This window comes from Oncorhynchus clarkii, chromosome 3 (genome assembly GCF_045791955.1).
Source record: "Oncorhynchus clarkii lewisi isolate Uvic-CL-2024 chromosome 3, UVic_Ocla_1.0, whole genome shotgun sequence".
Taxonomy (NCBI): Eukaryota; Metazoa; Chordata; class Actinopteri; order Salmoniformes; family Salmonidae; genus Oncorhynchus; species Oncorhynchus clarkii.
The window spans coordinates 25806594-25877410 of record NC_092149.1 but is presented as its reverse complement, the minus strand read 5'-3'; the positions used below and the strand labels follow the sequence as shown (position 1 = coordinate 25877410).

Genomic DNA, 70817 nt, shown 5'->3' with positions numbered 1-70817 from the left:
AATACAAAAATCTCTGAAACTGGAAACACTTATCTCCCTCACTAGCTTTAAGCACCAACTGTCAGAGCAGCTCACAGATTACTGCACCTGTACATAGCCCACCTAAAATTTAGCCCAAACAACTACCTCTTTCCCTACTGTATTTAATTAATTTATTTATTTTGCTCCTTTGCACCCCATTTTTTTTATTTCTACTTTGCACATTCTTCCATTGCAAATCTACCATTCCAGTGTTTTACTTGCTATATTGTATTTACTTTGCCACCATGGCCTTTTTTTGCCTTTACCTCCCTTATCTCACCTCATTTGCTCAGATTGTATATAGACTTGTTTATACTGTACTATTGACTGTATGTCTGTTTTACTCCATGTGTAACTCTGTGTCGTTGTATGTGTCGCACTGCTTTGCTAAATCTTGGCCAGGTTGCAATTGTAAATGAGAACTTGTTCTCAACTTGCCTACCTGGTTAAATAAAGGTGAAATAAAAATAAATAAATAAAAAAAACAAAATATAAATTCAGCATGCAACAATTTCAGAGTTTACTGAGTTACAGTTCATATAAGGTAATCTGTCAATTGAAATACATTCCTTAGGCCTTAATCTGTGTAATGATTATGCTGTTTAATCAGATTTTTGATTTGTCACACCTGTCAGGTGGATGGATTATCTGGCAAATGAGAAATGCTCACTAACAGGGATGTAAACAAATTTGTGTGCACCATTTTGGAGAAATAAGCTTTTTGTGCCTTTGGAATCAGTTCATGAAACATGAGACCAACACTTGACATGTTGCATTTATATCTTTATTCAGTATATATTAGTCATTAGATAATATATAAGTCATTCGATAATTAAGAGATTATGAAGCATTACATCAAATGAAAGATTATTAAAAAATTGCATAAAAAACAATTGTAATACATTGCTATTCGAAACTACATGATTCAATTATGAAGATGTTTACATTGTTTTTACATGCACATTGTTTACATCGCTTACAATGATAACTTTCATAACTTTCCATCATGAGTTATCGCTAAGATACAAACCATATGTACTGTATTACCAAGTAGGTACAAGTAATTTATATATATTTTTTTATCTCAATATCAAATAATTTCTGGGTAACAATTAAGTACCTTACTGTGATTGTTTTCAATTAAAATGTCAAAATGTTCTTAGCAAAGAGCCATTTCTGAAGCAAAAATGTTGCTAGGACTGTCTGGTAGTGGTCTGAGTGGGGAAGGGAAAACTAAAAACTATCAGTTATTGGCAGAAGGACTGGAAATGTCTTTCTTATTGGTCTTTTAACTAATTTACCGTCTGGTAATGTCACCAGGCAGGCCAAAACTCAATCCCACCAAAACTGTCTGACTTTTCAGGCAGTCTTTTCAAACAGCTCTTACACTAAAAGGGCATTATCATGAAGACAGGCATCAAGGCATTCAGTTACTGTTTGATTGAACTCTAGAAAGGGCAAAATAAGTGAACTAAGCGATTGAGTGTGGATTGATCGTCGTGCCAAAAACGTCCCGGCCTCCTGGGCTTTTTACATACGACCGTGTCTTTACCGAGAATGGAGGGACAAACAAAAAATATCCAGTCAAACATAGTCCTGTGGGTGAAAACAGCTTGTGTTGATGAGAGAGGGTGAATTTGAATGGCAAGAATCATGCAAGCTAACAGTCAGGCCACAAACAAGCAAATAACAGTTCCGTACAACAGTGGTGTGCTGAGTGACACCTCGGAAAGCACAACTCGGCGGTCTTTGACACTGATGGGTTATTGGAGTAGACCACACCAGGTTCCACTCCTATCAGCTGAAAACAAGAAGAAGCGGCTGCAGTGGGCATGTAATCACGGACACTGGACAACTGAGGAGTGTAAAAACATTGCCTGGTCCGACGAATCCCGGTTCCAGTTGGGTCATGCTGATGGTAGAGTCCGGATTTGGCCTAAGCAGCATGAGTCCATCCTGCCTGGTGTCAACGGTACAGGCTGGTGGTGGTGGTGTAATGGTGTGGGGAATGTTTTCCTGGCACACGTTAGGTCCCTTGATACCAATTGAGCAACGTTTCAACGCCACAGCGTATCTGAACATTGTTGCTGACCAGGTGTATCCCTTCATGGCTACAGGGGGTCCGACCCAGTACTAGATGGGTGTACCTAATAAACTTGCCACTGAGTGTATATAAAACATAGGAAATCATGTTTTTGACTGCACTGTGCCTTTAAAACAGCAGGCTAGTAATGGATGGAACCAATAACTGACATGGTTTGGCAGAGTGACCTGTACATTCCGGTCCTTCATTCATTCTCTACCATTTTATTCCCCCAAGACTATTGTGTCTCGTCTTATCTCCTCTTGTGGTTTCCATGAACAACTGTGTGATCAGTTTCTTATACGGGCAAATGCATGAGATGGAAAAATGTATCTCAAAACGCATGTGTATCAAGGTTCATATGATGTAACATATCCCAACTGTGAGTGCAGCCCAACCCATATCCCAACTGTGAGCACAACCCAACCCATCTCCCAACTACGAGTACAACCCAACACATATCCCAACTGTGAGTCCCTCCCAACCCATATCCCAACTGTGAGTACAACCCAACCCATCTCCCAACTGCGAGTACAACCCAACCCATATCCCAACTGTGAGTCCCTCCTAACCCATCTCCCAACTGTGAGTACAACCCAACCCATATACCAACTGTGAGTACAGCCCAACCCATATCCCAACTGTGAGTACAACCCAACCCATTTCCCAACTGCGAGTACAACCCAACCCATATCCCAACTGTGAGTCCCTCCTAAACCATCTCCCAACTGTGAGTACAACCCAACCCATATCCCAACTGTGAGTACAACCCAACCCATCTCCCAACTGTGAGTCCCTCCTAACCCATATCCCAACTGTGAGTACAACCCAACCCATATCCCAACTGTGAGTACAACCCAACCCAAATCCCAACTGTGAGTACAACCTGACCCATATCCCAACTGTGAGTACAACCCAAACCATATCCCAACTGTGAGTACAACCTAACCCATCTCCCAACTGTGAGTACAACCCAAACCATATCCCAACTGTGAGTACAACCTAACCCATATCCCAACTGTGTACCGTCACACATAGGGTGTGATATAATAAAGGTGTGGCTTAATAAATATGTTGTATAATAAAGGTGTGGCACAATAAAGGTGTGGTATAATAAAGGTGTGGTATAGCAAAACAAATCCGGTATAGGCAACATTCTGAATTGAGTAAGAAGGAAGTAAGAAACTGAAGTATACTGTTTTGTATTGTTGTTTTTTGGCCTATATCTGGTCAGTAACTGGAACATTCATTCACTTCACCAAGTTAATTTTACAGCAACGTCAAATACCATATCCAACAACTGAATGAAAGTGTTTGAACAAGCTTGATGCTTTTGGCTACAGTGGCTTATATCGTCATCAAACAATCTACTCAGAAGTGAAACAGACTACGCACAAATATCCAATTGTTCACAAGTTTATATGGTTGTCATTACGTTGAGAATCAGGACAGTAATGGCCTATATAATACATGTTGCCCACCCTCAACTCTATAGTGGCAGGTTTGTCATCCATGTACTTCATATAAATGTGCACTAGAGGACAGTACTGTTTAGCACACATCAAATTGGGGCCACTACACAATTCATAGCATTCACTTGTATATAAGAACCTTGACAGCTGGGGTGTGAAAGGGATTTTGTTGATTTTTCGCCAGTGTAAAGGTAGTGTCAGGGGGTCATATTCCTTGCAATAAGGGCTTTGGTCTTTTAACACTGACTGTATTATAGTCGTGCAATTTGCAAATCAACTTGATTGGAGGTACACAACCCACTGCCGGCCTCTTGTCAACCCGGTCTCTGGGGTAGACATAACATAGTAAAATGTAAATCCAGGATACTTATGATATGTTACATTTTGTATGGTATGTATGAATTTGTGGATGTCCATCATCCATTTTGTATGATATATTACGAATTGCAATTCGTTCAATATTTTACAAATTGTAATTCGTATAAAATGTTACAAATTTGTTAAACGTATGATATGTTACGAATTCCAATTTGTTGTTGCTAATGTTAGCTGGGTGGCTAATGTTAGCTAGGCTAGAGGTTGCTAGATGTTCCTATGTAACGTTATACGCCCACCCATCCAACTGGACCAACCACCCTACTTCGGTTTTTACCTTGAGTAACCTTCTGTCTTATGTAACCAACCAAAGGTATATCATATTAATTTGAGTGTTCCGGATATACGTTTACTATGTTACGTCTAGTCTATCAAACAGGCTACTATACCGGATTTTTGACAGGTGTTGGCATGATGCCCCATTTACATCGCGAACTGATCTTCATGAATTCTTGCCCCGCTACTGAATGGACAAGTGTAGTGTTTGTAACACAAGATGGAGGAGAGCTTGTCTCTTGATCACATTTATTTTGGGAGATTGTAAAATATTACCTTTTCGTTCAAGACAGGATAAATATATTGGTTCTGGTTATAATAAAATATGTTTATTTAAAAAAAAAAAATATTCAACTTGTTTCTCTAACTTTATAGCGAGTCAAGCTAGATTGCACTGCAGAGCAGCTAGCTAAAAGCTAGGCTAGGTTGAAGATACCATTGTAGCTAGTGACCTCCACCTAATAATTATCATCAAAAACAAACGTCATCACAATAAACTTAAACGGGAGGCAACAGATATAATATAATTGGCTTAACAGTCAATGTGTATTATTTAACATTACTATTAAAATTGTACTCGCTTATAGGAATGGGTTATTGTTTATAAGTTGCTAGCTATCCCATAAAGCCACCACCGAAAACCACATATTTTCATCTTCCTCTGAAGACGATGCAAAGTTTTTTTTTTTTTTTTGTAAGTATGCAGCGTCCATTTAACAACGGAGCGGTCAACAGCAAGGGGGCGTTGTGTTTCCAATCTGTTGTGGACATCCATTGAAATGCAGTACATCTGGCGCAATGTAACATAGTGCTTATGGGTAATGAAAACTTGAGGGGCTTTAGGGTTGTCAGACAATTTTTGGGCCAAACCTAGCTCAAATTCTACACGTTGGAGTAAAACGAGGCTACAGCGTCCATAAGGTAACCATTAAGCCTCGTTCACATTACCCATAAGCACTCCATTACGCTGTGCTGGATGTCATGCATTTCAATGGGGACGTCCACAACGGAGTGGAATTACATCGCCCCACTTGCGGTTGAAGGCACCGTTGCAAGAAGGACACGACATAATTTGACATTTTCCAAACTTTGCCTTGTCTTCTGTCCAGCCAGAGTCCGGAAGTTACCAAACCACAGAACAAGATGAAAATGTGTGGTTTTCATTGATGGATGATGGTAGATCCCGAAATCAGTTAGATAGTTATTTTTAAGTTATTTTGCAAGCTATTTTTAAGCTAGCTAGCTAACTTGATTCTGTATGGAGCCATAGATAGCTAGCATAATCATTTGAATATTAATCATTCACCTGCGAAGACCTAGCAACTGATATTAATCCCATGGTTTATTGATCACCCAGTTAGATTTGGAGTTTTAGTAGAAACACGACTGAAGTTAGAAAATAATTTGTTTAGCTTTGACATTTGCTGCAAACTGTGAATCTGTACTGCTCTTTGATTAATTAAAAACCATATCTAAATCATTTACAATTGTCTGTCCCCACTCCAGGCTGCAATCCACTCCCAGTTAAGCGGGGTCCGGTAAGGCCACCGTCAGCTCCAAAATGCCCTGGGGGATGTGATGGACATCCAGAACTTTCTTTCTGGTAGAAGTCAGCAATGACTGGAGGCAAAACATTAACACCATTGAGAACCTGGAGTACGTAAAATGTGCTGGGACGCAACATCAGCGGTGGCTCCTCAGAGGAGGAAGGTGAGGACCATTCTCCTCAGTGAATATATGTATGCTAAATATATTCACATCACTAAATAATTAATTAAAACACACTGTTTTGCAATGAAGGTCTACAGTAGCCTCAACAGCACACTCTGGGGTAGCACAATTGTGTAGCTGGAGAACAGATAGTTTCCGTCCTCCTCTGGGTACATTAACTTCATCACAAAACCTAAGAGGCTCATGGTTCTCACCCCCTTCCATAGACTTAGAGTAATTATGACTGTATTCGAGGGTGATGCCTCTGGAATTTATGCACTGATTGAGTAGGTGAAGTTATTGAGATTGTGCTCTTATTAGAGAAATGGTGAGAGAGACAGTTCCTCAGTTTAGGGTTATTTAATGTTGATTGGAGATTAACAATGTTTGCAATTCTGTGCCATGTCACTCAGCTGTGATTATCCAATGAACTGTCCTTTTATCCATACAAGATGTGGTCTGGAAATAATAATAAACATGAATACAATGACATCAATATACTAATATTTTTCAACTGTGCTGTTTCACAAAAGTTATATTTTACGGACACAGTATATTTTACATTAGTTCTCTTGTTATTTTTAGTACCACCATTCAGCTCCATGGTTTGACTTTGAACGTTTTTTTTTGCCTGGTCACCGACAGCTGTTTCTTAAACAGAAGCAAATGGAACTCAACAGGGATGGATCTACCTACATTTGTCCAATAGAAACTCTCGTTTTGGACTAATGATTACACCAGATGCAGACAACAGTGTGCAAGGTGGTATTGAATGTGTCACTGTCTGTAACCTTGATTACTCAAATGTTTCTCTCGACCTGTGCACCAACGTTGTAAACTTTAATTTGTAGGTTGTAGCAACCTTATGATGGGTATAGGGAAAGTTGTGTAGCCTAAACCTACCGATGTTACATTGAGCTGGGTGAATGGAATATGAATAACAGTCATCCAATATTCTGTAATAGAAGTAAAGCCATGCTCATAAAAAAAACGGCACCTACCGCCACTGAACACAGTCAGCTAGCCTCAGCTGTGGAGAACCTGAAGAATATATTTTCAGGTATATTCAGCTGTAACATTACATGTGATTGGGAACTATTACTGTTGGTTTGCATTGCATTTGATGTGACACTACAGTATTTGTGTAGTAATATTTATCCTACATTCCTGTGCAGTGCCTGAGTTGGTGGCAGGACACTCCATTAATGATAGAGCAAGCCGAGCTGTTGAAGGGCCACCACAAGCTGATGAACCTGGAGTGCTCATGGAATGACTTCATGTACGATCAGTACAGGATGGGCAGCAAGAACACACACAACATGAACCTCAATCCAACAAGATTGTGTCCCTCCTCACCTGGGTCCTCAATTAAAGGGAAACTTCACTGCTAGCCACTATCTCCCTACATCATTTTAAGTGATGAGAGGGTGTTCCTGACATAATTATGCAGCATAGAGGTATTTTTGAATTTTCGCAACGGTAGAGTTCAACCAATGACGTCATTGTTTGATTGAGCCTGCTGTCTGATCCCAAAATTTACAGAGTCATGCTTTGTAGCAATTATTGTGGCCTTTGTGTTACGCCGATTGTACAATCACACTAGCAGTGAGTAGATATGGTTGTCCTTGTTCAATAGAGCCATTGGACTTGTCTCAACGATGTTCCTATCTGACACAACATTGCAGGATATCTAGGTTGACTCATGTTCTCTGGCTTTTTTTATGTTCTTTTACATACTAGCATAGGGACATACTGCCCTATTAATTTGAGCCGGAATACAGTGAAGAGGAGTTGAGACAGCGAGAACAAGAATTGCGAGGCCAGCAAGCAGCGATGGGGAGCCACGGGCAGACTTTGACTAGTGGTGCCTATGTGGGTGCTGTCCAGCCACGCCGACAGAAGAGAAATGTCTGTGCTGCAACTAATTAGATTGTGGATGGTTCATACTGGAGATGGTCACTGCAGACCCCATGGATTGTGTGTCTGATACAGACCATCAAAGTTTTGACGCACATATGGATAGAAGTGTGCTGGAGACATTTTTCAGAACCTCCAAGATCAAATGGCGGTGGCAGCCTAGACCAGCGGGGTAGTACGTTGTTTTGCTGTTGGTAGCTACTAGCTAGCTAGTAATATAAGCTCTCTTTTCACATGAGGCAGTGTTGTTCAGTACAGTATAATTTTGTGATTGATTCGGCCATAACGGGGCTTGCTAGTACCACTACAAGTTGAACTAGCTAGCTTTGTTTGCTATACCCAAAATGTCCCGTAGCCTAATGTTATCGTTACCTAGCTATTGTAAGCTAGCTAGCATAGCTAGCCTCAGTGCATCTTATTAGTAGCAAAAATTGATAAATGTTTTGATGATGATGACGAAGAGTAAAGAAATGACTTTGGCTTTATGACTCATATTGGTCTACCTGTGTGTCTGTGAGATTTGTAATATTCTGCATCATGCTGCTACAGTAGGAATACAGACAGTACACAATGATTGGCCATTAAAGTCTAATAGCGTTTTGTCATTCTCTTGCAGACAATACTGCTTGGTGACCTACAGATTATATTTGGAGATGGTTATCGGTGCGGAGAAGCTAGGCACAGAACACTGAATTCCCTGAAAACATTTCCGGTGCCTACTTCAGTCCAAGTCAAGCACTGGTCTAACTGAATGTGGATGTTGTGTTGGCTGAATATTCCAGGCACACTCCAGAATGTTCTTCTGCTGGTGAACCTTGTCTTGTGTTGTGCAATGGCAGCTGGTCTGGCAGAAGTTCATGAGCTCCATGACCTTGGACTCATAGACTCATAGATTTCGGCTCTTGCCAGCCCCATGCAGTCAGCCCCATGCAGTCTTTTCCTCTTCCTAGTCAGATTATGTTGAGCTTGAGTTTTTTCCCGGATTAAAGATTTCATCTAATGGGTCTACAGGATCTGTACTTCTAAAGCAGCAGCACCAGGATTAGTCTGTAGGACATACACTAGTCAGTGATTAGGCAACATTTTACTACTTTGTCCCAATGAATACACACTCTGACAAGGTACTACATCCACTCTTCACCCTTGTGTCAATAGATCATGCATACTAACCTTCACACACAATAACCACTCCCAACAGACACCAGTCACCCACACCATCCCCTCTTCACCAAGAACTAAGTCTCCAGATCTCAACCACATAGAAAATCTTTGGAGGGAGTTGAAAGTCTGTGTTGCCCAGCAACAGCCCCAAAACATCACTGCTCTAGAGGAGATCTGCATGGAGGAATGGGCCAAAATACCAGCAACAGTGTGTGAAAACCTTGTGAAGACTTACAGAAAACGTTTGACCTCTGTCATTGCCAACAAAGGGTATATAACAAAGTATTGAGATAAACTTTTGTTATTGACCAAATACTTATTTTCCACCATAATTTGCAAATAAATTCATTAAAAATCCTACAATGTGAATTTCTGGATTTTTTTTTCTCATTTTGTCTGTCATAGTTGAAGTGTATAATGAAAATTACTTGCATCTCTAATCTTTTTAAGTGGGAGAACTTGCACAATTGGTGGCTGACTAAATACTTTTTTGCCCCACTGTATATAGCAGGGTTTGTAGTGTAACAGCTAGCGTCACTGCTCTGGCATTTGAAGGTCCTTGGTTCGCGTATCAGAGGGGATATTTTGACCAGTTTTTAACATCCCCCTCCCTTTCCTGACACACACACCGACACACACGCACAGTGTTTGCTTATTTTTCATTTATTAAGTGTCTCTTAAAAGAGCCATTGGGCATCATTGAGTGGCAAGGTACAGGGAGTGTGACGTCTACTAGTACGCGTGTCTTGATACTACGGAAGAGAACGGTGGAGAGACCAGCTCTCAAACTCTACTCCCTCCTGTTTTAAAATGTATACCGCCATTTATGGACAGATGTGTACAGTTTTACCAAGAACATTTTTAGATATAGACATATTGTAAATGTGTATTATTGTAGCATCATCTTTATTGCAAAAACAAATACAAATAAACTCAACTTTAAACTACATAGTAATTTGACAGAGGTAATGAACTGTACATTATTCAGCACAGAAATGTATAAAACAGGAACATGTCTGAAAAACAAGTGTTTCTGAACTTATGTCAATATTACACAGGCAAGCTAACGGTTATAGAAATCAGGAATGCAGACAAGCTCTATAGACCTCTATGTCTACTAGAGTGGCAAGGAAAATTATGTGAACCCTTTGGAATTACCTGGATTTCAGCATAAATTGATCTAATCTTCATCTAAGTCACAAAAATACACAAACATAGCGTGCTTAAACTACAAACACACAAATTATTGTATTTTTCGTGTCTATATTGAATACATCATTTAAACATTCACAGTGTAGGTTGGAAAAGGTATGTGAACCCCTAGACTCCTATTTGGAATCAGGAGTAAGCTAACCTGGAGTCCAATCAATGAGATGAGATTGGAGATGTTGGTTAGAGCTGCCCTGCCCTATAAAAAACACTCAAAATTTGAGTTTGCTATTCACAAGAAGCATTGCCTGATGTGAACTATGCCTCGAACAAAGGAGATCTCAGAAGACCTAAGATTAAGAATTGTTGACTTGCATAAAGCTGGAAAGGGTTACAAAAATATCTCTAAAAGCCTCAATGTTCATCAGTCCCTGGTAAGACAAATTGTCTATAAATGGAGCAAGTTCAGCACTGTTGCTACTCTCCTTAAGAGTGGCCGTCCTGCAAAGTTGACTGCAATAGCACAGCTCAGAATTCTTAATGAGGTTAAGAAGAATCCTAGTGTCAGCTAAATCTTAGAGAAATCTCTGGAACATGCTAACATCTCTGTTGACGAGTCTATGATACGTAAAACACTAAACCAGAATGGTGTTCATGGGAGGACACTAACGGAAGAAGCCACTGCTGTCCAAAAAAACATTGCTGCACGTCTGAAGTTTGCAAAAGTGCACCTGGATGTTCCACAGCGCTACTGAAAAAATATTCTGTGGACAGATGAAACTACAGTTGAGTTGTTTGGAAGGAACACACAACACTGTATGGAGAAAAAAAGGCACAGCACACCAACATCATAACCTCATCCCAACTGTAAAGTATGGTAGAGGGAGCATCATGGTTTGGGGCTGCTTTGCTGCCTCAGGGCCTGGACAGCTTGCTATCATTGACGGAAAAATGTATTCCCGAGTTTATTGTTGTGTCTGGACTATCATTAAATGTGAAGACTTATTTTATCAAATCAATACTCTGTGTAGTTATTATTACGTTATTAAACAAAACATGCCAACTTTAATTAACTAGGAAGTTGGGGCATCATGCAAAAATGTTTATAGAGTCTCTATTTCCCGAATCAACTCTTATCGATTAGTCTTCTATTAATGTGTCATTATTACCCCATCAGTTCTCATTACTGAACACCGCAAATCCTTGGATATCTGCACAAACCCTAGCCTAAATGATGAATCAACGATATACAAATTGGCTTAATTATTTATTTACTAACTAACAGAAATACATAACAAATAAACAGTAATGTTGGTTACTAACACAATACATTGATAAGTCCCTAGTGGGCTAAACTGGTATGACGGCTTAGTAGACAAAGGAAATGGGGTGAGGACTGCTCAAGAGCGGGAAACTCATAGCTGACAACTACATTCATAGAAATTGCTAATACTTTACATGATCGACCGTTCATTCAAAAATCAATTGCAATATACATATTTAGGAGTGCATGTCTTGTTGTCGCTCTCTGTGATAGCCGGTCCGTCTACTGGAGAGTAAATCAACAGGAAGTCTATGGTTATGTTCCTAATGAATACATCAGGCGTACCCATGGTTGTCGCATAGAATAGATGTTTCAGCGGTTGTCGGTATTATTGTCCTAGGCTTCGTACATTTCTGGCTGCAGACTGGTAGTTCGACGGCCTAGGATTTCTTACTTCTGTAGTGAATCGATAGTCTCAGAGTTTTCCATTTCCAGCTGTGTAGCCAATGCTCCACGCTGTATGGTCTTGTCCTTTGGTAGAGTTGTAGTTCTTAACCATTTCAACATTTTCTGGTCTAATGGCCTATAGAATTGTAGCCATTCCAACGTGGGGACTTCGTCCCGGCATTCTCTGACTTAATGTACATTTTGTAGGAAGTGGGTTTTATACTCTGTGGAAATAGGGGGCGATTCCATGACGCCTGATATAATGTCTGGCCTCACGGGGGCGTGGCCACTGACTAGTTAAAACTTTACATCTTAACAAGTATTTTGTTTAGAATGCCAACATCACATTACATCTTCTCACAAATAGTTTTATATTTAGTCATTAATTTTATCCAAACCTGTCAGCTGGGAAATGTACACTTTGAGAGATACAGTTACAGTGCCTTGCGAAAGTATTCGGCCCCCTTGAACTTTGCGACCTTTTGCCACATTTCAGGCTTCAAACATAAAGATATAAAACTGTATTTTTTTGTGAAGAATCAACAACAAGTGGGACACAATCATGAAGTGGAACGACATTTATTGGATATTTCAAACTTTTTTAACAAATCAAAAACTGAAAAATTGGGCGTGCAAAATTATTCAGCCCCCTTAAGTTAATACTTTGTAGCGCCACCTTTTGCTGCGATTACAGCTGTAAGTCGCTTGGGGTATGTCTCTATCAGTTTTGCACAACGAGAGACTGAATTTTTTTCCCATTCCTCCTTGCAAAACAGCTTGAGCTCAGTGAGGTTGGATGGAGAGCATTTGTGAACAGCAGTTTTCAGTTCTTTCCACAGATTCTCGATTGGATTCAGGTCTGGACTTTGACTTGGCCATTCTAACACCTGGATATGTTTATTTTTGAAGATTTCGCTTTATGTTTTGGATCATTGTCTTGTTGGAAGACAAATCTCCGTCCCAGTCTCAGGTCTTTTGCAGACTGCATCAGGTTTTCTTCCAGAATGGTCCTGTATTTGGCTCCATCCATCTTCCCATCAATTTTAACCATCTTCCCTGTCCCTGCTGAAGAAAAGCAGGCCCAAACCATGATGCTGCCACCACCATGTTTGACAGTGGGGATGGTGTGTTCATCTGTGTTGCTTTTACGCCAAACATAACGTTTTGCATTGTTGCCAAAAAGTTCAATTTTGGTTTCATCTGACCAGAGCACCTTCTTCCACATGTTTGGTGTGTCTCCCAGGTGGCTTGTGGCAAACTTTAAACAACACTTTTTATGGATATCTTTAAGAAATGGTTTTCTTCTTGCCACTCTTCCATAAAGGCCAGATTTGTGCAATATACGACTGATTGTTGTCCTATGGACAGAGTCTCCCACCTCAGCTGTAGATCTCTGCAGTTCATCCAGAGTGATCATGGGCCTCTTGGCTGCATCTCTGATCAGTCTTCTCCTTGTATGAGCTGAAAGTTTAGAGGGACGGCCAGGTCTTGGTAGATTTGCAGTGGTCTGATACTCCTTCCATTTCAATATTATCGCTTGCACAGTGCTCCTTGGGATGTTTAAAGCTTGCGAAATCTTTTTTGTATCCAAATCCGGCTTTAAACTTCTTCACAACAGTATCTCGGACCTGCCTGGTGCGTTCCTTGTTCTTCATGATGCTTTCTGCGCTTTTAACGGACCTCTGAGACTATCACAGTGCAGGTGCATTTATACGGAGACTTGATTACACACAGGTGGATTGTATTTATCATCATTAGTCATTTAGGTCAACATTGGATCATTCAGAGATCCTCACTGAACTTCTGGAGAGAGTTTGCTGCACTGAAAGTAAAGGGGCTGAATAAAGATAGAGTTATGACATTATCAAGACATTTTTGCAGGAGAATGTTAAGCTATCTGTCCGCCAATTGAAGCTCAACAGAAGTTGGGTGATGCAACAGGACAACGACCCAAAACACAGAAGTAAATCAACAACAGAATGGCTTCAACAGAAGAAAATACACCTTCTGGAGTGGCCCAGTCAGAGTCCTGACCTCAACCCGATTGAGATGCTGTGGCATGACCTCAAGAGAGCAGTTCACACCAGATATCCCAATAATATTGCTGAACTGAAACCGTTTTGTAAAGAGGAATGGTCCAAAATTCCTCCTGACCGTTGTGCAGGTCTGATCCGCAACTACAGAAAACGTTGGATTAAGGTTAATGTTGCCGAAGAAGGAACAACCAGTTATTAAATCCAAGGGTTCACATACTTTTCCCACCCTGCACTGTGAATGTTTACACGGTGTGTTCAATAAAGACATGACAACGTATAATTGTTTGTGTGATTAGTTTAAGCAGACTGTGCTTGTCTATTGTTGTGACCAAATTTTATGTCCAATTTATGCAGAAATCCAGGTATTTCTAAAGGGTTCACATACTTTTTCTTGCCACTGTATATGAGTGACTGAGTCGAACACACCACCTCCTGTTATGTTGGTATCTACTCAACAAAAAATATGTTCAGAAATATATAGATTTTTCAATGACGTGTGTAGTTTAAGGAAATACAGGCAGGCGGCACATTACTACAAGACAAAACAGCTCACTCAATCAAGCCTAATTGTGTATAAAAGAAAAGCTTGCTTTCATATAATAAAAGAACATCTTGAAACAGTATTGGAATGCGGTAATGTCTTAGTGTGGGGTGGAAAGAATGCAATACATTACCTTGTATGCGGTACAAATCACATTATTGTGGGAGCACCTCCTCTAAGAGTATGAATTAGGCTGTTTGTGATAGTTTGAATCCAGTGCAGGCTGCTGTGGTTAGGACGGCTCATAATAATGGCTGGAACGAAGCAAATGGAATGGCATTCACACCTGGAAACCATATGTTTGATGTATTTGATACCATTCCACTGATTCGGCTTCAGCCATTACCACGAACTCATCCTCCCCAATGAAGGTGCCACCAACCTCCTGTGTTTGAATCCTAAGCATCCTGCCATAGACATTGTTGTAGGTACAATAAACCAACATAGATATTGTAGTAGATCAAAGCTGTGTGCTGGAAAACCTTGGTAGAGCATGGGTAAAGTATGCACTGTGGTGCTCATGTAAATGTTCTTTATTTTTTGGGGCTTCAGACAAATGCCTACTTCTGACTTAAAACACAGTTTTTTGTTTTTAATATCAATATGGCAAAGGCCTGTTCTGTATGTGCTCTGTGACACACAACAAGAAGTGCACTCAAATAGACTACAAACCGTATTAGGTGAGATCCACAGCTATTGAACAGCCCTATGGGAGCCTCAGCTTGCAGCTTGTATTTTCTGTATACAAAATCAGTAAATGTACTTTGGCTGCAGCACACGGCCCATTTGTATCAGCATTCAGCAGTCAGGTCGCTCCCTGGAGCTCACGCCACAATCAAATAAATGCAGGGGTCACACCGTCTGGTTTCAAATGAAACTGGGATGAGCTGGCCTCGACACTGATAGAATTCCTAATGGGATTTTCCTGAGAGGAATGCAGTCCATGGACACATGCCACATGGTCAGTTGTACAGTGGAAAAACTTAAATTACTACAATTTCTCTGTCTTTGTTGTTTGAATGTCACTAAAAACAACAGAAAGGCGGTTTATGTCACCCTGATTTACATACATAGAGGTTTGTAACAAAAATCATGATTCAAAAAAGCATTGCAGCTTTGCACTGTCAGTGCAAATCTGGAAATAATAACCAACGGGAAAGTCCTATTCCCTCGTCTGTCTCCTTTGGCAGATTATTGCATTCTGTGGTGTCACAGTACAAATTGCTGGCCAATTGATTTTCATCATACCACTTATTCATCAGGGCTGCAGGGAGTTTTCTCAGTCCCAAAGGCAACGCATGGAGTAGGAGTGTAAATGAGTGTTACACTGCAATGCCAGGGAACACTTATACTACCATGATGGGATACATACTTTCACATTGGCTATATAGGCATATAAACAGCAGATCCTTAAACAGGGCGGGAGTAATGTAGGGTCTTACAGGGGCTGCATAATATAACATATCAAATAATGAGTTGCAAGAAAAAGTATGTGAACCCTTTGGAATTACCTGGATGTCTACATAAATTGGTCAACAAATGTGATCTGATCTTCCTCTAAGTCACAACAATAAATCAAATCAAATCAAATCAAATGTTATTTGTCACATACACATGGTTAGCAGATGTTAATGCGAGTGTAGCAAAATGCTTGTGCTTCTAGTTCCGACAATGCAGTAATAATCAACAAGTAATCTAGCTAACAATTCCAAAACTACTACCTTATAGACACAAGTGTAAGGGGATAAAGAATATGTACATAAAGATATATGAATGAGTGATGGTACAGAGCGGCATAGGCAAGATACAGTATTGAGTGCAGTATATACATATGAGATGTATATGTAAACAAAGTGGATGAGTATGTAAACAAAGTGGCATAGTTAAAGTGGCTAGTGATACATGTATTACATAAAGATGCAGTAGATGATATAGAGTACAGTATATACATATACATATGAGATGAATAATGTAGGGTATGTAAATAATGTAGGGTATGTAAACATTATATTAGGTAGCATTGTTTAAAGTGGCTAGTGATATATTTTACATCATTTCCCATCAATTCCCATTATTAAAGTGGCTGGAGTTGAGTCAGTGTGTTGGCAGCAGCCACTCAATGTTAGTGGTGGCTGTTTAACAGTCTGATGGCCTTGAGTTAGAAGCTGTTTTTCAGTCTCTCGGTCCCAGCTTTGATGCACCTGTACTGACCTCGCCTTCTGGATGATAGTGGGGCGAACAGGCAGTGGCTCGGGTGGTTGTTGTCCTTGATGATCTTTATGGCCTTCCTGTGACATCGGGTGGTGTAGGTGTCCTGGAGGGCAGGTAGTTTGCCCCCGGTGATGCGTTGTGCAGACCTCACTACCCTCTGGAGAGCTTTACGGTTGTGGGCGGAGCATTTGCTGTACCAGGCGGTGATACAGCCCGACAGGATGCTCTCGATTGTGCATCTGTAGAAGTTTGTGAGTGCTTTTGGTGACAAGCCTAATTTCTTCAGCCTCCTGAGGTTGAAGAGGCGCTGCTGCGCCTTCTTCACGATGCTGTCTGTGTGGGTGGACCAATTCAGTTTGTCTGTGATGTGTACGCCGAGGAACTTAAAACTTACTACCCTCTCCACTACTGTTCCATCGATGTGGATAGGGGGGTGTTCCCTCTGCTGTTTCCTGAAGTCCACAATCATCTCCTTAGTTTTGTTGACGTTGAGTGTGAGGTTATTTTCCTGACACCACACTCCGAGGGCCCTCACCTCCTCCCTGTAGGTCGTCTCGTCGTTGTTGGTAATCAAGCCTACCACTGTTGTGTCGTCCGCAAACTTGATGATTGAGTTGGAGGCGTGCGTGGCCACGCAGTCGTGGGTGAACAGGGAGTACAGGAGAGGGCTCAGAACGCACCCTTGTGGGGCCCCAGTGTTGAGGATCAGCGGGGTGGAAATGTTGTTGCCTACCCTCACCACCTGGGGGCGGCCCGTCAGGAAGTCCAGTACCCAGTTGCACAGGGCGGGGTCGAGACCCAGGGTCTCGAGCTTGATGACGAGCTTGGAGGGCACTATGGTGTTAAATGCCGAGCTGTAGTCGATGAACAGCATTCTCACATAGGTATTCCTCTTGTCCAGATGGGTTAGGGCAGTGTGCAGTGAGGTTGAGATTGCATCGTCTGTGGACCTATTTGGGCGGTAAGCAAATTGGAGTGGGTCTAGGGTGTCAGGTAGGGTGGAGGTGATATGGTCCTTGACTAGTCTCTCAAAGCACTTCATGATGATGGAAGTGAGTGCTACGGGGCGGTAGTCGTTTAGCTCAGTTACCTTAGCTTTCTTGGGAACAGGAACAATGGTGGCCCTCTTGAAGCATATGGGAACAACAGACTGGGATAGGGATTGATTGAACATGTCCGTAAACACACCAGCCAGCTGGTCTGCGCATGCTCTGAGGGCGCGGCTGGGGATGCCGTCTGGGCCTGCAGCCTTGCGAGGGTTAACACGTTTAAATGTTTTACTCATGTCGGCTGCAGTGAAGGAGAGTCCGCATGTTTTAGTTGCGGGCTGTGTCAGTGGCACTGTATTGTCCTCAAAGCGGGCAAAAAAGTTATTTAGTCTGCCTGGGAGCAAGACATCCTGGTCCGTGACGGGGCCGGTTTTCTTTTTGTAATCCGTGATTGACTGTAGACCCTGCCACATACGTCTTGTGTCTGAGCCGTTGAATTGAGATTCTACTTTGTCTCTATACTGACGCTTAGCTTGTTGGATTGCCTTGCGGAGGGAATAGTTACACTGTTTGTATTCGGTCATATTTCCGGTCACCTTGCCCTGATTAAAAGCAGTGGTTCGGGCTTTCAGTTTCACGCGAATGCTGCCATCAATCCACGGTTTCTGGTTTGGGAATGTTTTAATCGTTGCTATGGGAACGACATCTTCAACGCACATTCTAATGAACTCGCTCACCGAATCAGCGTATTCGTCAATGTTGTTGTCTGACGCAATACGAAACATATCCCAGTCCACGTGATGGAAGCAGTCTTGGAGTGTGGAGTCAGATTGTTCAGACCAGCGTTGAACAGACCTCACCGCGGGAGCTTCTTGTTTTAGTTTCTGTCTGTAGGCAGGGATCAACAAAATGGAGTCGTGGTCAGCTTTTCCGAAAGGAGGGCGGGGCAGGGCCTTATATGCGTCGCGGAAGTTAGAATAGCAGTGATCCAAGGTTTTTCCAGCCCTGGTTGCGCAATCGATATGCTGATAAAATTTAGGGAGTCTTGTTTTCAGATTAGCCTTGTTAAAATCCCCAGCTACAATGAATGCAGCCTCCGGATAAATGGATTCCAGTTTGCACAGAGTCAAATACAGTTCGTTCAGAGCCATCGATGTGTCTGCTTGGGGGGGAATATATACGGCTGTGATTATAATCAAAGAGAATTCCCTTGGTAGATAATGCGGTCGGAATTTGATTGTGAGGAATTCTAAATCAGGTGAACAGAAGGACTTGAGTACCTGTATGTTGTTATGATCACACCATGTCACGTTAACCATGAAGCATACGCCCCCGCCCCTCTTCTTACCAGAAAGATGTTTGTTTCTGTCTGCGCGATGCGTGGAGAAAACAGCTGGCTGCACCGACTCCGATAGCATCTCTCCAGTGAGCCATGTTTCCGTGAAGCAAAGAACGTTACAGTCTCTGATGTCCCTCTGGAATGCTACCCTTGCTCGGATTTCATCAACCTTGTTGTCAAGAGACTGGACATTGGCGAGAAGAATGCTAGGGAGTGGTGCACGATGTGCCCGTCTCCGGAGTCTGACCAGAAGACCGCTCCGTTTCCCCCTTTTACGAAGTCGTTTTTTTGGGTCGCCGGCTGGGATCCATTCCGTTGTCCTGGGTGAAAGGCAGAACACAGGATCCGCTTCGCGAAAGTCATATTCTTGGTCGTACTGATGGTGAGTTGACGCTGCTCTTATGTTCAGTAGTTCTTCTCGACTGTATGTAATGAAACCCAAGATGACCTGGGGTACCAATGTAAGAAATAACACGTAAAAAAACAAAAAACTGCATAGTTTCCTAGGAACGCGAAGCGAGGCGGCCATCTCTGTCGGCGCCGGAAGTATTTCTAGACAAACACAGTGTGCTTAAACTAAGAACACACATATTATTGTATTTTTCTTGTCTGTATTGAATAGATCATTTAAACATTCACAGTGTAGGCTGTAAAAAGTATGTGAACCCCCTAGGCTAATGACTTCTCCAAAAAGATAATTGGAGTCAGGAGTCAGCTAACCTGGAGTCCAATCAATGAGACGAGATTGGATATGTTAGTTAGAGCTGCCCTGCAATATAAAAAACATTCACAAAATATGAGTTTGCTATTCACAAGAAGCATTGCCTGATGTGAACCATGCCTCGAATAAAAGAGCTCAGAAGACCTAAGATTAAGAATTGTTGACTTGCATAAAGCTGGAAAGGGTTACAAAAGTATCTCTAAAATCCTTGATGTTCATCAGTCCACGGTAAGACAAATTGTCTATGAATGGAGAAAGTTCAGCACCGTTGCTACTCTCCCTAGGAGTGGCCGTCCTGCTAAGATGACTGTAAGAGCACAGCGCAGAATTCTCAATGAGGTTAAGAAGAATCCTAGAGTGTCAGCTAAAGCTCTGAAACATGCTAACATCTCTGTTGATGAGTCTACGATACGTAACAAGAATGGTGTTCATGGGAGGACACCACGGAAGAAGCCACTGCTGTCCAAAAAAACATCTAAAGTTCACAAAAGTGCACCTATTCTGTGGACAGATTAACTACAGTTGAGTTGTTTGGAAGGAACACACAACACTATGTGTGGAGAAAAAAAGGCACAGCACACCAACATCAAAACCTCATCCCAACTGTAAATTATGGTGGAGGGAGAATCATGGTTTGGGCTGCTTTTCTGCCTCAGGGCCTGGACAGCTTGCTATCATCGACGGAAAATTTAATTCCGATGTTTATCAAGACATTTTGCAGGAGAATGTAAGGCTATCTGTCCGCCAATTGAAGCTCAAAACACAGTAGTAAATCAACAGCAGAATGGCTTCAACAAAAGAAAATACACCTTCTGGAGTGGCTCAGTCAGAGTCCTGACCTCAACCTGATTGAGATGCTGTGGCATGACCTCGAGAACGGTTCACACCAGACATCCCACGAATATTGCTGAACTGAAACTTTTTTGTAAAGAGGAATGGCCTACAATTCCTCCTGACCGCTGTACAGGTCTGATCCGCAACTACAGAAAATGTTTGGTTGAGGTTGTTGCTGCCGCCAAAGGAGGGTCAACCAGTTATTAAATCCAAGGGTTCACATACTTTTCCCATCCTGCATTGTGAATGTTTACATGGTGTGTTCAATAAAGACATAAAAACGTGTAATTGTTTGTGTATTATTAGATTAAGTAGACTGTTTGTCTACTGTTGTGACTTAGATGAAGATCAGATAAAATTTTATGACCATTTATGCAGAAATCCAGGTAATTCCAAAGGGTTCACATATTTTCTCTTGCAACTGTATCTTAAATATGTATTTCATGTTTTTTTAATTGTTTTACTGCAATCGCAAACCACAGGAGGATTCAGGAGCCCACTCTCAATGAGTGTAGACAGCCTGCTGCCGCTCTGCTAATCATCAGATGGGGGGAGGAGAGGAGGTTAGGGATTGGGTAACTGATTAATAAAATAAACTGCATAATTAATACATGTGGCCGGTCAATTGTGGGCTGGGCCACTGAGTCACACAATTGAATAATAAAATAAAATAAACAATTTATTTTTTGTATTTTATAAAATAAAATAAATCCTACCACAGGAGCCCACTCTCAGTGTTCAAAATACACCAGAGAGCATAAGCGCATACAGGTAACTTCCAAAATTAAGGAAACACCAACATGAAGTGTCTTAAGTCTTAATAGGGCGATGGGCCACCACGAGCTGCCAGAACAATGTGCCTTGGCATAGATTCTACAAGTGGACCTAAACCATGCCAGGAAAATGCACCCCACACCATAACATCAACTTTGTACTCAACTGCAACCAGTTACTGGTTTCCTACAGTCGGGAAGGCTGCAATTTGGGCAGCATGTGCGCCAAATAAACTATGATTTCTTAATCCGGCCATGTCCTTAAAGATGCAACCGGATAAATAGTGATATTGTTTGAATAAGTCCCCCAAATTGTTTTATTTATATCAAACTCACATCCCTGATCTATGTGTATGTGGGCTAGTCTAGCCATATACTGGGGTGTCCAAAATATTTGGATCCCTTGATAAAGATTAGCATATAAGTCTTGGTGAACACATTGGGAGGGATCTTAGACCATTCCTTCCCAGAATCCTTCCCGATACTTGATATCCTTTGTCTGCACATATGGACTAACCTTTTCAATTCAAACCACAGGATTTTTGGCCATCTCTGTCCAGAGACAGAGGTGGCCAAAACAGGGGATCCAAAAATGTTGACCACTATCTTTTTAGATTTTTGTTGTTACTTGTTAAACAAAATCGCTTTCTTTCTCTGAGCAATTGTATTAGGAAATACGTTTTCCTATTATTTGAGCATACAATATAACTCAGTATATGTATTATTATTATTTTATTTTTTTGCCCATCTTTATCAAGGGATCCATTGACTTTGAACCCCACTGTATTAGAAAGTTTGTCACTTTCACAAAACATACTTTATTAATTTATTAATTTAACCATGTCCAAAGTTATGCTTTTATGGAGAGGAAGTCTACCTCACCAAATGACTCCTTCTTTATCCATTGCAGTGTTAGTGTACGTTATCTCATCTATCTAAAGTCCCTCCTCCAGGCCTTTGCCAAAGAAGACAACTTCCACCTGTGCTGGAGTGCATCTTGTTTAACAGATGGATGTGTGGAGGTCACTTCAGGCTAAAATAAATACTTTGTCTTCCCGCCATGTGCAGCAGAGTCATTCATGCTGGCTCAAACCGGTACTGAATACCCAATACCTAAGACTAGTATGGAAAATATTTTGCACCCTGTGATTCTTGCCATAACAGAAAATGAACCACATCATTTTTTTTGAAGAAATATCCAAATTAATGGAGATTGGTTGATTCTTGATACTGAAAGTACAGTATTATCAATTTTATGAATACATTTCTTATATCAAATTGACATGACAAATCTCATATTAAAGAGACATGACAACTAAAGGTTGTTTTAATTAACTTATGAACATTTAACAAATATTTATTCCACAATCAAATTACAATCAAGTTCAAACGTGAAAATAGATTACATATTAGAATTTACTTTTCTATTTCCTAACAGGCATACAAAAATATGTATTTTTTGTTTGTATTTCTCTTAAACTTCAAGTAACCAACATACAGTTCAATCAACAGGAGGTCAATACTAAACCTTGTAGCATATAAACATTATTTCATTAAAGACAAATATGTCCAATGGAAGCGGGACAAGCAGTCACATTGTAAGCTTGGTAAACATTTTCTAACTTTTTTCTCTTAAATCTCACCCTATACAAATGTAATTATTTAAAAGTGACAATCTAAATGTGTAAGTAACTGTAAATGTTAGTTCTGTGAGCCTCACACTCTCCCTTTTGGCAAATCAGTGTACAGTAAATGTTAAGAAGGGCTTCAGATTGCTGTCAATGTAAATTTGTAAAGACAACTTCACGTCCACCATAGATGAAGGAAATCCATTGACATTACAGTACAGCATATTGCACATGGACATATTTCATAACCAAATTAGGTTTGTCTTATCTTTACAGTATTTACAGTTAATATGTGCTAGGAGCTCTTTCCATATGGAAATGCATAGCACCAATGTGCAATTATTTGAGGTTAATTCTTCTAAAAGCCATCTTACAGTATTCACACACTCCAATGTAAACACACATGCATTCATGGGATTTCTTTGGAATTTTGTATGAAATTGCCATTCAATTGACTTAAAAAAAAAAAAATCTATTGATAATAACATTATTACAGTGTGATACTCATAAAGGGTCCCACATGTTGATCCCACTGTAGTCGTCAGGGTAAGTCAGGCGTGTGGTTCGACCATATAGCCAAAATTGCTCTCTAAAACACAAAATATCAGGGGATTAAAAGGTGAAGGCAAATAAATACAGTGAAAGTAGATAACAGCAACAATACAATGACAGTGAAATCTTCAGGCAATATGTCTTGAAAACTATTTCATGGAATGCAGCATCATTCTCCCCGAAACATACCCATCAACATAAGAGTATTTTAGGGTTGAAGTTTGACGTTTTAAAGCAGCTAATGCAAGAATTGAAAATCGGGAAGACAGCACATTCAGAATAACAATTCAAGGTAAGCTGTTGCTAATATCTCTACCGTTGATTTGTTCTTTCGACCTAAAGTGTCATAGATAGATAAAGTGACTGATGTCAGAGGGGACAAAAATGTCTTCAGCACACGGAACAGTAGGCAAGACATTGATACACATTTTGCAGTGTGTAAACATCTAAAAACACAGAAATATGTTTCTATTTCTGTTGACGGCAAATAGGTACATTAATAAATAATTTGAGGAGAAATGAGAAGAACATCTTCTGCAAACCGTATTACTCAATCAACCAGCTTTCTGTGACAGCACAGAAAGGAAACACAACAAAATAAAATAGGTCACCTAAAAATAAAAATAACCATCTGCACTTGACACAGAACAAGGATGGGACTGAGGCCTCACTCTGAATGAGCCAAATTCATGTTAGTAGTCCTGGTTTAAGCACTGGTTGAGGAAAATGGTGGACTAACTAGATAGATCCACCACTGTACCCCCAACTTGCCCTCACATGTCCTTTTAAGTCTCAGTCCCCATTGGACTCAATGACCTTCTCTGTCAGGATCTCCTGGAAGGTGGAGAGCTGCTTCATCTGTTCCGTCTGCATGGAGTGCCTCCTCATCAGTTTCTTCTTCATCTTGAAGTCTGGGCCTCTCTTGGGTGAGGCAGGGGCAACTGGAACCAGGATCTTGGGACCAGAGTGGATGGGGGAAGTGGGCTTGCCATTGGCCCGGATGTCTGGGATGGGCCGGTGGGGGTTGACATTGAGTGGGGGCAAGAACCCGGGGCGGGTGTGGGAGATGTGGTCCAAGAGGAGGGTGCCTGAGCCTCTGCGCTCTAGGAGGCCGGGGGGCCGTCTGCGCATGGTGATGGGGGAGACAGAATTGGGGATGCTCTCAAGGGACTCCCGGGAGGAGGTGGTGAGCAGAGAGAGGGGCGAGGCGTTGTACTTCCTCCGCTCCACCGACACGCGCCCTGAGTCTGGAGATCCAGGGATGGACTCAGGACACAGGTGTGTGTCTGACTCATAGTGCTCCATACGGGTAAGTTTGGGGTGAGCCAGGGCGCGTAAAGCCACCGCCCCTGGTCCACCTGTATTTTCCTGAGACTCAGGCGCGGTGTTCCTGCGGTACAGGATCTGGTGCTGTTGGACCTTGTCGGCCCAGGAGGAGCTACAAAGGGCTGCACAGTCCTCTGAGCAGGATCGGTCAATGAGTTTGGGTGAGCAGGGGTCGTGTGTTTCGATGCTGTGCCGACGAGACAGGAGAGGCCTGCCAGGACCCGAGATTGACAGACCATTCATCTCAGTGATGATCCTACCCCCACCTTCCTCCTCCAGTCCACCATCAACCTCCTCCTGTGGGAGCCTGCTGAGCACTGAGGGTGCTACCAGCCCCCAAGGCTCCGAGTTGAGCCTCTTCAGGAGTTTGCGGGGGGGTGGCCTTTTCTCCCCTAGGGTTCTATTGGAGGGTAGGGGTAAAGCTGATGTCAACGCAAAGCTGAAGATACTGTCCTCCTCCTCAGCCTTCTCTACTGCTGGGGAATTGGAGGTCTGGATTGCCACCTCTGAGGGCGACATGCAGGCCATGGGCGAGAGCTTGTCCACCACCCCTGGTGATGGGGGGGAGTTGAGGTACTGCTTGGTCTTCTTGGTGCCCGAGGGTGACGTGTCGGTGGTGATGATGATCACCTCCTTGCCCTTTGCCTTGCAGGCGTCCAGCAGGACCTGGAGGGTGTCTCGGTCACCTCTGTTGATGGCATGGACCAGGGCGGAGGAGCCTGTGTAGTCCTTGAGGCTGGGGTCAGCTCCATTCTCTAGGAGCAGGGACACCACCTCTTTGCCCGCCTGCTCGACACAGGCATGCATCAGGGCGGTCCGCCCAGACTTGTCTGGGATGTTGGGATCGGCTCCTTTCTCCAGGAGGTAGCGCACCATCCTCTGGCGGCTCTGGGGGTCCTCGTAGCCAGCCAGGCAGGCAGCAGAGATGGGGGTCTCGCCCCGCTCGTTGCCTTCGTTGATGTAGGCTCCCCCTTCCAGGAGGAGCCGGGTCAGTCGCAGCTTGCCCTGGAAGACGGCTTTGAGAAGGGCGTTCCCCTCCGTATGGAGGGCTCCTCCATCTCCCATGGTGCCTCTGGCACCTCTTCCTCCAGTCAAGCCTGCTACACCCGACTACTTAGCTTAGCACTGACTGGCCATCCTGAAGAGGGAGCTGGTGAACCTGTGACAAAAAACAAAGAGTTGTCATAGAAGACTAAAAGTACAATACAGACAGGCTGAAAGGTGGTTAAGATGGTTAGTTTGGTTGGTCTGCGAATCTACCTAATGTCTAGTATGCAGCGGTACAACAGTTATACTGCATTACCAATGCAATCTCAGAGTGACTGCAATTGAAGCTTTTAAGAACAAGACAGGGAGTGTCTGGATCTCATGATAAAATTACAAAAAGATGCAGCACCCATCTGGTGTAACAAAAACATTTTAGACAGTCTTTTTCAAAGGGAAAGCACTTTTTCTCCTTTAAGATTGACAACATTTCTGCCATGATGGGGGTATGCATGATACTGGTCCTTGACTGCACTGTGTTAAGATTGGCTTATTTTACTAACTTTCCTGGTATTCCTAAACTATAACTATGCAGAGTTGAATAAAGTTTGACTTTGCAGAGAATTAACTATGCATGACTTGGACTTTTTGCCTTCCCATCAGCAAACGAGCAACTTCCCCCTGCAGAAATATGGTAATATGTAAAACACATTAACTAATTAATAATTTGGTGCTTGAAAGTGAGATTATCCAAAGATCTGCAAGTGTGAGATACAGAAAGATGAGGCAATGACTCAAACATTTTTTTAAAATTCTGAATTCCAACAGGATGTGATAAGGTGAATTGACTTGTCTAGACATTTACATGACTACTAATACTGATTTAATTTTTTTTTTAAATGTATTTTCTGTGACTGAAAATCAACATAATGATGTTCTTGGAATATTAATTATACCAAACCTTCCTCTAAGTAATCTATTTGAATGATCTCAAACAAACAAAAAATCCAGCCACAGCTTTCACCGTGACACAAGAGGATGAGGGACTGGCTGCCTATGGCTCACCAGTGAGTCCCGACCCACCATTTGGGATCTAGTGATCTATTTGGATGGAGAGAAGGAGATGCATCTTGTGTAGAAAGAAATAGACAGCTGCCTAGCTATGAATGAGCGTCCCCCCGTATGTCAGCTGGTATATGTAGTTCTATTCCAAGGTGATTCAACATGCCCTGGTCATGTTAATAAACAACACTATTTCATAATCCAGGTGAACAGCGAGCACAGGGACAGACAGTGGCTATACAAACCGAAACACAGAGTGTAATCATCTGGGCATAATAGAGAAGTAGTTAGTGGTGGTTGTGGGGAAGGGAGTGGGGGGAGCCAGAATGAAGAGCGAAGATATTATTGGTTGAAACACATATTGAGACGTCTAACTAACCATCCCTAAGCATGCATTATAATACACACTGTAAAAATAGAATGTCTCAAAACACCATGATTGTGTAATGAAACCATGAAAAGTAGTGCACCTAAACTGAGATCTGGTGGTTGGAGGGTGTTAACCAAATGTAAGTGTTTAAATATACAGAATTAGTTTGACACACGTGTTTTAGAGAGAGGAAACGGCACCAAAAGAGAAGGTATCTATTCTGCACTAAACAGGACTCGATACAACAAAATAGTGTTTTCAATATTTTCTGTTAGGGCTCACAGTCCCTGGCAAGGTGTTGCACAACACTTGATTAAGTGGTGTTACAACACACCGGGCTTTGTTTCAAAACATCTCAGGATGATGTCTTTCAATACTCTTGCAAAGTTAAGGTTCTGTCTCCTTCAAGTTGCTCAGCTCAGTTGCCACTAGTTTTGGTGTTACAAAGCACTTAATTTTAACAGTGCAGCATTCACAAACACAGCTTAATTTGAGTGAGTCGGAGTCAGTCCTTACAATGGCTAGGGCTCGGTCTTTCTTTCATTCAGACTGTGCTCAATATATTCAATTACATTTCATCCATCCACCCCTTTTTATTATGGCCTATCTGCCTAAATAATTCTGTTGGGAATCAATGGCAGTTTAATAACAGTTGTTACTTTGTCATTACTGGCTCGCTGCCAGGGGACTCCGTGGGTGGAGTGGGAAGCAGTTGACAGGTGCTGAGTTGAGATGGGCTGAGGGAGAGGCTCTCTATCCTGAGAATGTGGCTACGAGGCTGCCACCTGCAGCTCTTTGTGTGTGTGTGTGTGTGTGTGTGTGTGTGTGTGTGTGTGTGTGTGCGTGCGTGCGTGCGTGCGTGCGTGCGTGGGCATCTGTGGGTCTGACACTAGTCTGCCCATGCTAAAGATCCAATCTGTTGACTGGGGCTGAAGGCAACTTGACAATCCACAATGATCTGCATCAAAGTGGATGACTGGTAGTCAAGTTATCATTACTCATTGTGTATCTATTATTACTTGTATTATTATGTGTTTACCTTTTCTATTATTTCTCTATTTTCTTTCTTTCTGCATAAGTAAGCATTTTACTGTTACTCCATACATTTTGATCACAAAGCATGTGACGAATAAGATTTGATTTGATACTATACATACAGATGTAGGATCTTAATTTGAGCCAGTTTGCTACCGCAATAAAATAATCCTGCGGCAACAGGACATGTTCATTATTATTAAGATTATAATTAATGGATATTTTTATGGGGGCTGATTCATTTTTCGTTTGGGATAAATCACGTTTGAAATTTCAAAGTGGAAATGACAAACTTTAGAAGCCTTTTTAAAACTCAAATACACTACAAGTTTGCATATTTTCTGGGTAATCTAAATATTGAGTGGCCGTCCACACAAGAAAATGCTTCAAACTGTAACCAGTGCCTGCAACCTGGTTCAGGTTATCAGTCAACCTACCAGAGTATTTACAAACAAAATAGGAACTAAATCATCCACTTGTATTGATTACATCTTTCCTAATGCTGCAGAAATCCACTCTTAAGCAGTATCCACACCCATGGGATGGCCATATGTAGGAAAAACATAGTTTCAAAGACGACTTAAAATAGTATATAAGATTTCTGATCATACAAGAGGTTTTGCAATGATTCCTATGTTGAAGAGATGTGAAAAATATTTGTTGGTCTGATGTGTCCTGACGCTGCACTTAAATAATTTATGAAATTGCTTATTTCTGTTACTAATAAGCATGCACCCATTAAGAAAATGACTGTAAAAACTGTTAAATACCTGTGGATCGAAAAAAAAAATGTTGGTTGAGGGGGATGAGGCAAAATGTCTGGCTGTACAGCCGAGTGGCAAACGTACTGTAAATTAGGATTGATGTGACTAAACTTAACAAAAAGAAGATGAAATTGGACTATGAACAAAAATAAATGATATAAAGAATGATAGTAAAAAGCACCTTAAATTAAATTCTGGGTAAAAAGGCAAACTCTGCTCCATCATTCATTGAATCAGATGGCTCATTCGTCACAAAACCCATTGATATTGCCAACTACTTTATCATTGCAAATCTAGGCATGACATAACAACAACACATTATGAACCTACACATCCAAACATAACTGACAAAATTAGGCAAGGCAACCATTGTAATTTTGAATTATGTAAAGTGAGTGTGGAAGAGGTGATTTTTTGTTTGTTTTCTATCAACAATGACAAGCCACCTGGGTCTGACAACTTGGATGGAAAATTACTGAGGATGATAGCGGACTATATTGCCACTCCTATTTGCCATCTCTTCAATCTAAGCCTACAGGAAAGTATGTGCACTCAGACCTGGAGGGAAGCAAAATTCATTCCACTACCTAAGAAGCGCAAAGCACCATTTACTGGCTCAAACAGCCGACCAGAGTAAGTCTGTTACCAACCCACAGTAAAACTTTTGGGGAAAAAATGTGTTTGACCAGATACAATATTATTTCACAGTAAACAAATTAACAACGGACTTTAAGCACACGTAAAAGGAAGGGCATTCAACATATACGGATGGCACTTACACAAATGACTGATGATTGGCTGAGAGAAATTGTTAATAAGAATCTGCTGCTGGAAAAACGAATGTGTTATGGCTTTACATCCCCTGCTATATTGTGGATTGAGAGTTACCTGTCTAACAGAACACAGTGGGTGGCAAGAAATAGTCTGGTCCTAAAAGCATTGTATTTAGGACAAATCATTCACTAAATCCTTAACCTCAACTAAATCTTGTAATGAATAATGTGGAAAATGAGCAAGTTAAGGAGACTAAAATGCTTGGTGTGACCATGGATTGTAAACTGTCATGGTCAAAACGTATTGATGCAAGGGTAGCTAAGATGGGAAGAGGTGTCCATAATAAAGCACTACTACGCTTTCTTGACATCGCTATCAACAAAACATCTACTACAGGCCCTAGTGTTGTCGCACCTGGACTACTGTCCAGTCATATGGTCAAGTGCCACAAAGAGGGACATAGGAAACTTACAATTGGCCCAGAACAGAGCAGCACAGCTGACTCTTAGATGCACATGGAGGGCCATCATGTCAATCTCTCCTAGCTCAGGGTGGAGGATAGATTGAGGGCATCACTGCTTGTCTTTGTGAGAGGTATTGACATGTTGAAATCACCCAGCTGTCTGTTTAAGCAACTAACGCACAGCTCAGACACCTATGCATACCCCACAAGATATGCCACCAGAGGTCACTTCACTGTCCCCAAGTCCAAAACAGACTACAGGAAATGTGCAGTACTACATAGAGCCATTACTACATTAAACTCTATTCCACATCATGTAACTCAGTCAAGCAGTAAAATCAGATTTAAAAAACAGATACAACTACACCTTATGGAACAGTGTGGACTGTGCAGAGACACACACACAGCATTCACAAACACATGCTAACACATGCACTCTACACAAACATGTAGTTGAAGTCGGAGGTTTACATAAACCTTAGCCAAATACATTTAAACTCAGTTTTTCACAATTCCTGAAATTTAATCCTAGTAAACATTCCCTATCTTAGGTCAGTTAGGATCACCACTTTATTTTAACAATGTGAAATGTCAGAATAATAGTAGAGAGAATGATTTATTTCAGATTTTATTTATTTCATCACAATCCCAGTGGGTCAGAAGTTTACATACACTCAATTAGTTTTTGGCAGCAATGCCTTTAAATTTATTAACATGGGTCAAACATTTTGGGTAGCCTTCCACAAGATTCCCACAATAAGTTGGGTGAATTTTGGCCCATTCCTCCTGACAGAGCTGGTGTAACTGAGTCAGGTTTGTAAGCCTCCTTGCTCGCACACGCTTTTTCAGTTCTGCCCACAAATGTTCTATAGGACTGAGGTCTGGGCTTTGTGATGGCCACTCCAATATCTTGACTTTGTTGTCCTTAAGCCATTTTGCCACAACTTTGGAAGTATGCTTGGGGTAAATGTCCATTTGGAAGATCCATTTGCGAACAAGCTTTCACTTCCTGACTGATGTCTTGAGATGTTGCTTCAATATATCCACGTAATTTTCCTCCCTCATGATGCCATCTATTTTGTGATGTGCACAAGTCCCTCGTGCAGCAAAGCACCCCCACAACATGATGCTGCCATCCCCGTGCTTCACGGCGGGGATGGTGTTCTTCGGCATGCAAGCCTCACCCTTTTTTCCCTCCAAACATAACAATGGCCAAACAGTTCTATTTTTGTTTCATCAGACTAGAGGACATTTATCCAAAAAGTACAATCTTTGTCCCCATGTGCAGTTGTAAACCGTAGTCTGACTTTTTTATGGTGGTTTTGGAGCAGTGGCTTCTTCCTTGCTGAGCAGCCTTTCAGGTTATGTCGATATAGGACTAGTTTTACTGTAGATATAGATACTTTTGTACCTGTTTCCTCCAGCATCTTGACAACGTCCTGCTGTTGTTCTGGGATTGATTTGCACTTTTCACACCAAAGTACGTTCATCTCTAGGAGACAGAACACATCTCCTTCCTGAGCGGTATGACGGCTGTGTGGTCCCATGGTGTTTATACTTGCGTACTTGTTTGTACAGATGAACGTGGTACCTTCAGCCGTTTGGAAATTGCTCCCAAGGATGAACCAGACTTGAGGTCTTGGCTGATTTCTTTTTATTTTCCCACGATGTCAAGCAAAGAGGCACTGAGTTTGAAGGTAGGCCTTGAAATACATCCACAGGTACACCTCCAATTGACTCAAATGATGTCAATTAGCCTATCAGATGCTTCTAAAGCCATGACATAATTTTCTGGAATTTTCCAAGCTGTTTAAAGGCACAGTCAACTTAGTGTATGTAAACTTTTGACCCACTGGAATTGTGATACAGTGAATTATAAGTGAAATAATCTGTCTGTAAACAATTGTTGGAAAAATGTCAAACTATAGTTTGTTAACAAGAAATTTGTGGAGGGGTTAAAAAACTAGTTTTAATGACTCCAACCTAAGTGCATGTAAACTTCCGACTTCAACTGTACATTTTAATATTGTTATTTTGCTCTATCATTGATTTCAAATAAAATAAAATGTTATTTGTCACAAGCCGAATACAACAGGTGACACAAATGACACAAGTCATTTTTCCAACATTTAACCTTACAGTGAAATGCTTACTTACAAGCCCTTAACCAAAAATTCAGTTTTAGGAAAATAACTGTTAAGTAAAAAATAGATAAGTAATAAATAAAAATAATAAATAATGAAAGAGCAGCAGTAAAACAACAGTAGCGAGGCTATATACAGGGGGTACCGGTACAGGGTCAATGTGCGGGGGTCACAGGTTGGTTGAGGTAATTGAGGTAATATGTGCATGTAGGTAGAGTTAAAGTGACTATGCATAGATAATACACATAGAATAGCAGTAGTGTAAAAGAGGTGGTGGGGGGTGGACAATGCAAATAGTCTGGGTAGACATTTGATTAGCTGTTCAGGAGTATTATGGCTTGGGTTATTTTATTATTAATTTAACCTTTATTTAAGTAGGCAAGTCAGTTAAGAGCAAATTCTTATTTACAAAGACAGCCTACTCCATTCAAACCTGGACAATGCTGGGCCAATTCTGCATCGCCCTATGGGACTCCCAGTCACAGCTGGATGTGATACAGCTTGGAATCGAACCCACAAAACACCAGTCTCAACGTTAACAGTGAAGAGGCAACTCCAGGAGGCTGGCCATCTAGGCAGAGTTCCTCTGTCCAGTGTCTGTGTTATTTTTCCATCTTAATATTTTATTTTTATTGCCCAGTCTGAGATATGGCTTTTTCTTTACAACTCTGCAGAGAAGGTCAGCATCCCAGAGTCGCCTCTTCACTCTTGACGTTGAGACTGGTATTTTTTGTGGGTACTATTTAATGAAGCTGCCAGTTGAGGACTTGTGAGGCGTCTGTTTCTCAAACTAGACACTCTAATGCACTTGTCCTCTTGCTCAGTTGTGCACCGGGGCCTCCCACTCCTCTTTCTATTCTGGTTAGAGCCAGTTTGCACTGTTCTGTGAAGGGAGTAGTCAATCATTTTCAAATAAATGTCATGTTCAATCAATTGAATCATATTTTGTTACTTGTAGGCTACCATCTGTAATGTATCTCAATATATTTCATGATGTGTAGTCTAACATGTGCGCAATGATGTGCCAAATTGGTGATTTAGTGCATTTTTATTGGGTAGGCATTAGAATAAGCCGCCTCAATATTTGCAGTCATAGGTGGTATCTTTATAATAGCTGATCCGTCGTCGGTATTGTGAAATAATTCTAATGTTATTAAGGTAAGAGCTTAATAGAGAAAGCTGACTCGAGAGTAGAGTTCCCTTTCTTTCGATCCAATCAGTATCGACACATGCTCCAACGACGCACTCTGCTTGGTGTTTTGGGGAACGCGTGTTACATATTCGGCTGCATCATTAAAACACTCGTAAACCTAAATGCCATCGCTGTCGGTAAACCGGCCACAGGTGTATTGTGTGGGTCTGGGCAGGTTTTTTTCCCACAGTAGACTAGGAAGAGAGAGCTGTCTTGTCTAAGATCTATGAACTCCAGCTCAGAGGCACTAGTCATTTCTGCCAAGATGGACCAGGAAAACAGGCACAGCGTGAGCGCTCCAGTCAGATAACGATGCTCAGCGGGTTTCATGGAGCTGCTAATCCAATATAGTTGCAGCATACGAGTCCCCGACACAGATTCCTTCCCTGAGATCTCTCAATGATTCACACCAAATGTTGTCTTGAAAATATAGCTATTTTCTGTTTTCTTTCCCTATAATACTGTGTTTATCTAGGCATGTCAAATGAGAAGTTTGAATTTTTTACAACCAAATCTACAAAAAAATATGTAAATGGTAAGGTCCAGACAATTTTTTTGTGATTTCACGTTTTAGAGAAACTTACCCCAAACAGCAAATCACTTCCTTATCCTTGATGTGTAGTTTTGGGCCCCGAAAAAAGACATGAACGCTCCAAAAACACCCAAATACGTCATTTAGAAACTGCAAAGCGATCAGTCTAGTGACGCAGGTCTTCAGATGTCTTACACATGAAATTGTGTAATTTCGAACTTCATCCACAACGTTAGGCTAGGGGTTACTCCATTTTGTTGCGACTCGAACCATACCTCCAAAGTCAATTTACAGATAGGCCTAACTGCCTAAATAAAGTAAACACTTGAGTAAATTAGGGATACAATGTATATTGAAAGCATGGTGTTGTCGCCCAAAACCCTATTAAGACACTATATGTTGGTACAGTATTTATTGGAACGGCTTGAGAAGGCTTGAGTCGCAAAAAAGGGAATATAACATTGCGGATACATTTCAGAATGACACAACTTCAGGTGTACAACATCTAAATACATACATTACTATGCTGAGAGCTTTGCTGTTTCTAAAATTATGTATTTGGGTGTTTTGATAATTTTTCAGGGCTCCCATAATACACGAGGGTGAGGAAGTGATTTGCAGTTTGGGGTAAATTCCTCTAAAACATGTGAAATCCAAAAAATAAATTGCATGGACCCTTCTATAACATGCCATTAACATAAAAAATAGAGATTTGGTTGTAAAAAAATATTCAGGTAGGATCTGCTGCAGCTGCAAACACACACACGCCAACTCACACAGTGCTGTCATGATTGTCGCCCCCTCCGAGCGTCCCAGTTTGACCCCTAGCTCTGGGCTGTGGAAAGGAGAGGAGCGACAGGGGGGTTGACATCGATCCACCCGCAATTTGCCAACCAGACTCCTCACTTCGCACTCCCACTCTGATAAGGGAGGCAGGCATTAGAAGCTATTTCTGGCTGGGTAGTTTCAGCTATAGAATGACATTTATCATCCTAGCTGCTATCTATCACTGCAGCTTCAACTGACGTATTGCCTTAATCCACTAATCCACTAAAACCTTCTATTGTTTGCGCATTACATCTTGATAATCTATTGGCATAAACAACATCTTTCATGCACAGCACAAGAGCAAAAGGTAATTGATAAGCAGTTGATTTATTTTTTAATTTCATACTGTTGTTCTGTTGAGTACCTACAATAGGTCTGCAGTAACTATTTATTGATATCCCTCTTAAAACATATTTCAGGCTACTCAGTCTGTTGAGTAGATTGCTATCCTTTTTATCCAAGGACTAGTCTTTAGTCCCTAATATATCAGAGTCTGTGCTTTCCATACCCATTTCTTTCCCCATCTCTCAACAGGTCTCTTCATTATTGCTCTTCCTCTCTGACCTTCAGTTTATATCCTCTCTGTTGTTTGGTTTACACACATTTGTCTGTGTGACTCTGGAGCAAATGTAACTTCTCAAGGCTGGTTCTGTCTGGGTTTCTAAAACAGAGTGTGCATCTGACTGCATGCAGTGCCTTTGGAAAGTATTCAGACCATTTGATTTTTTCCACGTTTTGTCATGTTACAGCCTTATTCTAAAATGTATTACATTGTTTTTCCCCCTCATCAATCTACATGCAATACTCCATAATGACAAAGCAAAAACAATTTACATAAGTATTCAGACCCTTTACTCAGTACTTTGTTGAATCACCTTTGGCAGTGATTACAGCCTTGATTCTTCTTCGCCTGTATTTGGGGAGTTTCTCACATTCTTCTCTGCAGATTCTCTCAATTTCTGTTAGATTGGATGGGGAGCGTCGCTGCACAGCTATTTCCAGGTCTCTTCAGAGATGTTTGATTGTGTTCAAGTCCGGGCTCTGGCGGTGCCACTCAAGGACATTCAAAGACTTGCCCCGAAGCCACTCCTGCGTTGTCTTGGATGTGTGCTTAGGGTCGTTGTCCTGTTGGGAAGTGAACCTTCGCCCCAGTCTGAGGTCCTGAGCGCTCTGGAGCAGGTTTCCATCAAGGATCTCTCTCTGCACTTCGCTCCGTTCATCATTCCCTCGATCCTGACTAGTCTCCCAGTCCCTGCCGCTGAAAAACAACCCCATAGCATGATGCTGCCACCACCATGCTTCCCCGTAGGGATGGTGCTAGGTTTCCTCCAGGTGTGACGCTTGGCATTCAGGCCAAAGAGTTCAATCTTGGTTTCAGCAGACAAGAGAATCTTGTTTCTCATGGTCTGGCAGTCTTTAAGTGCCTTTTGGCAAACTCCAAGTGGGCTGTCATGTGCCTTTTACTGAAGAGTGGCTTCCGTCTGGCCACTCTACCATGAAGGCCTGATTGGTGGAGTGCAGCAGAGATGTTTGTCCTTCTTGAAGGTTCTCCCATCTCCACAGGGGAAATCTAGAGCACTGTCAGAGTGACCATCCGGTTCTTGGTCACCTCCCTGACCAAGGCCTTTCTCTTCCGATTGCTCAGTTTGGACGGGCGGCCAACTTCTTCCATTTAAGAATGATGGAGGACACTGTGTTCTTGGGGACCTTCAATGCTGCAGAAATGTTTTCGTACCCTTCCCCAGATTTGTGCCTCGACACAATCCTGTCTCTGAGCTTTTCCGGACAATTCCTTCAACCTCATGCCTTGGTTTCTTATCTGACATGCACTGTCAACTGTGGGACCTTACATAAACAGATGTTTTCCTTTCCAAATCATGTCCAATCAATTGTCTTTACCACAGGTGGACTCCAATCAAGTTGCAGAAACATCTCAAGGATGATCAATGGAAACAGGATGCACCTGAGCTCAACTTCGAGTATCATAGCAAAGGGTCTGAATACTTATGTAAATAAGGTATTTCAGATTTCTAACAACCTGTTTTCGCTTTGTAATTATGGGGTACTGTGTGTAGATTGCTGAAAATTTTGTTTTTCCATCCATTTTAGAATAAGGCTGTAACATAACAAAATGTGGAAAAAGTCAAGGGGTCTGAATACTTTCCAAAGGCACTGTATGCGTGTCTTAGTTTGTGTGTAAAAGCTTATGTGTGAGTATATGTACATCAATCTGTGTGTGTGTGTGTGTGTGTGTGTGTGTGTGTGTGTGTGTGTGTGTGTGTGTGTGTGTGTGTGTGTGTGTGTGTGTGTGTGTGTGTGTGTATTTGTACATGTAGGTGGGCAGCATTATTCAAATCCGGGGGGGATTCCATCCCAGAGCTTGTCGTTCATCCTCAGACCTCTTTCTCACACACTCTCTCTCGTTCTCTCTCTTTCTCTTTCTCTGTTTCTCTCGCTCTCTTTCTCACTCTCTTTCTCTCTCCTTCTTTCTCTCCTTCACTATCAGCTCACTGACTCATTATCAGCTAGTCATGCATTTCCATCTGCTCTCAGAAGACACACAGTCTCATGGCGGAGACTGTCAAGACTGATTACTCTAGAGTAGAATAGAATATTCCTTCTATGACATGTCTGTCCCCTGGTGTGCATCTGCACCGTGTCAAGAACTGACATCACCCCAACACCCATTATTATAATTGGCACCATTGTACCCCCTGATCTGCCATCCTGGTATCCCATCTCGGGTGAGTTGTACATGTCAGAATGTGCCACACTTCCTGTTAGAAACATGGATGTGATGGCATACAGCACTGGCAATGCCCTCAATTGGCCTTCTAGACAGATTATTCATAATTCCAGGTTTGTGGGGGTGGATGTGACCTACACCTAACCTTTCCTCCATAGGACGCCTGTAAGAAGCCATCATCGTGTCATAGTTGTCTTATGCCCTTGTCCCTTAGTGAACCTACTGTTTCTGAGTAGATACTGCAGTGCTCTCTGTAACATTTACAAAACCCATAGTTCAGTAGCTATACATGTAATTGCTACAGTAATATGCTATTAATCAATATCTCTATGTGAAATACATTTAAAGATATATATAATTCAGCAGTATAATGATTATTCTCTGGAACATGAATTACAAGGGAAGTTTCTGCATAGAATGTAAATTCGTAATACAAGCAAACATCGTTTCCAAACGTTTCATATTATTGTTTCCAAGAACCTTAATCAAGTGTATATGTATACAATTCTACAATATCATACAAGCCTAATAGCAAAAGATTCAGCGAAACTCTTCGGTGAAATGTTGGATGAAACTGACTTCAATCCTTTCCAAACTACGGTCGCTGTCCATGGTGCTGATTCAGTCGTTCTGCCGGACGCCAACCTTCCTAGAACTGAGAAAAGTAATGTAAAGGAATTCATGCTTAGTGATGTTGTTGAATTCAAGTTAGTGAGGTTGTTGGTAATATTGAATGAAACCGAGACAGCATCCTATGTTATCATATCGGCTCCAAGAAAATCTAATTCAAAACCTGTTTCGGTGACCAATCACTACGTCAATTGGTTTTCTGACGTATTGCTTCTAATATTAAACCAGCAGGGAAGTTATACTATTCCAGGTTATTGGACAAAAACAGTAACTGCGCCAGTAAAAAGAAACAGCCATTTCAACAGTCGGTTGATATAAAACATGTTTCTCCACACTGAATGTAGCCTAGCCTATGCATTAGCAGAGATAATAAAATACGACCTAAGTTACATCGCTGCATCTATTGCCTTTCTCACACACATAAAATGTAACTGACTGTCTGCTTCTCTTTTTGCCACATTCCATCATACGGCTGCATCTGATCATATAGGACCGCAATAAGCCAAGTGACAGAATTTCATGACAATGCAGATTGGTTCATGATTTAGGTTACAGGGGTTGCCTCTCAGGCAATAAATGTGCTGCTTATAATATGGAAAAAATAGTGACAGCAATTCTGAATCAGCTGAATCTATTTGTTTATTGTAGCAGTTTATTGATTAGTCTTTGCATATGGTGAGGCTCAACACATCTGATTACAACTGCCAAACGAATCGTGTTCGTTGCTTTGCGGGATTTTAGGCTATAGAGCATCTCTTACCTTTTACTCAAATATGGTAAGAAACAATGAACTGGAAAATCTGAATAAGTTCAGTTAAATTGCATTTTTTTTATTGTTGGTCTTTCATCAAATTCAACTTGTTTATTTTTTTCACATGGACTAACTAAACACTGTTCTCAGTTAATGTCGATATTGCTTTGTCAAGCCATTTGGTCATTGCATTAACCACTCATAGGAAATTATTTAATGGAAACAAATATTTATGTAATCTACAATATGCAAATGTAGCCTTCTATCACCATGCGCTGCAAACACGATTTAAGGAGGAAACATAAATCCTTACCATGGATGAAACGCGTTTAATTCAGATCCATTTAGCATATGTTTTTTCTGATATAAAAGCCAGACTTTAGTCTCTGTAATATCCCCCAGATATTGTGTTAACGTCGAGCCTCTCTCCCCCTCCCCCTCTTCCCCCGTATCTCTCCCGCGACCACTAGTTTAGAAGACGCGGAGCGTCGCAGCAGGGGTGGGGAGTGGGTCGCGTGGTGGGAGTGAATAGGAACGCGGTGGATATGTTGCGCCCAAACGATGCGCTATGATGATCCCTGCGCTTGACAGACAGGTAAAGAAACACGAGAGAGGGAGAGCTGCTGTATATAGACATCATGTGCAGGAACGATATGACTGTTGTTCACTCAAACAGTAGCCTATACAATGTCGTTGGTGTCTTGATAGGCCTACAAGTTTCCACACAGCCTGTTATAAGAAATATCAACAAAGGATAGACTATATTTAAACCTGATTGAGCTGTAAGTATGGACTCAATATTGTCTGTTTTGTGCTTCTGACACTATTCCTGTCCTGTAACTTCAACGGAAAATAAAGAATTTATACAATGCTCAGTTGGCATAGATTTCGCTACACCCGCACTAACATCTGCTAAATATATGTATGTGACTAATAAAATGTGATTTAATTTAGATTTATATAGACTAATTCTGTAGAACTCAATGTCTTTTCACACTTCTGTAGTAAGGGATTTTGCACCTCTGCAGTAAGCACATCTATTATTTCCACTTGTGATCACAGCTAAAACTAATCTGCACCAGGGCCCCATCTTGTTGCCATATGAGTTCCTGGTTCTTTAATAAGGTCATACGAGTTCAGTCATTGCACATTTGCAGAGGAAGGAAGTGGCCCAACTATCCTTGGTGGTAGCCCATAATTAGTGACCTGCTATATAGATTAGATATTGTTTCAATGCAAAGTCAATGCAAACACCCACTTGGTGTTATAAATAGTATATTAAACTGAAACACACATTAAGGTTTATCTGAAAAAGATAAGGGTAGGACATCTTTAAAGCTCAAAATAAATAAGAAGCTTGCATTATTAAAGATGGAGAATACGTGTACTGTTGCTATTATGGAACACAGTTGCTATGGCAACTGATTTGCTGGATTCCTACTGAAACGTTCCCACGGTGACACACTCAGGAGGCAGGCACGCACACATCCTTGCAGGCAAATTCACAGACACACGCTGCATGCACGCAGGCACACAGATACAGACAGACAGACAGACAGACAGACAGACAGACAGACAGACAGACAGACAGACAGATGCGCACGCACGCACGCACGCACGCACGCACGCACACACACACACACACACACACACACACACACACACACACACACACACACACACACAAAGCTGTAAGGTTCTATCAGAGTGATGATGCTCCTATCCACTGATCCCCCAAATGGGAGGGGAAACATCACCAAGTGCTTTGAGATTGTAGTTGGCTTCGCGTGACTTGGTCAAAAGCTTATTTGTCCTCCTTAAATAGATAGAAACAAGAACAATGATTAATAATAAACACCACTAGGCAAACCAAGATAAACCACCTTTACAATGTCAGCAAAATTAAGTATTTTGAGCTAATGCATGCCAAACCAGCTCCCACACCAGGGAACAAATGTGGCTACTTTATGTTGTATCACACTCACTCCCCTTGGAGGTTCCTACTTGGCGGCTCAAACCATAATGTTAATTGGATTATAACATTTTAGCCAGGAAATTTAGCCATGACATTCATCTCATCGAAATGAAAGTATAGTACAGCACACACACATACACGCACACACAGATATTGATCTCTCAGATGGCATAATTTTCGGGGAGATACTGCATCTCTTTTTCGAGGTTCTGGAATGTATTCAACTCCAATACAGCAGGGGGCAGTGTAGCACAGGGTAGTCGACCCCAAGTCGACAGAGTTCTTCTGTAAGATGTAAACAACGTAGTGTTTGTTAAACAATAACGTCGCCCGCGGATTTGTAAACAGGCTAGCTTGATCATGTTTTAATATTTTATTTTATATTTGAAGATTAGTAGCTAGCTATGGCTCAGAAGGTGGGAGGTCATGAATAAGTTGATATGGTTAGTTAGTAAGCACGTTGTCTGGGTGAACGATATTTTGTCATGATGTAATGTAACGTTAGGCGCTAGTCGTTTTCTAGCAAGTTCTCACTAGCTACAGCTGTCATGTAGCTACTGTGCAAGCAAGTTAATATCACTGACGTCACTAGAAGATGGAACAAGTCTTTGTAAGCCGCACACAACTAGATTGGTAACTTGCTGGTAGCTGTTAAAGGGGCAATCTGCGATTCAAACAACAACAAAGCGGAGTCCCCGCCATCCAGAGATGTTTAATAGTCACATGTACAGGGTTACAGGTGTGATTGCAGGGTACAGTGAAAATCTTAGGCTCTGAGCTCCAACATGCAGGACTAAGTGAAATAAAACAATAAAATTGAAATAAAAAAACAAAAATATGAATAGAAATATATAGCTGACTAGTGGTGAAATAGCAGGTAGCTGACTAGTAGTGGCTATTCAGCAGCCTGAGGGTAGAAACTATTGGCCAGTCATCCAGTTCTTGCCATGATGCTCCTGTACTGCCCGAGTCTGAGTGATTGAAGCGAGGAGAACATGGCGTGGCTACGGGGTCCCTGATGATCTTCTGGGCCTTCCTGCAACATCTGGCGTTGATTTGGTACGCAGCTGGAGAATGGTAGCCTGGTTACCAGAGAGCCCTATTTCTGCTCAAAATCTGTCCACTTAAGCATATCCTTAATTATTAAGCAGGTGAGGAGTTTTTGAATGGGGGGAAATTAGATATTGAATTTAGTCAAGATAAATATGAATTGATATTTTGATACGTGTGGCTTGTTTAATCTAATATAAGTTTTGTAATGCTTAGGTTGTTAGGAGTGTACTGATAAAAGTGTGATGCACATCCCTGTTGAAATTCGAGATGGACTATGCATATTCATGAAGCTAGCATCTCACGCTCCATTGAATATAGGTGGTTGAGGTCAACACCCTTCATCAAATATATTTTAAAAATTATTCAAATAACAAGATGTATCCACCAAATCCGAAGAGAGGAATAGGCTGTAGTTGACAGCCCACAGTTCCACTCTGTAGACAACTATTACATTGTTTACAAACAATGGAGTAAAAAAGTGTATGATTTGGATTGTGATGGGGTATGACTGTTGAACTTAGCTCAAGAGGCATTTATACTTACATTCTTCAAGAATCAGTGGGTATACACTACCGTTCAAAAGTTTGGGGTCACTTAGAAATGTCCCTGTTTTTTTTAAAGAAAAGCACATTTTTTGTCCATTAAAATAACATTCATCAACAGTGAAGAGGCAACTCCGGGATGCTGGCCTTCAAGGCAGAGTTGCAAAGAAAAAGCCATATCTCCGACTGGCCAATAAAAATGTAAGATTAAGATGGGCAAAAGAACACAGACACTGGACAGAGGAACTCTGCCTAGAAGGCCAGCATCCTGGAGTTGCCTCTTCACTGTTGACGTTGAGACTGGTGTTTTGCGGGTACTATTTAATGAAGCTGCGTGTTGAGGACTTGTGAGGCCTCTGTTTCTCAAACTAGACACTCTAATGTACTTGTCCTCTTGCTCAGTCGTGCACCAGGGCCTCCCAATCCTCTTTCTATTCTGGTTAGGGACAGTTTGTGCTGTTCTGTGAACGGAGTAGTACACAGCGTTGTGTGAGATCTTCAGTTTCTTGGCAATTTTTCTCGGGAACAATAATAGACTGATGAGTTTCAGAAGAAAGTACTTTGTTTCTGGGCATTTTGAGCCTGTAATCGAACCCACAAATGCTGATGCTACAAATACTCAACTAGTCTAAGGAAGGCCAGTTGTGTTGCTTATTTAATCAGAACTACAGTTTTTAGCTGTGCTAACATAATTGCAAAAGGGTTTTCTAATGATCAATTGGCCTTTTAAAATGATAAACTTGGATTCGCTAGCACAACGTGCCATTGGAACACATGAGTGATAGTTGCTGATAATGGGCCTCTGTACACCTATGTACAGTGCCTTGCGAAAGTATTCGGCCCCCTTGAACTTTGCGACCTTTTGCCACATTTCAGGCTTCAAACATAAAGATATAAAACTGTATTTTTTTGTGAAGAATCAACAACAAGTGGGACACAATCATGAAGTGGAACGACATTTATTGGATATTTCAAACTTTTTAACAAATCAAAAACTGAAAAATTGGGCGTGCAAAATTATTCAGCCCCCTTAAGTTAATACTTTGTAGCGCCACCTTTTGCTGCGATTACAGCTGTAAGTCGCTTGGGGTATGTCTCTATCAGTTTTGCACATCGAGAGACTGACATTTTTTCCCATTCCTCCTTGCAAAACAGCTCGAGCTCAGTGAGGTTGGATGGAGAGCATTTGTGAACAGCAGTTTTCAGTTCTTTCCACAGATTCTCGATTGGATTCAGGTCTGGACTTTGACTTGGCCATTCTAACACCTGGATATGTTTATTTTTGAACCATTCCATTGTAGATTTTGCTTTATGTTTTGCATCATTGTCTTGTTGGAAGACAAATCTCCGTCCCAGTCTTAGGTCTTTTGCAGACTCCATCAGGTTTTCTTCCAGAATGGTCCTGTATTTGGCTCCATCCATCTTCCCATCAATTTTAACCATCTTCCCTGTCCCGCTGAAGAAAAGCAGGCCCAAACCATGATGCTGCCACCACCATGTTTGACAGTGGGGATGGTGTGTTGCTTTTACGCCAAACATAACGTTTTGCATTGTTGCCAAAAAGTTCAATTTTGGTTTCATCTGACCAGAGCAGCTTCTTCCACATGTTTGGTGTGTCTCCCAGGTGGCTTGTGGCAAACTTTAAACAACACTTTTTATGGATATCTTTAAGAAATGGCTTTCTTCTTGCCACTCTTCCATAAAGGCCAGATTTGTGCAATATACGACTGATTGTTGTCCTATGGACAGAGTCTCCCACCTCAGCTGTAGATCTCTGCAGTTCATCCAGAGTGATCATGGGCCTCTTGGCTGCATCTCTGATCAGTCTTCTCCTTGTATGAGCTGAAAGTTTAGAGGGACGGCCAGGTCTTGGTAGATTTGCAGTGGTCTGATACTCCTTCCATTTCAATATTATCGCTTGCACAGTGCTCCTTGGGATGTTTAAAGCTTGGGAAATCTTTTTGTATCCAAATCCGGCTTTAAACTTCTTCACAGCAGTATCTCGGACCTGCCTGGTGTGTTCCTTGTTCTTCATGATGCTCTCTGCGCTTTTAACGGACCTCTGAGACTATCACAGTGCAGGTGCATTTATACGGAGACTTGATTACACACAGGTGGATTGTATTTATCATCATTAGTCATTTAGGTCAACATTGGATCATTCAGAGATCCTCACTGAACTTCTGGAGAGAGTTTGCTGCACTGAAAGTAAAGGGGCTGAATAATTTTGCACGCCCAATTTTTTCAGTTTTTGATTTGTTAAAAAAGTTTGAAATATCCAATAAATGTCGTTCCACTTCATGATTGTGTCCCACTTGTTGTTTATTCTTCACAAAAAAATACAGTTTTATATCTTTATGTTTGAAGCCTGAAATGTGGCAAAAGGTCGCAAAGTTCAAAGGGGCCGAATACTTTCGCAAGGCACTGTAAGTATTGCATCTCTTTCAAAAACAAGGACATTTCTAAGTGACCCCGAACTTTTGAACGGTAGTGTATATCACTAATTTAACAGTCTGAAATGGATGTAGCAATCACAGATTGTCTCTTTAACTCCCCTCACACCTCTCTGATTCAGGGAGGTTGGGCTAAATGTGGAAGACACATTCCAGTTGAATGCATTCAGTTGTGCAACTGACTAGGTATCCCAAACGCGTTAGCCATTGCTCCCCTTTACAACGTTTTTGTCCTCTTGTTGTGTTGTAGCTATACCCATTCTTGTTTAGCCCTGGCTATGTGACCTTTGTTATTCACTGCTCGTTAGCTAGAGCTAATAGGGTTAGGGTTATTGTCAAATTACAGTGAACAGCAATCATATAGGTGATCATATATGGGCCAGGAGTAAAAGTAGGCTTATATAGCTTTACACAAATAGTTTGGGAAAATAGAAGTGCTATTACTCATTGCCCATTGCATTCTTTCTCCCTTGACAGATTTACCTGTGAACCCCCCCACTGTGTGCTCGCTCCATGGCTGGCCTGGGCCACGGCCAAGGTCGCGGCAAGGGGTACATGAGCTTCAGTATCGAGGCAGTTGGGATTGGGAAAGGGGAGAACCTGCCCCCTTCAATTCTCCAGCCTACACCTCTGTTCCCTGTGAGTATGAGGCGATGTGACTGACCCTGTAACTGTCTCTCTTCATTTTGGATGCATCTCATTGTTGTCAAATATTGGCTTTGTTTAGAGGCTATTCATAGTCTTTTTCTCAGATTTTTCTATTTGTCTAAGCAACATCCAGGGCCTACACATTTGTATGTTTAAATGTATTGAGGCCGTAAGATATGTGTTTGGTTGGGAGCAAAGAAGCCTTTTGTTGTTGTTTTAAGGACTAATATGTATGATGTTTTTTGTGCACATGTAGCCCGTGGAACACAAGCCTGTCCCTTTGGTGATGGGAGAGGAAGCAGAGTACATGTTGGCACTGAAGCAGAGTACATGTTGGCACTGAAGCAGGAGTTCAGGGGAAACATGAAGAACCTACCATTTTATGTCCGTCCAGCTGTCTCCAAGACAGGTACCTAAGCCTGGGAACACACCATTTCTGTGTGTTAGCGATGAAAATAGTAATTACAGACATCCAAACGTAGCACAAATTAGACAGTCAATGTCTTGTCACTGTCAGCAGCTCCCAATGGTGTTATTTTATTCAAATGATACAAGGTTTTAGGTGATACAAGGTTTGGCTGACATGACCTAAATCAGGGGTGGAAATATTGTTCAATTATTCAATCAAGCATTCAATTATGCTTCGATAAGAACATTTGGGAGCAGCAAACGAGGCAGATATGATAATACACAGAGGCTTTCTTTTCAAAAACATGTTTGTTCTTGTACCATGTTTAAGAAATGAATGAGCTTCTTGTCTGACTTCCAGATGTGGAGCGGTATTCTGATAAATATCAGAACAGTGAGCCGTCTGACAACACCATTGAGTGGAATCCAGGTGGGTCAGCTGCATCATACCTCCTGTTCAAAAAATGTAACTGAAAGGTTATGAAACTACGGAACATGTATTAGAAGGATTGCATTGTACGATCTGATTACCAGCATAACACTGTTGAACAGGGATTAATAGAATCAAGGATCTAATCCTGAAGCAATATGAAATCACTCGCTACGCCACCCCAGAGAAGTCAGCCACAATGGAGTGTGAATGGTCCTGATTGAAACTGTCTGGTGACCCAAAGTGTGTCAAATGGGAGAAATTGAGCTGTCGCTCACAATTATTCTGCTAAATAGAGGCTGATTGGGAAAACCGGATGTGAACCAACATTCCTTCATTTTGACAATGTAATTGCTGTGTAAAAACAGTATTGTAGCACCTGTGTGTCTACTGATTGATTTTATTTTATTTTTGTTTTTTAACCACAGACAGGAAAAGGCTACCAAAAGAGCTTTGAATTTGTGTCAAGAAGGCCCTAAAAGAGAGTAAGTGGATGATACAGTGTTGTTTTATACCTCACATTGACTGACTGGACATTTTTGTGAGTAATTCACTATGAAAACCCACCCACCATGTAATCACAGAAGACTATTGTAATACATTTTTTAAAACAAATCCATTCGTTTTGGAGTTCTGTTTAGTTTGCTTCCTGCAGGACTTGTTGACATGTACATTGCTGGCGAATCACCAGTCTCTTTCATAGCATATTGTCCCACATGATTTTTCTCCTTCCTACTGGCTGGGCGGAGTGCTGAAGACAGAGGTGTCTTCTGAAGAACACTGTGTCTGACTGCTTGTGTCTCCCTAGAGACATGAATGCATCAATTTGCCAATCTTTTGAACAGAAGGATAAGATAAAGTCACTGCTGGTTACTGACAATGACAATACTGCCTGACATACATAAATGATCTGCCCTTTTCTATTATGGGATAAATATAGCTTTTGGTTGAATGGCCTTTTAAATGAAAGGAGAGGAGGGGGAAATAGATAGAGGGAGTTGGTTTTCACTAATGATTGGTTTTTGTCCCTTTTTGTCTGTTACAGACACCTCTCTTAGTGTGGAGACAACTGTGGACCCCAAATCCAGAAAAAAGACCCGGGTGGACAAAGAGGAGATCATCCATAAACTAGAGGTGGGAATAGTAGGTACTCAGCCAGTACATCAGACATTAACTCCAAAGTCTGGATTCTATTGACCTCTTCACCACATCTATAGGCATGTAACACAACTCAATCTCAGCACACTAGATGAGGGAAATGTTTCTTGCTGTTAAACCTCAAACGTAATGTAAGCCTGGTGGTGTGTTACTTTACTATCAATGTTCCTTTTCTTTTAGTTTATTTTGTATTAATTTGTGTCATATTTTAGACATTAGAGGAGGAAGTGACCTCAGATGAAGAGGAAGGGGAGAAGAAGAAGCAGGAGGAAGAGCAGCAAGATGGGGAGGAGGAATATGATGAAGAAGAGTTTGAAGAGGTAAGCATCTGTAGCCAATGTTAAATGGCTCGCTAGTAAGCGGTGTGCGCTAGTAACGTTCAATCGGTGACGTCACCCACTGAGACCTGAAGTAGTTGTTTCCATTGCTCCGCAGTGACAGGTAACGATGCTTCCTGGGTGACCGTTGTCGCTTCGTTCAGATGGTCCCAGGTTAGAGCAAGGAGAGGGACGGATGCAAAACTGTTATATATCCAAGCTCTTTCTTACTTTTTTAATATGGTCCCCTGCCCCCCACAACCTCAGTGAGAGAATATCCTTACTAAAGACAATTTCCCTGATACATTTTCCAGTGACACTAATGCATGATTTAACAGAAAGTCAGCGTTGCAAACACATTTCACAAGGTCGGAATGAGCTCATACGTAGCATTTTTTTTCCCACTCTGATTGTGTTCCCTCAGGAGACCGACTATATCATGTCGTACTTTGACAATGGAGAGGAGTTCGGAGGGGACAATGATGACAACATGGATGAGGCCGTTTACTGATACTTTGAAAAACAACAACGGCAGAGAATTGAGCATGCCTAGGACCCAAGAATCCTGGGAAAATATATGTGACACTCCAGAACTGAGAGACACTGAGAATGTGCTGTTGTTCTTCTTAGGTCCATCTTGTATACATGGCCTGAAATTATCTTAACTCGACACATGAATCTTCAAAATAACCCAGGATTCAGTCAGTTCCCGGCTTAAAAAATCATTTCAGCAGAAGAAGCAGGTTGCACAGTTCAAACCTGCAATAGTTTTAAATGGCTCTTAAGTGTGGTGGTGTTGTGGAGAGAGAAGTACGTCATTCTTCATAAGCAGACATCTTTTCTCCGTTTCACCAATTATTGTATAATTTCTTAGGTTTTTATCCAATTATAGAAATGTTAAAGAACTTTGAAGATATAAAATGAAGGTGAAGGCTTTGTAAAACGTTTATATCCATGTAATATCCCAATGTTGTTTGTTATGAAAGTGGATTTTACTTCACTTGAAATTCTGAAAGAATAAATGGCAGCTAATTTGTAAACCAGGCAGTTTTATTTTCTATGCTGCACAAACTGTTTTCCAACTAGAAGCTGTACTGGTTCACCAGATGCCGCATGATAATACTTATTTCACACCAATAGGTGGCGTAGTGCTGAAAGTTGAAGCAGCACACACAAAATTATCAGCAATATGCCATGCTCAGTCAATACATATATTTACATAACAACTGATATTTTCTGACCTTAATTTTCAATTTTCTGAATGCTATTTGCAGACAAGAATCAAAGCTTGTATATGTACAGTGAGCACATTCTCTCCTGAGTTTTGATATATATACTTATAGTACACAAAATATATACTGTACATTCCCCCACCTTGGTGTTCCAACAGATATGCAGCGTTCTTTTATTCAGGAATGGCAGGTGGGCAGAGACAGGTGCATGTGATGGATTGTTATGGTATGAGAAAGCTTTGGATTTCATGTCAGCAGACTTGGAAACACAGACAAATTAATGCAGCAGTGTCTGCTTCAAGAGAGCACCTTGCTAATCTGATATGTTCAGACACATTTTCATGTATCACTGTGCAGGGTGATGCACTAAAAGGTAGAAGCAGTAGGCTGTAAATGCTCAAAAAATGGTGCAGTTTATTAATTCAATACAAGTCATTTAGAAGACGTGGAAGTGAAGAGGACACACACACACACCTTGCTAAGGTTTGCACTGACCCAGCAGTTTCTAAGGGTTTCACTTTATAGCTACAGCTATCCTTACTGTAAGCGTACTGTAGTTATACACTCACTGTTTATTAGGTACACCCATCTAGTACTGGGTCGGACCCCTCTTCGCCTCCAAAACAGACTGAATTCTTTGGGGAATTCTACAAGGTGTCGGAAACGTTCCACAGGGATGTTGGTCCAATCTGATGCAATGGCTTCACACAGTTGCTACAGTTTGGACTGCGGTACATTCATGCTGGCAACAAGTCCATTCCATCTCATCCCAAAGATGCTCTATTGGATTGACAATGGGGACTGTGCAGGCCACTCAAGTAAACTGAACTCGCTGTCATGTTCCAGCAGATGTTTTACCACTCCTCAATTGTCCAGTGTTGGTGATCGCGTGCCCACTGGAACCGCTTCTTCTTGATTTTAGCTGTGGAACCCGGTGTGGTCGTCTGCTGCAATAGCCCGTCCATGACGAGGATCGAAGAGTTGTGAGTTCCGAGATGCCGTTCTGCACACCACTGTTGTACTGTGCCGTTATTTGTCTGGCCCGCCTGTTAGCTTGCATGATTCTTGCCATTCTCCTCCGACCTCTCTCATCAACGAGCTGTTTTCACCCACAGGACTGCTGCTGACTGGATGTTTTTTTGTTTGTCGTACCATTCTCGGTAAACCCTAGACATTGTCGTGCGTGAAAAGCCCAGGAGGGTGGCCGTTTTCATAGATACTGGGCTCGGCGCGCCTGCCTGCCACCGACGATCATTCCACGTTGAAAGTCACATAGGTAACTCTTTTTGCCCATTCTAACGTTCAATCGAACAGTAACTGAATGCCTCGATGCCTGCTTTATATGACAGGCCACGGCCACTTATCTCACTGTCTGTAGGAGCGATCCATTTTCATGAACGGGGTGGTCACCCTAATAAACTGTCCGGTGAGTGTATAACTTAGCATCTGCATGTAAGTCTATTTTAAACTTTGTTGATCTGGGTCGCTATACTTGGAGTTTGGGGTAGATACTTCTTTGCTGTGCTACTGTTAGTTGGGTTGTATATCATTTCTTGGGGGGCATGGAAATTTTATGCTTCTGATGATGGCATATGTGCGTTTTTGTTGTGTAAATACTTAGTATGGAGTCTCCCTGCTGTAGAGAAGCCTGAAGCACGTTGTCGTCTCTGTGCAGTAAATTTCTCTCACACACACACACACTATGATTCTGTGTACTGTGCTCAGCTTTCTAAAAGTCAAATGTCTGTTTTCAGACTGGTTACTGCACTATTAAGTGCTAAGCTTAAACTAAGCTTTGGACAGTCATGAACTTGCTTCACTATGCCAGAACAGAGGCTCAATGTGCAGTAAGAGTATTATTCCTCTTTCATGACTCCCAATTAGTCAGCATAATAACATTTGAGGTTTTATGCCTTCACTGTAAATCTACTGGACCCTGGACATCATCCGTGTGGCAGTGCTTCAGGCAGGGCCTCGTCTCCCTATTTTACCTTTACTGTTACACGGCAGGACCAGGTGGTGGGCTCTTCCAGTAGCTTCCTGCCACTGTCCTCAACCAACATCTGCATTGTCTCTATCAATGCCACCTGCCTCTCTCATGGCATATGCTATTTTATAGTAATTTCAGGTACTCCTCTATGAATAGTGTGCATCACTGTACAGGCCTTCTTTCTGTGTTCATTTCACAACCGATAATGTTCATATCAAGTTTGTTACACAGAAGCTTAGGTCCCCTGTCTCCTGCTCAGTGCCAATACCAAGGCATTGAAATAAGAAAGGTATTCCAATAGCATTTACATGACATTACAGTGGCATAATTTACTTATCAAGTTTGATGTATTATGATTATTCAAGTCAAATGTTTTGTGTCTAGGGTGCAACTCTAGAATGTTGAGCCCAGGCAAGGTGGTATCTGATCTGCTGTTGAACGTCTCACTCACCAAATCCTGCCTATCCCATAGAGGGGTAAAATGATAAGTGATGTGTGGCGACTGTGCTGCCTGTCCTCCAAGGAGCTGGGACTAATATAATCCTTCTCTACAGGAGTACTCATTCAGAAGCACAAATCCATATGATTTTGTGACTGAGACAAGCTGTCTATCCAATTAAATATAATTGAGAGTTGTGTTGGTTGATTCCCATCTGAGCAAAGGGTATGTAATCAGTCTCTTTATCTAACGACCCGTTTGAGTTTTGGGTCGTGCCATTTTGCCTTTAGCATGCTTTTATGATTCACGTTCTTGAAATCTGACGGGAGCTACTTGGTAAATGACAGTCATGATACCCTACTCAAAGAGGCCTTTGTCCTGCAGACTGCTTCCTCAAAGGAGTTTGGGACATGTTGTAACCTACTTGACTGGGCTCAAGGAGTCAGCACTCGGCAGCAACTGTGCGATCACTCTGCCATAGGAGTGGGTTCTGAGAAAGGACTGCTGCTTTGATGTGAAGGCTGAAGGGTGCTTCTGATGAAAGCGCTAGTGTGACAGCACAATGCCATTCAGACGGGGGTGTTCAGATCAAGTTATGGCTTGAATTGGTTTACATCACTAACGCCTGAGGGAGGGCGATTTGAGGACCCTTACAAAAAACAAGTTCCAAGTAGGTCAACAGAAATGGAGAGCAGGAGGAGTGTGAAGTAAAACCTCCCAAATGATGGTTACAGCAAACCCTGTTGTCAAAGCTACTTATTTCTGAGAGGTCTGCCTGGAATAGATAGTCTGCGCAATTCATTCCAAGAAACCGAGCTGAGGCTAAGTACTGTGGCAGATTACTCACTGCCACTGAACATGGGCTGAAACCAGAGCTGATGAGAGGGTCCAGGGAAGAGGGGGGATAAAAAGGTTACAGTATAAATGCATCTGGGGTGATTGACAGTACCCTTGACTTTTAGACACTTATCAGGACTTTCCAGAAGCCATTTCAAAGGTTCTCTGTGGCTCTTCCTGGATTTTACTCAATCATTCTCAGATTTTTTTTTTACCTGACCATAGTATCATCATGAGTCAAGTCAAACTAGATGATAGGTGATGCCTAGTCCATTTAACATAAACTCAGCTAAAAAAGAAACGTCCTCTAACTGTCAACTGCGTTTATTTTCAGCAAACTTAACGTGTAAATATTTGCATGAACATAAGATTCAACAACTGAGACATAAACTGAACAAGTTCCACAGACGTGACTAACAGAAATTGAATATTGTGTCCTTGAACAAAGGGGGAGGGGGGGTCAAAATCATTAAGTACTGCAGTGCATCTCCTCATGGACTGCACCAGATTTGCCAGTACTTGCTGTGAGATGTTACCCCACTCTTCCATCAAGGAACCTGCAAGTTCCGAGACATTTCTGTGAGGAATGGCCCCAGTCCTCACCCTTCAATCCAACAGGTCCCAGGCGTGCTCAATGGGATTGAAATGCGGGCTCTTTGCTGGCAGAACACTGATATTCCTGTCTTGCAGGAAATCCCTCATAGAACGAGCAGTATGGCTGGTGGCATTGTCATGCTGGTCATGTCAGGATGAGCCTGCAGGAACGGTACCACATGACGGAGGAGGATGTCTTCCCCGTAACGCACAGCGTTGAGATTGCCTGCAATGACAACAAGCTCAGTCCGATGATGCTGTGACACACCGCCCCAGACCATGACGGACCCTCCACCTCCAAATCGATCCCGCTCCAGAGTACAGGCCTTGACGATAAACGCGAATCCGACCATCACCCCTGGTGAGACAAAACTACGACTCGTCAGTGAAGAGCACTTTTTGCCAGTCCTGTCTGGTCCAGCGACGGTGGGTTTGTGCCCATAGGCAACGTTGTTGCCGGTGATGTCTGGTGAGGACCTGCCTTACAACAGGCCTACAAGCCCTCAGTCCAGTCTCTCTCAGCCTATTGCGGACAGTCTGAGTAATGATGGAGGGATTGTGTGTTCCTGGTGTAACTCGGGCAGTTGTTGTTGCCATCCTGTACCTGTCCCACAGGTGTGATGTTCGGATGTACCGATCCTGTACAGGTGTTGTTACACGTGGTCTGCCACTGTGAGGACGATCAGCTATCCGTCCTGTCTCCCTGTAGCGTTGTCTTAGGGGTCTCACAGCTTATGGCCATATGCAGCTCATTGAGTGCGGTCTTAGTGCCAGCATCAGTTTGTGGTGGTAAATAGTGTGGTCTACAGCTTATCATGAGATACTCTACCTCAGGAGAGCAAAACCTCGAGACTTCCTTAGATTTCGTGCACTAGCTGTTGTTTATAAATACCACCACCCCTTGTTTTACCAGAGGCAGCTGTTCTATCCTTCCCAAAAATTGTAAAACCCGCCAGCTGTATGTTATTCATGTTGTTGTTCAGCCACAACTCGGTTTTTGAAGGAACTCGGCAGGTAGGTTGGCCCAAACATCTTGGAGAACTAACCACAGTTCTTCTGTGGATTTAGGAAGCCTCAGGTGCTTCTCTCGCTTCATGTAATCCCAGACAGACTCAATGATGTTGAGATCAGATGTGGGGGCCATACCATCACCCCAACTCCATTTGCTGAAATGCAGCCCCAAACTTGCAAGGAACCTTCACTATGGTTCACTGTTGCCTGCAGACGCTCAATCGTGTACCGCTTTCCAGCCCTTCGGTGAACAAACTGCCTTCTGCTACAGCCAAATAATTCAAATTTTGACTCATCAGTCCAGAGCAACTGCTGTCATTTTTCTGCACCTGTTTTCTTTTTCTTTTTTTAACTCTGTTTATTAAGTTTTGAACATACACACACACACAGACAAGACAAAGCAATATAAATAATATACTCAACTAGAAAAAAAATACAAATAAAAATACAAATAAAAAAATAGCTTTAAAGATACCATACTTTAGACAAGTTAAACACACCGGGCAGAAGGCTACAGAGGTTAAAGGGGCAATCTATAGTACAGGGACAGGGCAAACATCTCACCATTGTTCAAGGGATAAGGGTGGAGAAATGCAACCACTCACAGAGAGTCATGGCCACAGACCGACCATCCACTGGACAAAAAAAAAGTTTACAATGCTTTAAAATAAATTTTAAAAAATGATTATTCATGTAGGCGTGAACAAAATGTAAAAATAACTGGGAAAAACAAGCTCACACTTCAGTTTCTGCCTGGGCAAGATGAACAAGGCATCTGCGGACCACAATCAATAAGCACATGGATCTTAATGCCCCCCCAGCAAAAAACACAGAGAGAAACTCCAACCCTTAAGTCACAGACTTATTTTACTATTAATTGGAATGCCATCAGAGGATGGACTGTTTAAAGTAAGACCGGAATGGAGCCCAAGCCTCATCAAACAGTTTGGGGTTCCCACGTGAATTTAATTTAATTTTTCCTAGTTTCAGAGAGCACAACACATCCCTCACCCAATATTTATAAGATGGGGGAGCTGCCATCTTCCAGTTCTGTAGTATTAGCCGTCTAGCTAAAAGAGTTGTATAAGCAACAGTGTCCGACTGGATTCTTGATAGGGGGGTACCCATGGGCAGTACTCCAAAAAGGGCTGTATGGGGAGACGGCTCTATAACAGTGTCATATATATCAGAGAAACATTTAAATATTAATTCCCAGAAACCTGACAGTTTATGACAGCCCCAAAACATATGCAACAGTGTGGCTGGTTCCACCTTACATCTGACACAGGTAAGATCAAAATCAGAGAATATTCTTCCAAGTTTGGCCCCCGACCAGTGGATACGGTGAACCACCTTGAATTGAATGAGGCTGTGTCTAGTGCTAAAAGAGGACGAGTGCACCCTGTGCAGTACAGATTCCCAGACGTCTTCCCCAAGTTCCTCCCCCAAATCCTTTTCCCATCGAGTCTTTAAAGGCACCAAAGAAGGGTTCTGTAAGTCATGAATGATTGCATCTGAAATTGCGCCCCTAGGAAGCTTGTTCAGCTCCAAGATGCTCTCTATAGCTGTATTCGCAGGCCTATTGGGAAATCCAGGTGTGTTAGCCCTGACAAAGTTTCTAGTCTGGAGATAGCGGAAAAAGTGGGATTGGGGGAGATTGAACTTTTCCTGCAGCTGAGAAAAAGAGGCAAATGTACCATCAAAGAATAATTGGGCTAGCGAGGAAAGGCCTAGTGAGTGCCAAATGCCAAAAGCCCCATCATTCAAAGATGGAGGAAATAAAATGTTCTGATTGATTGGGCCTGATAGAGAAAAGCCTCAGAGGCTAAAGGCTAAACGGAACTGATTCCAAATTTTAAGAGACTGCTTTACAATTGGGTTGGCACACCTTTTGCCTAGGGACACTGGGTGAGACGAGCACAGCACAGAGGAAAGGGCTGCAGGTTTACACGATTCAGACTCCATCTGGACCCAGAGTGGTCTAGGGCCAGTAGGATCAGTCTGCAGCCAGTACAGAACGGCTCTAAAATTTGCAGCCCAGTAGTATGTCTGAAAATTTGGTAGAGCTAAACCCCCCAATGACCTAGGCTTCTGTAGATGTTTTCTACCAATCCGTGGTACCTTGCCATCCCAAATAAAATGCATGAATGTTTGATCCAGTGAAATAAAAAAAGATTTTGGAATAAAAATGGGTAAACATTGAAATAAATATAAAAATTTGGGCAACACATTCATTTTAATGACATTAATCCTTCCGATAAGAGAAAGGGGTAGCGAATTCCAAAAAGTAAAAGATTGTTTCAATCTGTCTGCTAGAGCAACAAAGTTTTCCTGAAACAAATTTGAATATTTCCTTGTCACTTTTACTCCCAAGTAAGTGAATTGATCCCGGACAATCCTAAACTGAGAACTTGTGAAAGAGCACTTTAAAGCAGCCTTGTTTACCGGAAAAAGCTCACACTTGCCTAGATTCAGCTTGTACCCTGAGATTGATCCAAACTTTTTAAGAACAGATAGGGCACGTGGCAATGAGGTATCGGGATTGGAGATAAACAAAAGGAGGTCGTCAGTATATAGCGAGACTTTCTGCTCCCAGCCCGCCCTGATTATGCCTTGAATGGCATCATCAGAGCGTAGTGCAATGGCGAGAGGCTCGATTGCCAAAGCAAACAACAAGGGGGAGAGTGGGCAACCCTGTCTGGATCCGCGGTGCAAGGGAAAATAGTCAGAGGACAAGTTATTAGTCCGTACCGAAGCCATGGGGGAAAAATAAAGAATCTTTATCCACGCAATGAATTTGGGGCCAAAGCCAAATCTATAAAGGGCAGCTGTTAGGTAATCCCACTCAACGCGGTCAAACGCTTTTTCGGCATCAAGTGAGACCACCACCTCCGGGTCCTCCGACGCTGGGGAGTACAGTATATTCATAAGGCGCCTAATATTGAAAAATAAATGCCTATTTCTCACAAAGCCAGTCTGGTCAGTGTATTACTTGGTGTAGCGAGCCTTACATACTGATGGCTAAAAGCTTAGCTAGGATTTTGTAATCACAGTTTAAAAGCGAGATTGGGCGATAGGATCCACAATCCAGGGGGTCTTAGTTTTTCTTTAGTAGTAATGAAATTGAAGCCTGATAAAGACTAGGCGGCAGCTTTGAAGTATTGAGGCACTCTGCAAATAGTCGGGACAAGAATGGGCAAAGCAGACCAGAAAACGTCCTGTAAAATTCGGTTGGAAAACCGTCCGGACCCGGTGATTTACCACTTTTCATTGCGGACACTGCTGTTGCAATCTCCTCAAGCGTAAATTCTTCTTCTAGACAGTCATGGGAGTCTGTATCAATTGAAGGCATATTCAAGCCATTAAATAAGGAGTCAATCAGCAAAGGGTCTTGAGGGGATTCAGAGGTGTATAGTGCAGAGTAAAATTGTTTAAATTGATCTCTTTATGTATAACTGTGGTGGCACCAGACGGGGTCCTTATTTGTGGGATTAGCCGTGAGGCCTCAGATTTACGGATCTGATGTGCAAGGAGTTTACTGGCCTTGTCGCCTTGTTCATAGACTTTGTATCGAGCTCGCAAGAGTAACTGTTCAGCTTGCCTGGTAGAAAGCTCATCAAATTCAGATTGGAGTAGTTGGCGCTCTTTATGCAGATCAGAGGAAGGATCCGTAGAATACTTCTCATCCAATGTGGCTATGGACTCGCTCAGGTCCCGAAGTCGCTGGGAGCGAACTCTGTTTTGGTTGGCTGTATAAGAAATAATTTGGCCACGTAGGTATGCTTTGAGAGACTCCCATATGGTAGAGCAGGACATACCTGGTGTTGAATTAGTTTCTAGGAATAAGGCAATTTCAGAAGAAATGAGATTGACAAACTCCTTATCTGAGAGTAAAATGGGGTTGAGACGCCATTGATAACACCTAGGAGGTCGCTGGGGAAACTCTAGTTCAAGCACTAATGGTGAATGGTCAGAGATAACAATACTCTCGTAAGTACACTGCCGAAGGTTAGGCAGAAGTTTTTTGTCCAAAAATAAGTAATCAATCCGGGAGTATGTTTGATGAACATGAGAATAAAAGGAATACTGTCTATCTGTAGGATGTAGGAAACGCCAGGCCTCAAACACAGCACATTTCTGAAGAAAGGATTGAATAAGTAGGGCACATTTAGATGGGCCTGTATTTGTTTGTGAGGACTTGTCCAGAACTGGGGACATTTTACAGTTGAAATCCCCCCCTAAAATCAACAAATGAGAATCTAAATTGGGAATAGCAGACAGAAAGGAAGAAATGAAACTTGTGTCATCCCAATTGGGAGCATAAACACTAGCCAAAACAAGAGGGGTAGAAAACAGTTCACCAGTTACTATGACGTATCGTCCCTTAGGATCAGCAATAACCTCAGAATCTACAAAGGGAGTAGCTTTATCAACCAGAATAGCAGCACCTCTTGATTTACTATGAAAGTTTGAGTGGAACACTTGACCAACCCAGTCCTTACGCATCCTAAAATGCTCACCAGTCCTCAAGTGAGTCTCTTGTAGAAATGCAATATTTGCATTCAAACCCTTTAAGTGTGTCAACACCCTCTTACGCTTCACCGGATTGTTAACCCCTTTGGTATTCCAAGAAATGTACTTGATCGTATTATTTCGGCCCCTCTGGGCATTCCCGTTATTCAACCCTGTCATTAGAGCATAGAATGGAAAAGCAATGAGCGCCCAAAACCCCCAGAATAACTTGTCTCAGAGTAATAATGTACGGTGGTAAATGTTTGGAAAAAGTACAGAAAAAAAAACAGAAAAAAAAACTAAAAAGACAGAATGACAACATTAGAACTGAACAATTCAACCTGCCCCCCACCCCTCCCCCCATCCCAGACAATACCTCCCCAAATGAGGTACAAGCCTAAATAGAACATGTTCTCTTCGCACAGTATGTCTGTGAGAGTGCGGAGAAACCTAAACCCACAGTCCCGCTCTTTAAAGTCACGTTTTGTTAGTGGATCAAGCAGCAAAAAGAAAGATTTGTATGTATTTTTCTAATAAAAAAAAAGGCGAATCCCTTGTGCAAACGGAATGAATGACAAAAGCACCACTTGTAGATGTATATAATTGTATTCCCCGTCTTATAACAGGCATTGAGAGAGAAAATAAATAAAATGTATAAAGGCTCTCAGCCAAAAATCTAATTTGAAGTAAGGAAATCGTAGTTAGACAATCAAAAATAATAGTAATTATAATAGTAGTCTAGTTGAAGCTGAGGCAGCTTACAACCAATACCAAAAAACTACGTGTGCGCAACGTTGAACGTTTGCTGGGCATAAATTACGCTCAAAACTTTTAAAATTAAAGTGAGGCCCCAGAAACCGTGTAGCCTCGGGAGACATTTACTGTTTACTGGGTCAATGCAAACGGATGCAGTAAACAAATAACCAAAACTATTTTGAGATAATCAAAACATTAGATCACATCAAATAAGCCTGAATAGTTTCACCAACAATACAAGACTAGCCTGTTATATCTAAACATAATTGTACCACAAGTGGGGTACTTACAATCCACACTGTGAGCATATTCAAGACTTCTTGATGTGACGTTGAATGTGAGCCATAGCCTCATCCGGAGATTCAAATGTGTGGTCTTTACCCTCATGAGATATCCATAAACGGGCCGGGAATCGCAGTCCATACTTCACACTTGGATGGTCCCGAAGTACTCGTTTGGCCTGTCCGAAAGCTGCGCGCTGCCTGGAAACAGTGGGGGAGTAGTCCTGGTAAATGGAAAAGCTCTGTCCTTGAAAGCTCAGAGTGGTATTGCGGGCTCTTCGGAGGATCTCCATCTTCTCATGAAAAAAGTGCACTCGAAGAATTATGTCACGGGGCCTCTCCCCATCCCGGGGCTTTGGGCGCAGCGACCGGTGGGCTCGATCAATCAGGGGCTTTTCATCTAAGGCAAGAACATCCTTCAGCAGCCCTGAAACGAAATCCGTGGCGCGATGCATTTCCGCGGACTCTGGGACTGATACAAGTCTCAGATTATTGCGGCGAGAGAATCCCTCTAAGCTCACACAGCACTCCCTCACATTTTTCAAATCCGCAGCTAGGCGTTTAACTTCAGTCTCCAGGGATGTAGTTAAATCGGAGACATTAGTAGCGGAGGCCTCCAGTGCTGTAATCGTTGTAGTGTGTGACGCAGTAATGTAATTGCCGAAACAGTCTCGTTCCGCAGGATGGTTAAATCTGCTTTTAAAGTATCAGAAACCTCCTGTATTCTGGCCTCAATCGTAGCAACCACCTGTGTTTTCATTTAAACTATCTCAGAGCGTAGTAGTTTGATGGCCTCGAGAATGTTCATTTCAGCGCCGCCAGGCCAAGCCGCGCCCCCGGGTAAAGTGTGCGTCCCCGGGCCCTCAGACTCAGGAGAGGGCGGTGATGAGAGCGGGTCTTGTAGGCCGGGTTTTCTCAAAGTCATGCTCTTGGCCTTATGTTTGGTCGACATGCTGACATTCGGAAGCAAAGTAGTCTTGGTTTTTACGGAGAGGGATCACCAAATTAATATTTGAAAATAAATACGATTCTGTTGCAGAATTCACATAAACTTTAAGAATACCACGGGAGCAAACGGAGAACACGTCAGTCACACATGGCGTCCCCTACCATCCCCTTCTGCACCTGTTTTCGTACATAGTTGAGTCGCTTGGCCTTGTTTCACGTCGGAGGTATGGCTTTTTGGGCGCAAGTCTTCCATGAAGGCAACTTCTGACCAGACTTCTCCGGACAATAGATGGGTGTACCAGGGTCCCACTGTTTTCTGATAATTCTGAGCTGATGGCACTGCTGGACTTCTTCCGATTGCGAAGGGAAGTAAGCATGATGTGTCTCTCATCTGCTGCAGTAAATTTCCTTGGCCGACCACTGCATCTACGGTCCTCAACATTGCCCATTTCTTTGTGCTTCTTCAAAAGAGCTTGGACAGCACATCTGGAAACCCCTGTCTGCCTTGACATTTCTGTCTGGGAGAGACCTTGCTGATGCAGTATAACAACCTTGTGTCTTGTTGCTGTGCTCAGTCTTGCCATGGTGTATGACTTTTGACAGTAAACTGTCTTCAGCAACCTTGTGAGCTGAGTTTGTTCCTCACTCAATTTTTTTCCTCCTACAAAGCTGTTTCCGTTTCAGTTAATGATTGTGTTTCAACCTATATATTGAATTGATGATCATTAGCACCTGTTTGGTATAATTGTTTAATCATACACCTGACTATATACCTACAAAATACCTGACCTTGTGCAAGTGTACCTCGAAGAATTTATGCTGTTTTGAAAGCTGTTCACTCACTTTGCATTTCATTCGTTGATAAATATAATCTATTAACATGTCTATTTTTAAAAAAAGCGTTCTTACTTTACAGCATTTTTTTCACATCGGCCTAAAACTTTTGCACAGTACTGTACGTGCTTGTAGTTCATCTATTTTATTATCCAATGATTGTACGTTGGCTAATAGGACCGATGGTAAAGGCAGATTACCCACTCGCAGTCGGATCCTTACAAGGCACCCAGACCTACGTCCCCGATATCTCTGTCTCTTTCTCCTGCCGAATGATTGGGATGAGGGCCTTGTCGGGTGTCTGAAGTAAATCCTTTGCGTCTGACTCGTTAAACAAAAAATCTTCTTCCGGTACGGGGTGAGTAATCACTTTCCAGATATCTAGAAGCTCTTTTACATCATTAGAGACGGTGGCAGAAACATTATGTACAAAATAAGTTACAAATAACACGTGAAAAACACACACAATAGCACAATTGGATAGTGGACCGTAAAACGGCAGCCATCGCCTCCAGTGCTATTATCAAACACCCCACTTGTCTGTTGTACATTCAACATATTCTTTAAATCCTTAGTGGGGATGGTGAATGTGCCGTGTAAAGAATGTGTTGCCAGTATGAGACAGACGCTAGAGCCACAGTTCCATGGCCCAAACTGTGTGTTATATGAGCTCATGACTAGTACATTGGGACTTCACTGACCTGTTAAATATGGCATATATACTGAGTGTCTCAGTTTTACTGCTTGGGGTCATGACCCTGCCCCAAATGCTGTAGTTCAGTAATTACAACACAACATTGGTACAGAATGATAGTGACAAATAAAGTATTCCGCTCATAACATTCGAATGATAGGTACGGTTATTCAATCTCCTCAGCATGCAGTTCTTGCTTGCTTGAGTAGAGTGAGATTGTCCTTGTCAAGAAATAAAGAAAATTCACAGGCATCTGATGATCAACTACAATACATTTAGAGTAGACCCTGGCAAGCTATGGCAGTATTTGTAGATGTTTATGCCAACACCCACAGGTTGGTACGTCACGGCAAACCCTGTCAGCCTGTGGTGGTTCTTATGAAGTTGATTTGAGCTATTTGAATGTTCTCATACACTCAAGGTCACAGAATCGAAAAACCAAAACACTCATATAAGGTCAGTATAAGTATTGTTTTCACCGTTTGGGTTTTCCAGGCAATCACTTCTCATCAACCCCACAAAGGACAAACAATATCATGTCACCACCATCAGCACAACTGCTGTTGATATAATAACCCTGTTGACATTATCAGGATAATATAAAGACCATGTACAACAGGGTAAGCTGAAGAGTATGTTTAACAAATAGGTTTTATTGTGAATTAAACTTGACTAATTTTATGAGGACATCATGTTGTGGTGTAAATTGCATTAAATGTTCACATAGTCAAGTAACAACATCGTAAATGTGTCCACGTAGACTGAGCACATCTTGAATTGTGTCTATCCTGACCATGCATGTCTGCTATTGTTTCTGGTTTTGGCACTCACAATTCAGTGTTTATTCCAGACTTCAAGGCTTCCCTGATGTCCTCGGTGTGTGTGTGTTGTGTGTGCCATTCTTGATATCCTGTTTTGACTGAGATTGTATTATTCAAATTTAGTTTCTTGCAAAGTGTTGAAATTTCAGGGGGAAGGGGGTGAGTTAGTTATAAACTTTGTCTCATAAAATGATGTTATAAAAGGAGTATGCAACATCGACAGGGTCACTGCCATCTGTCACTGCCAAATGTGTACAGCATGCAGCAGCAGTGTGAAGAGTAGCCAGGATGTGGGGAATACACCCTCACCCACACAAAAATGAACACGTCCTAGTGACTGTACTCATGAACACTCTCACTATGCCACATCCAATGGCATTAGAGGTCAACTTTTGAAGAATATTGGCTGTGAGTGGTTGTAATATTCCTGAAAACATGAGATGAGTGCATGTTCAGTTCATGGGTGAAAATGAAAAGTGTGCCAACTCGAAGACAGGAGAGGGGGGGGGGGGGGGGTTTATCCCCAGTTGAGTAGCTTTGTATCCTTTATATCACTATTACTGCATTGTAGTTATTGCTTTACTAAACTCAGAATGATGAAATCTTTCAGTGCTGTTCACAAATATCACCTAGGTCATAGCCATTCTGATGTACCACCATTTATCATATGACATGTTTTTCCCCTGGTGTTGAATTAGAGCTGAGTAAATCTGGGCTCAGGAAGGACTGGTTGGTGCAGGATAGTCGGCAACCCCCAACATGGATAGGTAGATAGTCACTCTCAAATGTTACCAGCCCAAGATATTAGTGACTTTAAACAAACAACTACATCAATCAGTCGCTAACTGGATGGCTATGAGAAACAACCTTTGTGTAACCTTTTGTCCTAAATGACTAAATGAGGATTATGTCATAGCTGAACAATGTAATGTATCAACAACCAAATACAGATGTGCTTTGCAATTCGGTAATATGTCATTCAGGGAGGATTGCATCACTTCATTATAAGTGATATTGCAAATCTATTATAGTTGACAGTATCTTTTATTCATCTACAGTATATAGCTCCATTGATTATGTTGTGACTTGTAATGATTGTGGTAAGTGGTTGCTTCACTGTCCATTCTGCTAAATTACTCAGATGTCAAATTTTCTAAGAGAAACCAGGGGCTATGTAATATTTGCTAATGGTACTCTTGCTATCTTGCTTTTATCAAAATGAATGCTAAAAAAGCGACCAGGTACATTATAACAGTAATGTATGTGAAAATGCATAGATACAGTCTACAGTACCAGTCAAAAGTTTGGACACACCTACTCATTCAAGGCTTTTTCTTTATTTTTAATATTATGTGTACTATTGTGCAAAGCTGTCAAGGCAAAGGGTGGCTATTTTGAATAATCTAAAATCTAAAAAACATTTGGATTTGTTTAACACTTTTTTGGTTAGTACATGATTCCATGTGTGTTATTTCATAGTTTTGATGTCTTCACTATTATTCTACAATGTAAATTGATCCGACATACAGTGTAGACATTGTTAATGTTGTAAATGACTATTGTAGCTGGAAATGTCTGATTTTGAATGGAATATCTACATACTGTAGGTGTACAGAGAACCATTATCAGCAACCATCACTCCTGTGTTCCAATCGCACGCTGTGTTAGCTAAGCCAAGTTTATCATTTTAAAAGGCTAATTGATCATTAGAAAACCCTTTTGCAATTATGGTAGCACAGCTGAAAACTGTTGTTCTGATTAAAGAAGCAATAAAACTGTCCTTCTTTAGACTAGTTGAGTATCTGGAGCATCGATTACAGGCTTATAACGGACAGAAACAAAGACCTTTCTCCTGAAACTCGTCAGTCTATTCTTGTTCTGAGAAATGAAGGCTATTCCATGCGAGAAATTGCCAAGAAACTGAAGTTCTCGTACAACGCTGTGTACTACTTCCTTCACAGAACAGAGCAAACTGTCTATAGCCAGAATAGAAAGAGGAGTGGGAGGCTGCGGTGCACAACTGAGCAAGAGGACAAGTACATTAGTGTCTCAAACAGACGCCTCACATGTCCTCAACTGGCAGCTTCATTAAATAGTACCCGCAAAACACCAGTCTCAACGTTAACAGAGAAGAGGCGATTCCGGGATGCAACTAAGAGTTGTGAAATTTTACCACATACTTGTGAAAATAGTACCAAAGCGATAAAATAAAAAAAAGAGTAAAAGCCCTGATCTCTAAATCACGTGGCATGTCATCATCATCACACACTGAATTCATGTAAATTAGACATCCACCAACCACAGACTAAGTGACTGGCACTATTGGCCAATAGGGTAGTGAGGATGGCTCATTATTACAGAAAGGTGATATCATGGGTGAGGGGTAAATCGTGTGCTTGAAAAGAGGGTGAGGGGCATTGTACGAAAGCAAAGTCAGGTCAAAGCAAAATCAACCCAACTCTCGCAAAGGGACCCTGAATGAAATGGTGGGCCTTTGAAGAGCTGTTTCTTTTCCCCCGAAGTTCATGTTTAACCTTTGGAAGAAGTTGTGGCAATTAGCCCATATTTAGCGGGTTTGTTGACCATCTCTTTCTTATCTTAATTTCCTTTGCTGCAGGATTTGCTTTCAAGGTAGCTATTGGGACATCTTGGGGTGGGTTACCTATGGGTTACCCTTTTAGGCCAGCACATTTAGGTGAGGAGCATAGATGGGTGTATGTGTTACCTTCTTTATAACAGTAGCTGAAACAGAAGTATGATAGAATGCATGCACACTGTCCTATAACTGTAACAAGTCAAAACCTTTAAATCATAGAGGGCAGATGCTAAGTGTGAAGTGTGAGTGAAAAAATCAATCCCACTTAAAATACAAAATGGACGTACGGTTGATAACCGGCCATATAGACTGCAACAGTACTGAAGGACAATGATACAATATACTGTATATGTGAGATTAAAAGGACATAAATGAAAGCGTTTCAACAAACTCTCTTTGTCAGAGCAACTGATTTTCATTGTGTTGCACTGCTGAATCATAGCTGTACTAGCTATGATTCAGCAGTGGTTCAAATGGGCAACATGTACGCGACGGGAGACGTCAGTCACAATCTCGAGGAAAGTTAAAAGCTTAGCTGGTTATATGAAAACACACATTGTTGAAACACAATGTCCAACGGACCCCAGAGGACTTTTTCACCAGGGAACGAGAGTTTAGCGCGATATAATTAGACCCCGACTAAGTTTGATCTTCTGTGCTTGTGCTATATCGAGAGGTGTCAGCTTATAATGTTATCACAGTGGGATATACTCGTTGATATGAAAAGTGTGTCATTGTACTACAACACATACTAACAGTTCTAGGGATATAAAATATTGGGTTATTTTTGAGTGCTTGTGTGTGTCTCTCTGTGTGTAATATAATTGTTTTGATGCATACAGGTTAACAAAAAGAATGTAGTTCTATGTTTGGTCAAAAGGCGGCTTGTGCCAAATCATGCCTTGAGATTCCTAGTTGGGAAGGGTTTAGGTGGGCATCAGCCATACTCTAGAGGTAGATGGGGTGTAGTGACAACGACTTACTTGGCAAGATCCTTTGGAATAGCATTGAGTTGGTGGGTCCTCAACAGACAGCTAGCAGGGCAACTAGGAAAGAGAGAGCGAGAGAGAGGCTTTTTTGAGAGGGGTTGCTCTTTGCGAACAGCTGTAGAAGTGAGTAAACAACAGCATAGGGTTTCTGGTGGCTTGCTGCCGGCTACCCAACTTGGTGTGGTTGTCATTAACCACCACCCCAGCCCTCTGCTCTGTAGGCTAACACATGCATAGAGAGTGCTACATGAATGCCACTTTACAATCCTGTATGTAATGGGAGCAGCGGTAGCCTCGATGGGAGGGGGGAGTGAGCCGGCAACCTACTGCTGATATCCCCTTGAGCAAGGAACTTAACCCCCTAAACTTCTCATTGGGAACTGTACTGCGGCTATCTTCTGCTCCAGCCTCTCCAACATAGTGTGTGTGTGTGTGTGTGTGTGTGTGTGTGTGTGTGTGTGTGTGTGTGTGTGTGTGTGTGTGTGTGTGTGTGTGTGTGTGTGTGTGTGTGTGTGTGTGTGTGTGTGTGTGTGTGTGTGTGTGTGTGTGTGTGTTTGTATCGGGTTGAGGCTTGGATTAAAGCAAAAGACAAATGTCCACCTCATGTGGACTAAAAACTATATCTTATCTTATTTTAGGCCAACTGAGTGTTGTTTCTAGATAACCCATATGTATCCATATGTTTTCCCTGCTTGTCATAAACTTGGCTTATAGTGTACAGAGCCTGTCTGGTTGTCACGTTTGTCCTGCCCAGTTAGGGTAACACTGGATGTTCTGTGCCACATAAAGTCAACTCACATAGTGTTGGTCCCAAATTGTTTAAAGCTAATCAGAAACTATTTGTGTGTGTGTGTGTGTGTGTGTGTGTGTGTGTGTGTGTGTGTGTGTGTGTGTGTGTGTGTGTGTGTGTGTGTGTGTGTGTGTGTGTGTGTGTGTGTGTGTGTGTGTGTGTGTGTGTGCGTGCGCGTGCACCTGTGCGTGTGTGTGTGAGAGAGAGAAAGAGCACGAGAGAGACAGATTGATGCACTGGGTTATTTTGGTCAGCCTATCTGTTCATTTCCATCACTCTCCTTTATATATAGTGTATGCTGATTAACCTTTCCCCTAATTCTTCTTGAGATCTTTATGTTCCAACACTATATATACAAAAGTATGTGGACACTCCTTAAAATTAGTGGATTCGTCTATTTCAGCCACACCCGTTGCTGATAGGTGTATAAAATCAAGCACACAGCCATGTACTCTCCATAGACAAACATTGGCAGTAGAATGGCCTTATACTGAAGAGCTTTGTGACTTTCAATGTGGCACCGTCATAGGATGCCACCTTTCCAACAAGTCAGTTTGTCAAATTTCTGACCTGCTAGAACTGCCCTGGTCAACTGTAAGTGCTGTTAATGTCAAGTGGAAACGTCTAGGAGCAACAACGGCTCAGCCGTGAAGTGGTAAGCCACACAAGCTTACAGAACAGGACCGTTGAGTGCTGAAGTGCAGAGTGTAAAAGTAATCTGTCCTCGGTTGCAACACTCACTACCAAGTTCCAAACTGCTTCTGGAAGCAATGTCAGCACAAGAGCTGTTCGTCGGGAGCCTCATGAAATGGGTTTCCATGGCCAAACAGCCGCAAACAAGGCTAAGATCACCATGCGCAATGCCAAGCGTCGGCTGGAGTGGTATAAAGCTCGCCGCCATTGGACTCTGGAGCAGTGGAAACGCGTTCTCTGGAGAAATGATTCACGCTTCACCATCTGGCAGTCCAAAGGACGAATCTGGGTTTGGTGGATGCCAGGAGAATGCTACCTGCCTCAATGCATAGTGCCCACTGTAAAGTTTGGTGGACGAAGAATAATGGTGTGGGTCTGTTTTTCATGGTTCGGCCAGGCCCCTTTGTTCCAGTGAAGGGAATTCTTAACGCTACAGCATACAATGACATTCTAGATGATTCTGTGCTTACAACTTTGTGGCATCAGTTTGGGGAAGGCCCTTTCCTGTTTCAGCATGACAATGCCCCCGTGCACAAAGCCACGTCCATACAGAAATGGTTTGTCGAGATCGGTGTGGAACTTGACTGGCCTGCACAGAGCCCTGACCTCAACTCCATCGAACACCTTTTGGATGAATTGGAATGCCGACTGCGAACCAGGCCTAATCGCCCAACATCAGTGCTCGACCTCACTAATGCCCCTGTGGCTGAATGGATGTAGGTCACTGCAGTAATGTTCCCACATCTAGTGGAAAGCCTTCCCAGAAGAGCTGTTATAGCATTAAAGGAGGGACCAACTCCATATTAATGCCCATGATTTTGGAATGAGATGTTCGACAAGCAGGTGTCCATATACAGTGGGGGGAAAAAGGATTTAGTCAGCCACCAATTGTGCAAGTTCTCCCACTTAAGAAGATGAGAGAGGCCTGTAATTTTTATCACAGGTACACGTCAACTATGACAGACAAAATGAAAGATTTTTTATGAATTTACTTGCAAATGATGGTGGAAAATAAGTATTTGGTCAATAACAAAAGTTTATCTCAATACTTTGTTATATACCCTTTGTTGGCAATGACAGAGGTCAAAGGTTTTCTGTAAGTCTTCACAAGGTTTTCACACACTGTTGCTGATATTTTGGCCCATTCCTCCATGCAGATCTCCTATAGAGCAGTGATGTTTTGGGGCTGTTGCTGGGCAACACGGACTTTCAACTCCCTTCAAAGATTTTCTATGGGGTTGAGATCTGGAGACTGGCTAGGCCATTCCAGGACCTTGAAATGCTTCTTACGAAGCCACTCCTTCGTTGCCCGGGCGGTGTGTTTGGGATCATTGTCATGCTGAAAGACCCAGCCACGTTTCATCTTCAATGCCCTTGCTGATGGAAGGAGGTTTTCACTCAAAATCTCACGATACATGGCCCCATTCATTCTTTCCTTTACACGGATCAGTCGTCCTGGTCCCTTTGCAGAAAAACAGCCCCAAAGCATGATGTTTCACCCCATGCTTCACAGTAGGTATGGTGTTCTTTGGATGCAACTCAGCATTCTTTGTCCTCCAAACACGACGAGTTGAGTTTTTACCAAAAGTCCTATTTTGGTTTCATCTGACCATATGTCATTCTCCCAATTTTCTTCTGGATCATCCAAATGCTCTCTAGCAAACTTCAGACGGGCCTGGACATGTACTGGCTTAAGCAGGGGGACACGTCTGGCACTGCAGGATTTGAGTCCCTGGCGGCGTAGTGTGTTACTGATGGTAGGCTTTGTTACTTTGGTCCCAGCTCTCTGCAGGTCATTCACTAGGTCCCCCCATGTGGTGCTGGGATTTTTGCTCACCTTTCTTGTGATCATTTTGAGATCTTGCGTGGAGCCCCAGATCGAGGGAGATTATCAGTGGTCTTGTATGTCTTCCAATTCCTAATAATTTCTCCCACAGTTGATTTCTTCAAACCAAGCTGCTTACCTATAGCAGATTCAGTCTTCCCAGCCTGGTGCAGGTCTTAAAGAAGAAGTTACACGTCTGTGAGAGCCAGAAATCTTGCTTGTTTGTAGGTGACCAAATACTTATTTTACACCATAATTTGCAAATAAATTCATAAAAAAATCCTACAATGTGATTTTCTGGATTTTTTTTCTCATTTTGTCTGTCATAGTTGAAGTGTACCTATGATGAAAATTACAGGCCTCTCTCATCTTTTTAAGTGGGAGAACTTGCACAATTGGTGGCTGACTAAATACTTTTTTGCCCCACTGTACCTTGGTCATGTAGTGCACTTTTTCTTCCTTTATATTTTCTGGGGCATTTGAATAAGCCTCATTTATATTCTCTTGCTCTTTGATATTTACAGAAACTGTGTGAACAACTTTATGGGAATAAAAAGGGTTCTATCATTTGAACGTTTTTCTATGTAGTCAATAATAATAAAGCCATGTTTGTTTTCCATGTGAAAAACATCTGAGCAGTTGGAATTTATGACATTTCATTGGTATCAATGTCTGTAATTTGGTCATGAGTTACAGTTCATGGTCAGTGAACTACAACAATAACATCTGTGGTTCACCTAACCTACCATAAAAGATCATTCACAGCAGGCATGTTAGTATCATCTGATTCCCTGTCGTCTGCTGTCAGCTCCATAATTATATAATTTTCCATGAGTTACTGTTTAGTAAGGATGAATAAGTGACTTAATTAGTAAAGTGTTGCTCTATGCT

General features: G+C 41.9%; 1 protein-coding gene and 1 pseudogene across 2 annotated transcripts; one reads left to right on the top strand and one right to left on the bottom strand.

Annotated features, from left to right (window-relative positions):
* Window positions 1–23884: 23884 nt before the first annotated feature.
* On the bottom strand, window positions 23885–39500 carry LOC139405846 (ankyrin repeat domain-containing protein 34A-like). 2 transcript variants are annotated; one of them, XM_071148282.1, is made up of 2 exons: window positions 39414–39493; window positions 23885–25984 (listed from the first exon to the last, which is right to left on the bottom strand). In XM_071148282.1, the coding sequence occupies exon 2, from the start codon at window positions 25888–25890 to the stop codon at window positions 24292–24294; it is 1599 nt and encodes a 532-aa protein (XP_071004383.1). In that variant the 5' UTR covers window positions 25891–25984; window positions 39414–39493; the 3' UTR covers window positions 23885–24291. The 2 variants fall into 2 exon arrangements, 1 of the variants encoding a protein (XP_071004383.1); XR_011633921.1 differs by lacking the exon at window positions 23885–25984 and adding an exon at window positions 38298–38374 and having other exon boundaries at window positions 39414–39500.
* Window positions 39501–41904: 2404 nt separating this feature from the next.
* LOC139405845 (DNA-directed RNA polymerase III subunit RPC7-like) lies at window positions 41905–48822 on the top strand (annotated as a pseudogene).
* The last annotated feature ends 21995 nt before the right edge of the window (window positions 48823–70817 follow it).

Excerpts from the sequence above, each read along its gene's own strand:
- LOC139405846 (XM_071148282.1), bottom strand. The coding sequence starts at position 25,890 with ATGGGAGATGGAGGAGCCCTCCATACGGAGGGGAACGCCCTTCTCAAA.